A 72089-nucleotide genomic window follows, 5' to 3' on the forward strand; every position below is an offset into this window, starting at 1 on the left:
GCCTCTACTTGACTAGCTCGTTAATCAAAGATGGTTATGTTTCCTAACCATGAACAATGAGTTGTTATTTGATTAACGAGGTCACATCATTAGTTGAATGATCTAATTAACATGACCCATTCCATTAGCTTAGCACCCGATCGTTTAGTATGTTGCTATTGCTTTCTTCATGACTTACACATGTTCCTATGACTATGAGATTATGCAACTCCCGTTTGCCGGAGGAACACTTTGGGTGCTACCAAACGTCACAACGTAACTGGGTGATTATAAAGGAGCATTACAGGTGTCTCCAAAGGTAGATGTTGGGTTGGCATATTTCGAGATTAGGATTTGTCACTCCGATTGTCGGAGAGGTATCTTTGGGCCCTCTCGGTAATGCACATCACTTAAGCCTTGTAAGCATTGCAACTAGATGAGTTAGTTGCGGGATGATGTATTACAGAACGAGTAAAGAGACTTGCTGGTAACGAGATTGAACTAGGTATTGGAATACCGACGATCGAATCTCGGGTAAGTAACATACCGATGACAAAGGGAGCAACGTATGTTGTTATGCGGTCTGACCGATAAAGATCTTCGTAGAATATGTAGGAGCCAATATGGGCATCCAGGTCCCGCTATTGGTTATTGACCGGAGACGTGTCTCGGTCATGTCTACATTGTTCTCGAACCCGTAGGGTCCGCACGCTTAAGGTTACGATGACAGTTATATTATGAGTTTATGCATTTTGATGTACCGAAGGTTGTTCGAAGTCCCGGATGTGATCACGGACATGACGAGGAGTCTCGAAATGGTCGAGACATAAAGATTGATATATTGGAAGCCTATATTTGGATAAAATATATCGGAAGTGTTCCGGGTGAAATCAGGATTTTACCGGAGTACCGGGAGGTTACCGGAACCCCCCGGGAACCATATGGGCCTTGATGGGCCTTAGTGGAAAGGAGAAAGGGGCAGCCCAAGGTGGCCGCGCGCCTCCCCCCTTCCCCTAGTCCTATTAGGACTAGGATAGGTGGCCGGCCCCCCTCTCTCTCTTTCCCCCCTCAAGGAGTCCTATTCCAACTAGGATTGGGGGGGGGGGGGAATCCTACTCCCAGAGGGAGTAGGACTCTCCTGGCGCGCCTCCTATGGCCAGCCAGCCTCCCCCCTCTAGTCCTTTATATACTGAGGCAGAGGCACCCTAGAACACAGAAGTTGATCCACGTGATCTATTCCTTAGCCGTGTGCGGTGCCCCCTGCCACCATAGTCCTCGATAATACTGTAGCGGAGTTTAGGCGAAGCCCTGCTGCTGTAGTGCATCAAGATCGTCACCACGCCGTCGTGCTGACGGAACTCTTCCCCGACACTTTGCTGGATCGGAGTCCGGGGATCGTCATCGAGCTGAACGTGTGCACGAACTCGGAGGTGCTGTAGTTTCGGTGCTTGATCGGTTGGATCGTGAAGACGTACGACTACTTCCTCTACGTTGTGTCATCGCTTCCGCAGTCGGTCTGCGTTGGGTACGTAGACAAACACTCTCCCCTCTCGTTGCTATGCATCACATGATCTTGCGTGTGCGTAGGAAATTTTTTGAAATTACTACGAAACCCATCAGTGGCATCCGAGCCAGGTTATTTATGTTGATGTTATATGCACGAGTAGAACACAAGTGAGTTGTGGGCGATATAAGTCATACTGCCTACCAGCATGTCATATTTTGGTTCGGCGGCATTGTTGGACGAGACGACCCGGACCAACATTACGCGTACGCTTACGCGAGACCGGTTCCCCCGACGTGCTTTGCACATAGGTGGCTTGCGGGCGACTGTCTCTCCAACTTTAGTTGAACCGAGTATGGCTACGCCCGGTCCTTGCGAAGGTTAAAACGGAGTCTATTTGACAAACTATCGTTGTGGTTTTGATGCGTAGGTGAGATTGGTTCTTACTTAAGCCCGTAACAGCCACGTAAAACTTGCAACAACAAAGTAGAGGACGTCTAACTTGTTTTTGCAGGGCATGTTGTGATGTGATATGGTCAAGACATGATGCTGAATTTTATTGTATGAGATGATCATGTTTTGTAACCGAGTTATCGGCAACTGGCAGGAGCCATATGGTTGTCGCTTTATTGTATGCAATGAAATCGCGCTGTAATGCTTTACTTTATTACTAAGCGGTAGTGATAGTCGTGGAAGCATAAGCTTGGCGAGACGACAACGATGCTACGATGGAGATCAAGGTGTCACGCCGGTGACGATGGTGATCACGACGGTGCTTCGGAGATGGAGATCACAAGCACAAGATGATGATGTCCATATCATATCACTTATATTGATTGCATGTGATGTTTATCCTTTTTATGCATCTTATCTTGCTTTGATTGACGGTAGCATTATACGATGATCTCTCACTAAATTATCAAGAAGTGTTCTCCCTGAGTATGCACCGTTGCGAAAGTTCTTCGTGCTGAGACACCACGTGATGATCGGGTGTGATAGGTTCTATGTTCAAATACAACGGGTGCAAAACAGTTGCACACGCGGAATACTCAGGTTATACTTGACGAGCCAAGCATATACAGATATGGCCTCGGAACACGGAGACCGAAAGGTCGAGCGTGAATCATATAGTAGATATGATCAACATAACGATGTTCACCATTGAAAACTACTCCATCTCACGTGATGATCGGTTATGGTTTAGTTGATTTGGATCACGTAATCACTTAGAGGATTAGAGGGATGTCTATCTAAGTGGGAGTTCTTTAATTAACTTGATTAACTGAACTTAAATTTATCATGAAACTTAGTACCTGATTAGTATCTTGCTTGTTTATGTTTGATTGTAGATAGATGGCTCGTGCTGTTGTTCCGTTGAATTTTAATGCGTTCCTTGAGAAAGCAAAGTTGAAAGATGATGGTAGCAATTACACGGACTGGGTCCGTAACTTGAGGATTATCCTCATTGCTGCACAGAAGAATTACGTCCTGGAAGCACCGCTGGGTGCCAGGCCTGCTGCAGGAGCAACGCCGGATGTTATGAACGTCTGGCAAAGCAAAGCTGATGACTACTCGATAGTTCAGTGTGCCATGCTTTACGGCTTATAATCGGGACTTCAACAACGTTTTGAACGTCATGGAGCATATGAGATGTTTCAGGAGTTGAAGTTAATATTTCAAGCAAATGCCCGGATTGAGAGATATGAAGTCTCCAATAAGTTCTATAGCTGCAAGATGGAGGAGAATAGTTCTGTCAGTGAGCATATACTCAAAATGTCTGGGTATAATAATCACTTGATTCAATTGGGAGTTAATCTTCCAGATGATAGCGTCATTGACAGAATTCTTCAATCACTGCCACCAAGCTACAAGAGCTTCGTGATGAACTATAATATGCAAGTGATGAACAAGACTATTCCCGAGCTCTTCGCGATGCTGAAAGCTGCGGAGGTAGAAATCAAGAAGGAGCATCAAGTGTTGATGGTCAACAAGACCACTAGTTTCAAGAAAAAGGGCAAAGGGAAGAAGAAGGGGAACTTCAAAAAGAGCGGCAAGCAAGTTGCTACTCAAGAGAAGAAACCCAAACCTGGACCTAAGCCTGAAACTGAGTGCTTCTATTGCAAGCAGACTGGTCACTGGAAGCGGAACTGCCGCAAGTATTTGGCAGATAAGAAGGATGGCAAGGTGAACAAAGGTATATGTGATATACATGTTATTGATGTGTACCTTACTAATGCTCGCGGTAGCACCTGGGTATTTGAAACTGGTTCTGTTGCTAATATTTGCAACTCGAAACAGGGACTACGGATCAAGCGAAGATTGGTTAAGGACGAGGTGACGATGCGCGTGGGAAACGGTTCCAAAGTCGATGTGATTGCAGTCGGCACGCTACCTCTACATCTACCTTCGGGATTAGTATTAGACCTAAATAATTGTTATTTGGTGCCAGCGTTAAGCATGAACATTATATCTGGATCTTGTTTGATGCGAGACGGTTATTCATTTAAATCAGAGAATAATGGTTGTTCTATTTATATGAGTAATATCTTTTATGGTCATGCACCCTTGAAGAGTGGTCTATTCTTGTTGGATCTCGATAGTAGTAACACACATATTCATAATGTTGAAGCCAAACGATGCAGAGTTGATAATGATAGTGCTAATTATTTATGGCACTGCTGTTTAGGTCATATCGGTGTAAAGCGCATGAAGAAACTCCATTCTGATGGACTTTTGGAACCACTTGATTATGAATCACTTGGTACTTGCGAACCGTGCCTCATAGGCAAGATGACCAAAACGCCGTTCTCCGGTACTATGGAGAGAGCAACAGATTTGTTGGAAATCATACATACAGATGTATGTGGTCCGATGAATATTGAGGCTTGTGGCGGATATCGTTATTTTCTCACCTTCACAGATGATTTAAGCAGATATGGGTATATCTACTTAATGAAACATAAGTCTGAAACATTTGAAAAGTTCAAAGAATTTCAGAGTGAAGTTGAAAATCATCGTAACAAGAAAATAAAGTTTCTACGGTCTGATCGTGGAGGAGAATATTTGAGTTACGAGTTTGGTGTACATTTGAAAAATTGTGGAATAGTTTCGCAACTCACGCCACCCGGAACACCTCAGCGTAATGGTGTGTCCGAACGTCGTAATCATACTTTACTGGATATGGTGCGATCTATGATGTCTCTTACTGATTTACCGCCATCATTTTGGGGATACTCTCTAGAGACGGCCGCATTCACGTTAAATAGGGCACCATCAAAATCCGTTGAGACGACGCCTTATAAACTGTGGTTTGGCAAGAAACCAAAGTTGTCGTTTCTAAAAGTTTGGGGCTGCGATGCTTATGTGAAAAAGCTTCAACCTGATAAGCTCGAACCCAAATCGGAGAAATGTGTCTTCATAGGATATCCAAAGGAAACTATTGGATACACCTTCTATCATAGATCCGAAGGCAAGACTTTTGTTGCTAAATTCGGAAACTTTCTGGAGAAGGAGTTTCTCTCGAAAGAAGTGTGTGGGAGGAAAGTAGAACTTGACGAGGTAACTGTACCTGCTCCCTTATTGGAAAGTAGTACATCACAGAAAACTGTTTCTGTGACACCTACACCAGTCAGTGAGGAAGCTAATGATGATGATCATGAAACTTCAGAACAAGATACTACTGAACCTCGTAGATCAACCAGAGTAAGATCCGCACCAGAGTGGTACGGTAATCTTGTTCTGGAAGTCATGTTATTAGATCATGATGAACCTACGAACTATGAAGAAGCGATGGTGAGCCCAGATTCCGCAAAGTGGCTTGAAGCCATGAAATCTGAGATAGGATCCATGTATGAGAACAAAGTGTGGACTTTGGTTGACTTGCCCGATGATCGGCAAGCAATTGAGAATAAATGGATCTTCAAGAAGAAGACTGACGCTGACGGTAATATTACTGTCTACAAAGCTCGACTTGTCGCAAAAGGTTTTCGGCAAGTTCAAGGGATTGACTACGATGAGACCTTCTCACCCGTAGCGATGCTTAAGTCTGTCCGAATCATGTTAGCAATTGCCGCATTTTATGATTATGAAATTTGGCAGATGGATGTCAAAACTACATTCCTGAATGGATTTCTGGAAGAAGAGTTGTATATGATGCAACCAGAAGGTTTTGTCGATCCAAAGGGAGCTAACAAAGTGTGCAAGCTCCAGCGATCCATTTATGGACTGGTGCAAGCCTCTCGGAGTTGGAATAAACGTTTTGATAGTGTGATCAAAGCATTTGGTTTTATACAGACTTTTGGAGAAGCCTGTATTTATAAGAAAGTGAGTGGGAGCTCTGTAGCATTTCTGATATTATATGTGGATGACATATTGTTGATTGGAAATGATATAGAATTTCTAGATAACATAAAAGGATACTTGAATAAGAGTTTTTCAATGAAAGACCTCAGTGAAGCTGCTTACATATTAGGCATTAAGATCTATAGAGATAGATCAAGACGCTTAATTGGACTTTCACAAACAACATACCTTGACAAAATTTTGAAGAAGTTCAAAATGGATCAAGCAAAGAAAGGATTCTTGCCTGTGTTACAAGGTGTGAAATTGAGTAAGACTTAATGCCCGACCACTGCAGAAGATAGAGAGAATATGAAAGATGTTCCCTATGCATCAGCAATAGGATCTATCATGTATGCAATGCTGTGTACCAGACCTGATGTGTGCCTTGCTATAAGTCTAGCAGGGAGGTACCAAAGTAATCCAGGAGTGGATCACTGGACAGCGGTCAAGAACATCCTGAAATACCTGAAAAGGACTAAGGATATGCTTCTCGTATATGGAGGTGACAAAGAGCTCGTCGTAAAAGGTTACGTTGATGCAAGCTTTGACACTAATACGGACGATTCTAAATCGCAAACCGGATACGTGTTTACATTAAACGGTGGAGCTGTCAGTTGGTGCAGTTCTAAACAAAGCGTCGTAGCGGGATCTACATGTGAAGCGGAGTACATAGCTGCTTCGGAAGCAGCAAACGAAGGAGTCTGGATGAAGGAGTTCATATCCGATCTAGGTGTCATACCTAGTGCATCGGGTCCAATGAAAATCTTTTGTGACAATACTGGTGCAATTGCCTTGGCAAAGGAATCCAGATTTCACAAGAGGACCAAGCACATCAAGAGACGCTTCAATTCCATGCGGGATCTAGTACAGGTGGGAGACATAGAGATTTGCAAGATACATACGGATCTGAATGTTGCAGACCCATTGACTAAGCCTCTTCCACGAGCAAAACATGATCAGCACCAAGGCTCCATGGGTGTTAGAATCATTACATTGTAATCTAGATTATTGACTCTAGTGCAAGTGGGAGACTGAAGGAAATATGCCCTAGAGGCAATATTTAAGTTATTATTTATTTCCTTATAATCATGATAAATGTTTATTATTCATGCTAGAATTGTATTAACCGGAAACATAATACATGTGTGAATACATAGACAAACAAAGTGTCACTAGTATGCCTCTACTTGACTAGCTCGTTAATCAAAGATGGTTATGTTTCCTAACCATGAACAATGAGTTGTTATTTGATTAACAAGGTCACATCATTAGTTGAATGATCTGATTGACATGACCCATTCCATTAGCTTAGCACCCGATCGTTTAGTATGTTGCTATTGCTTTCTTCATGACTTATACATGTTCCTATCACTATGAGATTATGCAACTCCCGTTTGCCGGAGGAACACTTTGGGTGCTACCAAACGTCACAACGTAACTGGGTGATTATAAAGGAGCATTACAGGTGTCTCCAAAGGTAGATGTTGGGTTGGCGTATTTCGAGATTAGGATTTGTCACTCCGATTGTCGGAGAGGTATCTCTGGGCCCTCTCGGTAATGCACATCACTTAAGCCTTGCAAGCATTGCAACTAGATGAGTTAGTTGCGGGATGATGTATTACAGAACGAGTAAAGAGACTTGCCGGTAACGAGATTGAACTAGGTATTGGAATACCGACGATCGAATCTCGGGCAAGTAACATACCGATGACAAAGGGAACAACGTATGTTGTTATGCGGTCTGACCGATAAAGATCTTCGTAGAATATGTAGGAGCCAATATGGGCATCCAGGTCCCGCTATTGGTTATTGACCGGAGACGTGTCTCGGTCATGTCTACATTGTTCTCGAACCCGTAGGGTCCGCACGCTTAAGGTTACGATGACAGTTATATTATGAGTTTATGCATTTTGATGTACCGAAGCTTGTTCGGAGTCCCGGGTGTGATCACGGACATGACGAGGAGTCTCGAAATGGTCGAGACATAAAGATTGATATATTGGAAGCCTATATTTGGATATCGGAAGTGTTCCAGGTGAAATCGGGATTTTACCGGAGTACCGGGAGGTTACCGGAACCCCCCGGGAACCATATGGGCCTTGATGGGCCTTAGTGGAAAGGAGAAAGGGGCAGCCCAAGGTGGCCGCGCGCCTCCCCCCTTCCCCTAGTCCTATTAGGACTAGGATAGGTGGCCGCCCCCCCTCTCTCTCTTTCCCCCCTCAAGGAGTCCTATTCCAACTAGGATTGGGGGGGATCCTACTCCCAGAGGGAGTAGGACTCTCCTGGCGCGCCTCCTATGGCCGGCCAGCCTCCCCCGTCTAGTCCTTTATATACTGAGGCAGAGGCACCCTAGAACACAGAAGTTGATCCACGTGATCTATTCCTTAGCCGTGTGCGGTGCGCCCTGCCACCATAGTCCTCGATAATACTGTAGCGGAGTTTAGGCGAAGCCCTGCTGCTGTAGTGCATCAAGATCGTCACCACGCCGTCGTGCTGACGGAACTCTTCCCCGACACTTTGCTGGATCGGAGTCCGGGGATCGTCATCGAGCTGAACGTGTGCACGAACTCGGAGGTGCCGTAGTTTCGGTGCTTGATCGGTTGGATCGTGAAGACGTACGACTACTTCCTCTACGTTGTGTCATCGCTTCCGCAGTCGGTCTGCGTTGGGTACGTAGACAAACACTCTCCCCTCTCGTTGCTATGCATCACATGATCTTGCGTGTGCGTAGGAATTTTTTTGAAATTACTACGAAACCCATCAGTTAGAATTTAAAATATTACCTTCTGTGCGGCTGTTTATCAATTCCGAGAGATGGCGAGTCGTCGGCTTCTGCCCCCGTGCCGCTAGTGCTGGGGTGTTCGGGGATAAACCTGAGGGCTCTTTTTCCCATGTTTGGGTCCTTCGGGGGAGGCGCTCAGCCCAACGAACAAGGCAATCGGACTATAATGCGTGAACACTCTCACTTAGCCATAGAATTCTATAATTTTAAATTTCGGCGAAGCCCCTAGTATTCGGAAGACCGAGTTCAGGGCGCTATCCACGCCTTGGCCGGACAGAGCCGGCTCCTCGCCCTAAGCGGCATAAGCCTTTAGGGACTCGAAAAAACCTCTCGAACAGCGACCAGCTCTCGCCTCATCATGACAGTCAGTTTTAGCTTTCTCCACTGAGGTGCTCGACCCAGCTCAACCGGGGCACAATCGCAGTGGTTCTCCTAGTGCTACCTTAGCCGATATAGCGGAACGTAAGGCACCAAAATATAGGAGTTGGGCAAACCCAACTATTGACCCACGACATGATTCGGAGCCGATGCATATAATGTTATAAGTTCAGGGTGCCGTACTTGTTAAAGTGTCCGGACTTCTCACACCATGTTGAGGGGTACGGAAGCCCCTGGCGTATTTTGGCCGTACCAAAGTGTACGGGTGCAACATGTCGTTAAGGAACATATATAAATATATAAAAAAATAAATGCAAAAATAGACAAAAGCTATGCATTGTTTATTAAAAAGAGCTGCGATCAAAGCAAAACGATACAAATAATGCGATAAGCAAAAGGTTGGACTATGTAACATGTCCGCTCCAGGGGCAAGCTGCGGAATCATGTGCGAAACAGGTATACTGCTCGTGATAGAGACCACCTGGGAGTTCCGTAATGCGGTGTGGCTTGGCTGCTTCCCTGGTTCTTGCATCGTTTGTGCGGCAACTGAACTGCCGAACAGGCCTTCCGAAGAGTGGAGTCCTGAAAGTAAGAGAAAATTTAAAAAATCGGCAGCCCCTGGTGCGGTTTAAGCCGTGTTTCGGGCGTGCCATGGTGGTGCCCCTCCCCTGTGCCCATGGTATCTCTAGAGCGTAGTTATGTACGCGAAGTACTGGCGTCACCTTTTTGCGGGGGTTGGGGTTGGGGCCGCATTGCTACGCCTGCTCGGATCGTGCCAGGCGGTCTTGTTGTAGGTTACTCCGGGCGCGTTTGACGGTGTCCGGTCATTTAGTGGCCGGACTGGAGAACTGCCTAAAGAGGCTCCTTTGAACTTCCGCCGCAAGGGCCGCCGTGTGCTCCTCCGTTCGGAGGGAGCGTTCGGTGTTTCCATTGACCGTAATTACTCCTCGAGGGCCTGGCATCTTGAGCTTAAGGTATGCGTAATGTGGTACCGCATTGAACTTAGCGAATGCGGTTCGCCCGAGCAGTGTGTGATAACCACTGCGAAACGGGACTATGTCGAAGATTAACTCCTCGCTTCGGAAATTATCCGGAGATCCGAAGACCACTTCAAGTGTGACTGAGCCTGTACAGTTGGCCTCTACACCTGGTATTACGCCTTTAAAGGTCGTTTTGGTGGGCTTAATCCTCGAGGGATCTATGCCCATTTTCCGCACTATATCCTGGTAAAGCAGGTTCAGGCTGCTGCCGCCGTCCATAAGGACTCTGGTGAGATGAAATCCGTCAATAATTGGGTCTAGAACCAATGCGGCGAAGCCGCCGTGACGGGTGCTAGTGGGGTGGTCCCTTCGATCAAAGGTGATCGGGCAAGAGGACCATGGGTTGAACTTTGGGGCGACTAGCTCTATCGCGTATACGTCCCTTAACGCGCGCTTCCGCTCCCGCTTGGGGATATGAGTTGCGTATATCATGTTCACCGTCCGCACTTGTGGGGGAAAACCCTTCTGTCCCCTGTTGTTCGGCGGCCGGGGCTCCTCATCGTCATCGCTATGCAGCCCCTTGTCTTTGTTTTCGGTGTTTAGCTTGCCTGCCTGCTTGAACACCCAACAATCCCTGTTGGTGTGATTGGCCGGCTTTTCGGGGGTGCCATGTATCTGGCATAAGCGGTCGAGTATTCGGTCCAAACTGGACGGGCCCCTAGGATTCCTTTTGAATGGCTTCTTCCACTGACCGGATTTAGAGCCTCTGAATCCGGCATTAACTGCCGTATCCTCAGCATTGTCGCCGTTAATGCGGCGCTTCTGTTTGGTTCGACGCGACCTGCCACCACTGTCCCTGGTGTCCGAATTACCAGGGTTTTTGGTTATATTATTGCTACGAGCAAGCCAGCTGTCTTCTCCCGTGCAAAAGCGGGTCATGAGTGTCGTGAGTGCTGCCATAGATTTCGGCTTTTCCTGTCCAAGGTGCCGGGCTAGCCACTCGTCGCGGATATTGTGCTTGAAGGCTGCTAGGGCCTCGGCGTCCGGACAGTCGACTATTTGATTTTTCTTTGTTAAGAACCGTGTCCAGAATTGCCTGGCCGATTCATCTGGCTGCTGAATTACGTGGCTTAGGTCATCAGCGTCTGGGGGTCGCACATAAGTGCCCTGGAAATTGTCGAGGAATGCGGCTTCCAGGTCCTCCCAACAACTAATTGATCCTGTTGGCAAGCTGTTAAGCCAATGCTGAGGTGGTCCTTTAAGCTTGAGTGGGAGGTATTTGATGGCGTGGAAATTATCGCCGTGGGCCATATGAATATGAAGGAGATAATCCTCAATCCATACCGCAGGATCTGTTGTGCCATCATATGATTCGATGTTCACGGGTTTGAAACGCTCGGGCATTTGATGATCCATTATTTCGTCTGTGAAGCAGAGTGGGTGTGCGGCGCCTCTGTACTGGGCTATATCATGACGTAGCTCCAGTGAGCCTTGTCTACTGTGTTCGGCCCTGCCGAATTTGTGGCCGGCGTGACGGATGCCGTCTCGAGCCGTGGGGCGCCCACGCGATCCGTAGATCGATCTTGTTTATTTAGCCTTGTCCTCCAACATATCTCGTAAGTCCGACGCATAGTCCCGTGCCTTGGTACGGGGTGCGGCTTGAGTGGAGGGCCGAGAGACCTCTCTGTCGCGGCCACGAGGTGGCCGGTCGGCCGCATCGAGTGCTTCCTCCTCTAATTGGGGTAGCAACCTGCGCTTTGGGTAGCTCTTGGAGGGGCGTTCGAGTTTATGCTCTTCGGCCGCAAGGACTTCAGTCCATCTGTCAACTAGCAAATCTTGATCAGCTCTGAGCTGTTGCTGTTTTTTCTTGAGGCTTCTTGCCGTGGCCATAAGCCTGCGTTGAAAACGCTCTTACTCGACGGGATCCTCTGGCACGACGAATTTGTTGTCGTCGAGGCTTGCCTCGTCTTCGGAGGGAGGCATATAATTATCGTCCTCGACCTCTCTGTCTGCCGCTCTCTCATGAGGGCTGGTTTCTCCATCCTCCTATGCTAAATCTTGCTGGAGGGGGTTTTCTTCAGCGCTTTCCGGAGTGTTATTATCTCCCGTGCTGGAATCACCGTGTTTGTTTTGGCGGGATTTTAAGCGGCGCCGCTGACGTCGACGCTTAGGCTGTTTCTTGGAGGGGTCATCCTCCGCTGTTCCATCGCCATCTCCCTCTTTTGGGGTGTCCACCATGTATATGTCATACGACGAGGTGGCTTTCCAGGGCCTAGTAGGCGCTGGTTCTTCATTATCTCCTTCATCGGCGTCCATACCGTCGATGTCTTCGTAGTCGAAGTCGAGCATGTCGGTTAAGTCGTCGACAGTGGCTACAAAGTGGGTGGTGGGTGGGCTTTGAATTTCTTCATCGTCTGAATCCCAACCTCGCTGGCCGCAGTTCGGCCAGGGCTCTCCTGATAAAGAGAGAGACTTCAGTGACTTCAGAATATCGCCAAAAGGCGAGTGCTGAAAGATGTCCGCGTCAGTGAACTCCATGATCGGCGCCCAATCGGATTCGATAGGCCGGGGCAGGGAGGGTTCGGAGTCCGGAAAGGAGCCCGGCTCCTTGGAGTCATGAGTCTCGAGGAGTGCGGGGCTGGTGTTCGGCTCAATCGCCGTTGGGATCGCAGCCCCCGAGGTAGCGTCCAACCGCCCATCCTCGATCGGCGCAGTTGGCTCCGGATTAGGGACCGGAGCCGATGCAGGTGCGGCCTCCAGGGCACTGTTCGGTGGCAGAGCTAGATCATGCTCGTCGGGACAGTGCGGCGCGCTCGGTAGTGGCTCGAATCCGTCGAAGATCAAGTCCCCGCGGATGTCAGCCGTGTAGTTAAAACTTCCAAATCTGACCTGACGGCCAGGGGCGTAGCTTTCGATCTGCTCTAAATGGCCAAGTGAATCGGCCCGCAGTGCGAAGCCGCCGAAGACGAAGATCTGTCTGGGGAGGAAGGTCTCACCCTGGACTGCATCACCATTGATGATCGTTGGAGCCATCGAGCCTGACGGCGACGACACAGAGGAACTCTCAATGAAAGCACCAATGTCGGTGTCAAAACCGGCGGATCTCGGGTAGGGGGTCCCGAACTGTGCGTCTAGGCCGGATGGTAACAGGAGGCAAGGGACATGAAGTTTTACCCAGGTTCGGGCCCTCTCGATGGAGGTAAAACCCTACGTCCTGCTTGATTAATATTGATGATATGGATAATACAAGAGTAGATCTACCACGAGATCAGAGAGGCTAAACCCTAGAAGCTAGCCTATGGTATGATTGTTGATGTATATGTTGTCCTACGGACTAAAACCCTCCGGTTTATATAGACACTGGATAGGGTTAGGGTTACATAGAGTCGGTTACAATGGTAGGAGATCTGAATATCCGTATCGCCAAGCTTGCCTTCCACGCCAAGAAAAGTCCCTTCCGGACACGGGACGAAGTCTTCAATCTTGTATCTTCATAGTCCTAGAGTCCGGCTGAAGGTATAGTCCGGCCATCCGGACACCCCCTAATCCAGGACTCCTTCAATGGGCCTCGGAGGCCAGCCAGGGGCCTCACAAGCCACATGGGCCCGGCCGCGCACATATGCGCCTGGTGGGTCCCCTCTGGTATAAAAATCATCATGATCCGAGGTTGTATAAGAGGCATCTGGAAGTTCTAAAGTATTGAAAGACTGTTTCTCTCAAAAACAGAACGTGATGGCAGCTCTCAAAAACTATGCATCTTCCATCCTTCTTTAGCCGTAGGTAGTGATGCCATCTGAATCAGCCAATCCCCGGCTACCATCGAGGGCGAGCCCGCACTCCAAACCCCAAAACCCACAGGAACCATCTCTCGATGGGAGCACGCTGTGCTCGGAGGAAAACAGGGGATTGGCTAATTCAGACAATGATGACGGGGATGGGCGGGAGCACATCGTGCTCAGAGGAAAGCATGGGATTAGCTGATTCTGACGATGATGATGTGGACAAGGAGAAGGAAATGAAAATGAGAAATCACGATCTTCCCCATTTGTTCTATTCCCAGTCAACAAATCTGCCATGACTTCGCAGCTCATTGCCTTGTCAATCCCATTGGGGAGCCAAACAATTTTGCTTATGTATACTAAAAATATTTTCCATTTAATCTCTTAGGTTTTATTAGAGCAAACAAATCTATTATGTTGTTTCGTATTTTCACATGTGAATGGGATTCGATATGAGTTATTTGATCCAACTTTCTAAGATTTCTTTAAGAAACACCGATGCAAATTATCCTCAGCCATATATAGTGGAAAAAATCAGTTTACACTAGAGTTAGCTACTATCAATGTATCGGTGATATATTTGCCCACCTCTCAGCCTCAGATGTTCAAGTTACAGACAAATTGACACAATCACGACAAAGTTCGACGTACAAGTAAACTTGCAATAGAAACAATTCAGTACTCAAAAAATTTGTTATTGGTAAGCAAAACCTCATACAAAATTGATCACTTGATCCTATACAAATTCCATACATGCATTGACGAATTGTAACTGGCGGCATCTAATTGAAGTGCGGCAATCACATTGAATTTTCAAACATCCTACAAACGCAAATCGATCTTTGATTTACCGACATTCTACAAACAAAAAATAAATAAATTGTAGATATCCTATAGTTAATATCCCTAGGGTTCTCAACTAGTATCGTACAAACTAGAGAATGTTCTAAGTTCTTGTGGGTTCTGGTTGGGGTATCATGGTGCACTTCATTGTTGTAGTTATCCTACCACACCGACACCCATGAATAATAGTTTACAACACCTGATGTAATCAAAGGAGATCAATGCCACATGGCGCCTGACGTGTGGGCCATGTCTGTTAGGTATGCCATCAAATATGAGATTTTGGGCGTGTGTTGATCATTATACTGGAATGTGTGGTTTTACACGATCCTAAAAGCGGTGGTTCATGCAGTTCACTCAACTCAAAGTTTTAGTCAAACACACGATTGATTAATATAGACACGCGCCACATCACAAACTCATAATTACTCCTCTATTGCCAGCTGTTATTATCCTCTACAAGAACTACAACTCTAGATATAAGGTGAAGGATACATGTTTCTCTTGAAGAGTCCCCTGCACCTTATTCCTAAGCTAGCGTAAGTAGGTGCTCCCTCCGTCCCGAATTACTTGTCACATAAATAAATGTATTTAAATGTATATTTAATTCTAGATACATCCATTTGCATGACAAGTGATTCGGGGCGGAGGGAGTACCATTCACCATCAGTAGCTCTATTTATTCATCTTACCTTTCATAGAGTCATCAGTCGCCTATCTACCATACAACCAAGTTACAAAAGACAATACAAACCTTAACCCCGCATGTACTACATATACTTCCTCCCATGCCACTAGCGATGGTTTGGCTTAGTTTTCACCCAAATACCATGCCTTATCATCTTCGTTCGCTTGGATCCCCAAGTATTCATGGGCATGAGAACCATCTGGAAGCTCTCAAAAACCAAGAAATCAGACGGATCTTCCATCATTTTTAGGCCTACATTGTGATGCTGAAGGTAGACGGCGATGAGGACAAGGAGAGGAAACCAGGACGTCCGCCACCATCTTCCCAATATGTTCATCATTGTAAAACCAGGGAATCCGGCCTGGCTATGCTAAGTAGATTTTCATTTGACCTTTGCTTTTACTAGAGCAAACAAAAATATTAAAGTTCTGAATGTTCACATGTGAAAGGGATTCAAGACATTTATTTGCTCCAACTTCAAAGATAACTTATGGGCATAGCAGAAAAACATCATAATACTATAAATTGAATACCGCCAATGTGACGCTGAAATATTGGCCCACCTCTTAGCCTAAGATGTTGTTCAAATTAAGTGCAACATACAAGTGAACCTGTAACTGGAAAAAATCAGTGCTCAAAATATTTGTCAGTAAAGAAGACCTCGTACAAAATTCAGCACTTGATCCTTTACAGATTCCATACACGCATCCACAAACTGTAACTGGCAGCATCAAAAGTGTGGCAATCAGATTGAATTTTCAAACATCCTACAAAAGCAAATGGATCTTTGATTTACCGACATTCTACAAACAAGAAAAAAAATAAAGAAATACTATAGTTAATATCCCCAGGGTCCTCAACTTGTATCGCACAAACAGAACGTTCTCAAGTTCTTGTGTGTTTTGGTTGTGGTATCGTGCTGTGCTGCACTGCACTGCTGTAGTTATCGCCGCCTACCACACCGACACAAAGGAATAATACTAGTTTACAACACCAATATGTACCAACCGTGAATCACTTCATGATGGCATGTACAACCTATAAATAGGTAAATGAAACATTAGAAAAAGTATTCATTATGCACAAGAAGAAAGAACATGCACTAGACTGAAGAATGCAAGCATTCGACACAAAAATATGACCTGCTGAATTTGTGTGTGCATCATGCACCAACAAAATAAAAATGTTCCTACAATAAAAGTAATAGAGCAGATTCAACAAAATAAAATTGTTCCTACTTGGTTAATTTGTGTACAATGGAAGTAGATAGAGTTAGACAGTAGAGGAAATGGGGGGGGGGGGGAAGCAAAGAGGAATAAAGAGGGTGGATGGTTGAAGAAGAGGCAGCCCATACTTGCATTGTTCTCATTTTCAATCTGTTCTGGCTAAAAAACTCTAAACGCCCATGTCAGCTAAACAAGACAGTAGAAACCGGTAAAGTACAGTACTTAAACTTGGTGCAAGTTACCAAAAATAGGCTTCGAACAAATGACTGCTTATAATATATAACAATTAAAATGCCAGGTTGTCATATACTCACACCTTGTATATATCATACTGCCGAGAGACTGCCGATCTTTCCCATCTCATAGGTATCAGCGTAGTAGTACAGCTTGATCTTATTTGACAAAGACAATCCAGAAGCCAGAGGAAGATTCCGCAAGCTTAACCCATCAATCTCAGCAATATCATCAACAAAGGCAGTGACATCTCCAAGTAATCTAAAGATAACACAACGGGCATCTTGCTGCAAATCCGAAAAATCAAAATACAGTGGTGTATTTGCTTTAACTTCCGGCAGACGGTATTCCTCTACAACCAGCTTGCCAGACTCCTGCAGAAAAAAACGTATGTATTGAATGCACACAACATACAAAATTGGCAAAGAGAAAACTATATATCTATCTAGAGAGTTCAGCCACAGGCTTCTCAAACCCTCAAGGAACAATTTCATGCCGCAAAAACTGGTTACTTTTAGGAACAAACTTGAAAAGAGCAGCAGCACATAGACGAGCTGACAGCTACGATATTATGTTTCCCAGTCAAACCAAAATATATCTATATCTACACCTCTATATAGCATACGAAAAACTTTGTATATCGGCAGTTGGATTAAGCCGATCCGATGGTGCAGAGGTGGCAAACCCGACTTGTGCAGGCCATTGGATTTTCTCTTCACTACATCCGATTCTACCATGTGTAATGTCCATAAGGTTCTATGATTGGGCTTAGATGTTATGCACAAACCTCAGAGAACACACTTCTACATTGTTCTTCACTCCCAGCTTTTTTCGAACAGAATCTTTACTTTGTGTTCAAGGTTATGGATGTACCTTCATAAATCTCATTTACTTTGCAGATGCAGCACTAGATGTCCTCATTATTTTCTAATAAAAATTGCAGTACAAGAGACACCTCATGGGTAACGTGCTTGATGTATTTTACCTGAGCTGTTTTGATTGAATGGACTGGGAGAATTAAACCTGCATCTTATACTTCATGCATGTGCCTCAAAATTTTCAATCTTTGGTCATACTTTGATTAACTGAGCTCTCACATGCAATGCCCATATAACTTACTACTATGATATTATGTTCAATCAGGGGATAGCTATATCAGGGTTCCAAGGAACATGAGGTTATTGGCTGAGAAACTGGAACTGGCCAAGCTCCAGTTGCTAGTGTTACCTTTCTTTGGATTGCAGGAATGAAAAACACAGGAATTCGGGGCAGGAATCCAAGTGCAAAGGATTGCAAAACACGGGAAAATTAGATGATAGTCGCATGGCAGAACACAGGTAAATGACCTCGATCCTAGGCAACCTAGTGTGTATAAAAGAGGTTGGAGTGGTGTTAAAGTTCCTGTGGAATTAAGGCATAGGAAACAAATCCATAGGAATTTGGTAGCACCATTACATTGATCCAAAAGACATTTGTATGAAAGACTCATATGAATTGCAGTGCTATGAGAATTCTACAATCCTAAAAGACCCTAATTAAATCTCGAATTCAATTTTTAACAACATCAAAATTTGACTTCCTTAACCTTTTCACCCCCAAAAAAGTTTCCAAGAACGATGAGAATGCTGTAAAGACAGAATAGGAAGTGATAAATTACACAAGCATGAAAGTTCCCATGGTTCAAAGACAAAAATACAAAGAGAGGAAAAGAACCAGATAAGTGTCAATTTTAGTCGCTAAATCAAGTGAGCTTGACCACATAGCCAGTGCCTTATTACCTTAACAACTGTGACTTGTATATGAAGAATTGCAGGATTTAGGTGTCTATCTTCCATACGTATCAATGAACACTCCTTCATATCTAACTCTGATGGCAGAGGTGAATGGGTTACTCGAGGTCTTATAACACCAAAGGAATCAAGGCGAAATCCAGCTATTCCAGGCGAATTAGGCAAGAGATATTGCTCAAGAACAAGATCGTGGTCTCTCAACCTCTCAGCCTCAACCGGAATCTGAAAAATAGGAGGGGAAAATCTTAGCCATAGTTCGAAATAGAGCTGAAAAGTGCTCAGTAAAAAGACAGGGTTTACCCTAAATCTGCCAAACGATGGTGATCCATCTACGTAACTTCTCATCCTCATTATTGCCATAGATGTGTCAGGACCCATCTCCTTGGGCAAAGAGCTACCGAAAACAACAATCCTTTTTGCATGGATAAATGAGTTATGTGAATTGTTTGCCTTGGAATCAATAAATGAGCTTTCATCCAATGATAAAAGATCACTAAAGTCTTCATTAAACTTGCTTGAGCTAGAACCAATTTGGGGAAGTGTCATTTTTATTGAAATTATGCGACAGCGGATAGGATTTGGGAAGTGTAGTTTAAAGTGTCTTGGTGCCTCATCCAAGCTACCCGAATTTTCTGGTCCATAAAGCTGTGGAGATGACACTATCATACTTTGCACGTCCCACTTTCCTATGAATGTGCGGTCGTCTCGCTGTATTTTATTACTAGCCCATATCTCCACCTGCACAGGCAGCACAATTATCAGCATATGAGGTCAATATTGCGCTATATGAAACAGGGGAAATGAAATTAGCCAGTTGGCTAGTTCAAATACTCTTGTTTACATAGGTAGCTAACTCTGCCACATGAAAAAGATGTCTACAGCACTAGGACACTTTGTTAATTTCAGACCAGGATATCGTCAACAAACTAGATAATTTGCATCAGTGTTAGTTCTACAAAAAAACATGTCATTGTCATAAAATTATGGTGGTGTCCACACAGCCATGAAAACAAATTTGCAGAGATTGCGACTGTTGTTACAAAGAACTGATAGTAAGAGCATAAGAGCAAATTATGGTGTTGTCAAACGTTGAAGTGCTTAAAGAGCAATTATGAAGTAAGCACGGAACATACTCAACAACCAAAATACCAAGTTACAAAGAACTGACAGTAAAATTAGCAATTTACTGCAAATGAAGAGTTTTTATACTTTGTTTAGAAGTATAGAAGCAAGAAACAAGAAGCAATAATCAGTTCAATAACAGCTCCCTACTATCAAGGTACACAGATATGTCAAAGGGTCAAGTGATGCAGACATCTCCAAGCTTAAATGATGTAAAGTACTTCAAGTACATCCCATAAAAAATCAACTATTAGTTGCAATGCCCAAACTGAGCACTTTAGCTACGAAAATAGAATTTGTGCATCCACTCTGCAACATTGGGATTTTTTTTCCAATTTGTGTGTTTCTCCTTTGCCTATTTCTTGGATTCATAGTGCATGAAATAACCAAGCTAAGCGTGAAGTATCTTAAGGCAACTGCTATATATGTTTTGGTATAATGAAATTCAGGAGAGGAAGAGAATACTATTGCATTATTTCTCTTGCATCAACATGGAGCTCGCTCATGAATAAAGCTGGAAAATGTTTTCCTTCTCTTGCTCTGAAAGGTAATGCATTTGATTAAGCTATATAGGACTTCTTCACTGAAGACAACAATGATTTCAGTGACTTCGTTTTAAATGCCCTTTTTGTTAAATTTACCAAGAAAATTGTATATCTAGGAGTTCCCATTTATAACAATCTCGCTAACATAATTTTTATACTAATGTAGACAAACCATGGATCCCAGAAAAAAGAACCAAGATCGGAAGTACATCTTACAATTGGGCAATCAGATGTTGAGTAACCACAGGAACTGACAATTATTGCAACTCCTGAAACATCTGATATACCGCCAAGAACAATCGGGAACTCCACAGATGTGTTGCCTTGTGGAGCTTTCCAGTAGGACTTGTGCACTCCACTACCAAGTGGTGCCAGCAATGAAAACAGTGGAGCAGAGTCATCAGCAGTTTCTACCTGGAAAAATAAAACAACACGGCAGAATCAAAGCAATACCCTGTGGCAAAGCAATACAGAGCAGGGACAATACGATACAGCTTCTGGCAAAGCAATACAGAGCAGGGACAATACGATATAGCTTCTGACAAAAAGAAAAGATTTATTTTGAAAAGATAATGTTAGGCTCAAGGGTAGTGCATTTGAGTGTCTAGTGTCTTTCCACGGTCCATGTGCAACAGTATTGCAGATGCAGCAGAGTTATATAGGTACAAAGTGGCAGCACCCGAGCAGACAGTAAAGGGTAGAAGTTAATAGAACAATGTCGAGGAGAATACCGTATGTAAAAAGCTTGCATGTGGAAATTCTGCAAGAGACTCTTCATCATCAAGGAGCTGCTTCAATTGTCTCAGACCAGATTGAACACTATGTACTGAATCCGATATTCTATTGGGCTCAAGTTGGCAGACCTGATTCACTGCTTTCAGTGCTGCTTTCTCCGCACGACCTTTTCTTCTCATACTATGAAGAACCCTGACATAATCGACATACAGTGCTTGTTTGATCATCTCATTGCAGCATGATTTGCACACAGAACTATCTGCGAGGGCTGAATAGCCACCGCCTTGATTCCCACCATATATCTTCAGATCTCTGTAAGTGTTGCCAAGCAAAAGGAAGGCCCCTTTCCCAGCACAGCAAGCCTTGCAAGCTGTCCTTTCGCACTGGGAACACTCCACGAATAGTGATGTATTTCCACTAGTAGCTGAAGCTTGTAACGAAGATACAGCACGGACTTCACATGCCCCACCAGAGCATGATTCACCATTTTCACTGATATTCCAAAAGTCTACAGCATGGCTATTGACCTTTTCAAGCCCTATTGAAGCATTAGCACGATCCTCGAAGACAGAATGCCCCAGCAATGCTAGCTTATCAGTAAGGCTGGATAACTTCAACAGGTAAGAGTAATCAACTGAACGATTTGGATCTACCGTGGCAGGAATTACACCAATCGATAACAATGCCCGGTCCCTTTCGGCAGCAGAAAGATCAAGATAAAGACGTTTTATTTCAAGCTTCATCATTTGTTCAAAGTTAAGGCTCTTTCCCTGAAAAGATGAATAAGAGTTTACATCTCTAAGATCCTCATTTAAACTTATAAACAAATCTGTTCATAAAATAGTTTTTTTTCTTGGTTAGAAATAGGTAATCATTAATGAGAACAGGATGAGTATATAAAGCATGGCAACTAAGCAGTGCCAGGTCCAATATATAATGTACATATAATGACCTCATAATCATAAGTTGGCAGGGCCTTTTCTCAGTTTCAGTCAAGTCATTTCTAGATGCTATAACCTTCTAAATAAACCACCATTGGATGAGTACCAATTTCAGATATTACTTGTAAATAAAATTAGCTCAACACCAGTTTAAGGAAAATCTATCAATGAACTAGAGGATAGGAAAAGAACAACAATGAATTTTGTAAGGAATACCTTATTATTTTGAGAAAGTGACTCCAAAAACTCAAGATAAAACTGTGTACTGCCACAATCTTCAACATGGTTATTGACTTCAGGAACAGGCTCTTCTGATGCAGTGGCAAAAGGGTTGACGTCAAATTCATCATCAAAGAAGTTTGTCTGATCCTCATTACCAAAAGATGTATTTCCAGTGATTTTTGATTGGTTTGGTACGTCAATATCACCCGTGAGAAAATCCACAAAATTTCCTGAACCACCAGGTTGAACTGATGGTGAACTTCTAGTATAACTCCTCTCACTACCGTGAACATCATTACCAGGAGAGGAAGAATCTGCAATATTCTTCAAAGCTAGATCGCAGGGAGTATATGCTTTTTCATGGAGGAGCTCCAAAGCTTGAGCAACACCTTTGCTATTGGTTAACATATCCACCCATGGAAGAGAAACACCAAGTACTTCAATCTGTTCCAGAAGATTACTCATCTAATAAAATAAATATACAGAGGCGAAATAGTTCAATTGTTAAGAGCTGCTTCTTAATACATCAACATCCAGATGGTTGTCAACTTTTACCTCACCAAGTGTGATGGCTGTTCTCGCCATGGGGGAAGGATGAAAAGATAATGCGACAACCCGATTTAGAAAGTTCACTTCTCCTTCCAGCTCTTCGAAGTCGTATAACAACGGAAGATAAGTGCTCTCTTGAACGTCCGGTCGAGCACTATTGCCTGTAACAGCCAAGTCCTCTGGATGAATTCTTCCAGTGAGAGGGATCAACAAATTTGTCCCATTCGAGCACTGGGGTATGCAAGCGCCCTAAACAAGTGAACTTGCAGTTAGTTACACATTAGCTGGCTACACATGATTTGCAAAAAGATAAGCAGCAGCAGGGAACAAATGTAATCGTTTGATCAAAAGATGTAAACTGCAAAGAGCTAGCATGCAGCAAATAAGCACCGTATAGTATCAGATCGCCTTACCCTGATTCAGATAGTATAAAACAAAAAACTGCCTTAAAACAAAGAGTTCCTCAAACATTAAGAATAGTTCAACGCATCCACGTGCTTTAATTGGAATTCATACAGAAATAAATATCACATACTGAAAGGTCAGAGTAGCAAGTAAACTGATGAAGATAAAAAAGTATCACGAGCGTTGAGCATGGGCTCATGCGCACAGATTAACCTATAATAGGTACAGAAATAGAGTAGTTTTTGGAAATTACAGGATCTACGCAATAGATGCTAGCCAAAATCAAAGCCATGCTCAGATTAGCTGGGCTTGACTTTGTGTTTGTCCGTCCCAATTGTGCTTCTGATTGGACCTTGCTACTATCGGAGAGTCCAAAGTATGTAATTATCAGGTCGTACCAGTTCGTATGATACCTATATTTACATTTCTAAATTAAATACAATTAATTTATGCAACAGAAAAAGGAAAGTAAATCACAAGATTATCTCTTTTACACAGCAGATTAGGCCTTGGATTGCAACATAGCATGTTGGCATAAACCAAAAACTTGAGTGGCGCATCTGATGAGGCTCAATGTTAGCAAGGACTGCATTTTTTTATGTGTTCCCAGTTCACCCAGTCTTGACACTGTACACATGTCAGTTCATCAAGCCTAAACCTAAAAGTGAGCCATCTTGCTATGAAAAGCGAAATTAATGAGCCTACCTGGCATAAAATAAAATATTAAGAATATAACAGCAAGATGAAGACAAACCTCAACAACAAGCTTAAGGGAATCTATGCTGGAGCCAACTCTGACATCTACAGTAGCTGGATATGAAGAATCTTCAACCCCATGGGAAACAGTAAGAAGAAGCTGAGAAACATGACAAGGTTCTCCAAGGTATATAAAAAGCTCAACATAGTCTGCACCTTGCTGGCATACCTGCATGATCAAGAGACCTTAGAATGTTATAGGAAACACTGAGATGTGACTAAGTACTCCACATGTTTTTATATCACACAATTCAGAGTTTCAGACTCTTCGAGACATCAACTAGTCATATTCCATGTGAGTGGTGGGATTTGTTAGGGACGAAGTATTTAATACACCATAGCTATCCCCCAATTCAAATAAATCAGGTCACTATCAGGATATATTACTCAAAAGGAACTATATAAATAAGCAACATACCCAAACAATATCCTTCTTTTTGAAGCTGAGAAGACTGGAACCACCATCAGCCATTGGAGTGATACAAGGAACTGGTTTCAACATGCATCCAGATGGTCTTGATAGTACCTGAATTATCAACATCAAGCATGTTCAACACAAAGATGAAAGTCAAAATTAAGAAAAGTAACAGATGGCCTCGATAGTACTTGAACTCAAGACCTTAGGCTCCGATACCAAGTTAAGCTTCATGCACTAGCCAACAAAACCAGAAGTCCGAACTGATGGAAAGGACTAGGCAATTCACATATACACTTCAACAGTATTAAGCCAATGAATAAAAATTCTTCTTAGACAGCTGTCTTGGCTCTTGAGTTATAGACTAGTAAAAAACTTAACAATTACTAGCATTTAAATTCTAGATATAGTTTAAGATCAACGATTTCTTCCCTATGAATGAGTTTCTAGTTTTCTCTAACTCTGGTGAACCTTGCTATTTTGGAACGGAGGAAGTACATCTTATTTTCACCCTAACCAGCAGTGGATTTCCCTTCAGTTGCAAAATAAGAGTAGGGTGCGTTGAAGGGAAATGCACTGCTGGTTAGTGGTGTAAATGAGAAGTACTTCCGCCGTTACAAAATACTTGAAGTTCTAGGTTTGTCCAAAGTCAAACATCTTTAAGTTTGGCCAAATCTATAGAAAATATATCAACATGAACATCTACAACATCAACTATATATAGTATGGAAATATATTTATGTTGAATCTAATGAAACTACTTGGATGTCGTAGATGTTGGTATGTTTTTCTATGGACTTAGTCAAACTTAAAGAGATTTAACTTAGGACAAAGAACTTAAAGTATTTTAAAACGGAGGGAGTAGAAATAAATTATCAATTGGCATGTCGCTAAATCTGATCATTACAGTGCATGGAATTCTTTTCTCAAACAACAGTGCAGGGAAATTCTAAGTCAACTACTCAGGGAAATCTGCATTTTAACTAGCAAATTGTTTCGATCTAATTGCGGAAACTGATAATGTATTCTAGAAGTTCTAGTTAAGTTAGAATAGCATGTTTGGATAGTTCATGCAGAGAATTGACTAACCGGCTATCCTACACATAACTGAAATAAAGATTGGTAAAGTGAACTTTGTAAATAAGATGCTGATAATGAATAAGTTTACCTACTTTGAGAGGGAAAATTGGGATGGATGGGAGATGCTTATATAGCCTCAATCCAAGAAACATCTCAAACTGTTTTTGACGAGAGCTATCATTCATATAATTGTGGAACCTTCTTTGCAGTGTAATCTTGACATTCTGAGCAGCAGAGAATTTACTGAACTTTCCAGTCTCCTCCTTGAATATGTTTAGAATCTCGCTGTGCATAGCTTTTGAGCCAGTGTACAACGTGGCATGTATATCACCAGCCAAAAGAAAAATTTCAGCAAGGTGGTTCACTGGGGCAAGCATTGTTGAGCTCTTGAACTGCTCAAATGTCATATCGAATCTCTTCCAGCGCTTATGTGGAGCTTCCTGGCATGGATGCTCCCATGAGGTAGTACGTGTATTATGATCAATATAAAATGATTTACCTGTTACAGAGTCAAAGCGTTCCTCCCATCCAGGGGGCAAAGAACGAGCACTCCGACCGTTATACTCAGAATTTCTGCTTGCCGATAAGCCAAACATAGCATCTATATCAAGGGAAATACCAAGTTGACTACACTGTTCAACAAAAACTTGAAGCGCCCCAAAATAGCTAGCAGCATTGGTGCGATCAAGAGAGTCTGCACAATTAAAACGTACCACACCATTCTGAATATTATCCATACAGAACCCACCATCATCATTGCAGATAATTGATCCCTTGCATTCGTTAAGCTGCTGTTTTACACTGTAGTATTTCCCTTCACTGAAGCCAATGGCCATTGTTGGTGCTTTAAGGTGCCTCCAGAGGCCCTCAACTGTCTGTTGTTGCCCTTTTAACTTCACAGTGGCATGCCAGTCATAGTTTATCAACTGAATCCAGGTGTTTCCAAGCTTGCCGGTAGACTTCAGGTACTTCAGAGATTCTTTGAAATGTTCAACTAGAATTGTCTCAGGTTTTCCTTCAGCATATCTTAGCAAGTTAACACACACAATGGGAACCATTCCAGGTTTCTTCTTACTCGTAGCATTGACTTCAGATGATTTACTACCGTATCTTCGACCCAGCCGTTGGTAGTATTGCAAGGTCCCATTGTAAGGATCATCAGCAACATAAATCTCAGCCTCAACTGACACAGCATTCTTTATTTCTGCACCCCACCATATTGGTATAGTCCCACGCCGCCAGATATACGAGTTAAAAGGTATTACTTGCCCACCTTTTTGAGGGGCCCAAACAATTTGCTCGCACTCCACCTCATTGCCGGTGCCAGAACATGCATTCAGCCCACGAGCCAAATAGCGGGTTCCAGGATGTAACCGACTACGGCGTGCAATGAGAGCAACTAGCCCACCTTGCTGCCCTGTAGCTCCAAAATTGCGACACTCTGCAAAGCCCTGCAAAAGAATGACACAGTGCCCCGGCAAACCAATGTCCTTGAAAGGCCTTGACAACCACGCATTCCACACGAATTCCTCATCTGGTTCCTGAATAGCCATCCGACTTGGAAACGGCCTAGTGATATCCCTCGTTTCACAAAAGTAGTACTTGCCATCAATGTCAAGATCAGCCAGATCCTTGATATTCTTCAGCTCTCCACTTCCCTGGGGCTGAGGATTCTGCAGCTGAATCTTTACCCACTGACTCTCCACCACGGTATATACACACCCGCCTCCAGGTAGCCGTGGGACCGTCACACTGAGCTGCGTTGCAATGAGAAGCAGAGCACAACTCCCTAACACGGCATAGCCCAGCACGGCTTTAGCATATGTGGTACTCTTGGATAAGAATCTCGACCCGTTGGTGATGTGTTTCAGAGCAGCCGCCTCGGAATCAAAGAGGTCCTCCCCCTGCTTCCCCTGGTGGCGCAGCGCACCCGTGGTGGGGTCGACGCAGATCACCTGTGTGTCGCCTGCTGTCGACAGGCTCACCACAATGTACACCTCATTTGTCTCTAAGACGACGACCACCACCGACGTGTCCCCCCGGTCGGACTTGCCGCGCACCATGGAGGGCTCGGGTCAACCCCCCAAGATCTGTTTCTGCACAAAATAAACTGCTGTTAGTGGTGGTGACGCGGTGGTGGATCTCGAAATCGCATGGCGCCAACATTCGATCAATCTGGCATTGAGACAGTGAATACACAGTGGATCTGCACATATGCTCCTGAAGTTCACAGACCGCATGGTATAGGATTGAGACAGGCAAAAAAAAAAATACCCTATGCGATGGCGTTGTCGAGCAGGAGAGTCGGCAGGCCACGCGGGCGACGCCTAGGGCGAGAAGAGAAGCTCCTCTCCCCGCAGCCCAGCCCGCACACGGAGCGAGCCCGGCGGCCAAATCCGACGGGGACGAAGGAGACGCCCGGCGAGCCGCGACGACCGAGGCCGAGGAACCGGGCAGATCCGAGTCGGGAGGCGCGCCCGCGATCTGGCCGGCCCAGGCGCGGCGCCGGGGCGGATCGGGACGGGAGGCTGGGGTTGCTTACCGGCGGCCGGACGGGGCGAGGGGCCGGCGCCTCCCTCCGGCGGTGCGAGAGGAGGGGAGAGGACGAGAAGCTTCAAGGAGGAAGTGGTGGAAGGAAGGAAGGAAGGAAGGAAGAAGAGGACAAGGAGAGTATGAATAGGCGACTACTCTCTCTCGCTGCCTGCGAGTTACAGTACGTATTAATTCTTTCTCACTTTGGTCAAGCCGAGTTAATTAGTAAGTTTTTTCTTTTAGAAAAACACCAGCAATTTTATTCATGCTCATAACAATTACAGGTACACTGATTTGAATTTAAAATCCAAAAAAATACAAAGTAACTCTTATGACTAAGAATTACAATGAAATCTCTTGAAAACATCTTCGCTGCATCAATCTCTGTTAGAAGAAAATACTCCAAAGACTTCGATAAAAAGGTTACAAATGTTGTCACTCTTTCACCCACACAAACATTACCAATAATGGTTTTTGAAAGCACCTTGAGTTGCCCATCCAAAAAGATGGAAGCCTTGATCGGTGAACGTGCTTGGGCAGGGAATGATCCTCTAGAAGTGCAGGACGTCGGATCATAAAATCTTCACCATGATGTCGATGAAACACTTCAACTTCACAAAGAATCAAACCAACATAAAAAGTTCGACACACCAATCTAAACTCATCAGATCCGAGTAAATCGGATCTGCGAGGACAGAAAACTCTCTAACCTCATGGCATCACCAAAAGAACGACAGAATACGATGATTACTAGACGATGACGAAGACCGTAGTATTCTAAAGATGCGAGGTTCCCCATCTCTAGACGTCAAGATGGCAGCCGGAGGCGAGGGGACCAAAAAATTCCTGGCGACAACGATGCTGCAAACCCTCGCTCGTTCCTATAGTTAATTACTAGTAAGTAGTTAGTACTAAACAAACGACCCAGTCGACAGAGGACAGCTGGGCTTTGTATTCCAAAGAATCAAGATGACAGATTTCATAGGAATTCTCGAGGATAAGATTCTTATAGGATTTTTTTTCTTTTAGAATCCTTTGGTTCATAGGAATAGATTCCTATTCCTACATAGGATTGGTTCCTATCCTCCACATTTCATAGGAAAATAAAAATGAGCCTAGACTCAATGAAAAATTCCTTTGGTGTCAACCAAGTGACATCTCGTTTCCTATTCCTACTCATAAGATTTGAGATACATGTCATCTCATTTCCTACAAAATTCCTATTCCTACGATAATCCTATCATATAAACCAAAAGAGGAAATGTTTGGGTCATTAACGGCCGAAACTGTGCTCAAAGTAATAAGATTTTAGCACTTAGAGTATTGTTCAACGAATAACGCCTCCAAGGCAGCCTCATATGAAAGAAAAAATCTATGTTTTCGTCTCATCGAAACGGTCATTTTTGATATAAAAATCATCTTAATTCAAGGTCACATGCAAAAGTTAGAGTCGAAAATGCGCGGCTGCAATAGATGGTCGAACACTCCGGGGATAATCATTCGGATTTCTGATTTGTCTGCTGCAGAGTTCAGAAAACAGACCAAATACACCTCAAGATGGCATTAAATCAAAAAAAAAGTTCAACATAAAAGTTGTTCGTCTCGTCGAAATGATCGAAATTGCTTTTGGGCTCGTTTCCATCCGAGATCAATTACCATCTCAAAAACAACCTGCAAGGTGCAACTAGTTTTAGACCGAACAATTTTGAAAAGTTCGGACAAAACAATCCGAATTTGACTAGGATTTTGAACATGAATCCAAGCTTTTTCCTTGCACGGGAAGTCTAGCAGCCTCTTATATATCTAAGGGATGGCGACCGATTGAACAACACACAATGGAACAAATCAATCTACTACTTTTTCGTGTTCATCTACTTTTTATCTCTCTTCCTTGTATCTTTCTTCTCGTTTTTCGTTCATTATTTTTCTTGGAGGGCAGCGAGCCACGAGGCCCTAGGGGCAATCAAGTCGAACTAGGGCAGCCCATAGCCGCCGCGCGTCCAGACAGGGTCCCTCCTAGGCGTGTGGGGGTTTGGGTTTACAAAAGTGCCCACCAGATTGCCTGCATACCGCGCTTTCGGTCGGGTCTCCTTCGGCGTGAGTTGCGGTGTATTACCCCGACGCCGAGGTTACACGGTCACGTGTGCGTGCGCGAACAAATATCAAAATAAGGCAGTCGCAACAAGCAACAACCAGTGACAATAGGCCTGAAATTTGAGTCAGCTGGATTCGACTCGTTAGAGCTCTTTATGATAAGAAGCAAGACTAGCCCCGCTTGGCTCGGCTCGTCAAAATAGCGAACCGAGTCATGTGCTACTCGTTTAGTTCATGAGTTTGGAGTTTTAGTTTCAGCTATAAATGACGATCATCAAATCATAAATAAATAAATAAACGCACATCCCGATGACAAGCATGGATGTGTGCTCGACACGCGCGAAATGTGTTTCGTGTGGAAACAAAGATGCACTGAAGAACACTGGTCATGTGATCTGCTCTGCTCCTCCTGACCCAACCTCCCACACTTGGTTACTTAATGGTCACTCCTTGTCACTAAGAAATCTGCCAACTCAACAGTCCTCGCTTTCTCACCGGAAATCTGCCAGCGAAACTATCTCTGTTCCCCTAACCACTTCCCATTGTCAATCCCAACGCAGCGTAACTGAATGAAAAGGATTGATGTGGAAGAAAAATAATGTTGGCGTCGTCGTGCCGTGCTTGGTCCAAATCTCATTTATCAACCGTGCGACACTTGCCCCTAAAAGTTTGATGTAATTTTTATTATGTTTAGGGTGGTTTGTGTTTCTGGTGAACTTTATAATTTTTATTATGTTTGGGGTGGTTTGTGTTTCTTGTGAACATTAATACTCGGTGATGTGTTAAAAATGGTCTTAGGCCTCCTTTGGTTTGAAGAAATCTTGTAAGATTTCTAGAGGATACGATTTTTGTAAGAAAAATTCCTATGTAGCCCTTTGGTTTGTAGGAATGGATTTCTATTCCTATATAGGATAGGAATCAATTCTTCACATTTCAAAAGGGAAAAAAAGTTAGCCTAGACTCAATGGAAAAAATCCTATCCTATTAATCAAGTGACATCTCTTTCCTTCCCTATAGGAAGAAGTGAGATGCATGTCACCTCACTTCCTATGATTTTCCTATTCATATGATATTCCTATCCTATGAACCAAAAGAGGCCTTACATTGTGGGACGGAGTAAGTAGTAGATAGATCCGAGTCATTTTCCAAAAAAAAGAGGATAAAATAAAAGGCTGACACGCACTGAGCAGAACACTAGGCAGATGCAAGCATTATGAGCTCAGCAGACAGTTTAAAGAAAAAAGATGGATGCATTCATCTTTATCATATGCTTCCGCTGCGCCTCATGATAACTGACATTCCACATATGCTTAGAGAACCCCATATCTGATTTAATCTAATGACACGCTGCTGCCTATGCTTTAATCACCAGGAACCTAGTACTCCAGCTGTCTCGATATATCGGCAAAGTACAAATTAAAATATTAAACCGGCGTCTCAATATATATGATTAATCCATGATTAATTGTTTAATCAAGGAAAACAGCTTATTTAATCCCAAAGAAAGACAGAGGAAAGGAATACAAGCCTGGATGCAACAGGATTTACTTAATCTCCACCGAGAAAAAAGGGCTTGCACTGAACTTGGATACATCTAACTTTATCCCAGGAAAATGTTTCTTCTACTCTTATCAATGCAAAATACTTAATCAAGCCGATGCCTTCCCCCATTTCTTTCATGGGAATAAAACTAATCTTCATTCGACGTCGAACCCCTTCTCCTGGAGCTCCTGCACCACCTCGTTGCGCATACGGAACCACAGCTTCCGCGCCTCCTGGTCGAACTTCTTGGACTGCAGCTGCTTCTGCATGTTGTCCGAGTCCATGTTGGCGTCCGCGAACCCCTTGGGCCCGATCGTCGTGCCCAGGGCACCCCCGCTCTTTATGAACTCCTCCACCGCCTCCTCGTCGCCCGGGTACGGGAACTCCCTGCGCTCATACAGATGCGCCATCTCCTTCTCTTCCTGGCAAATGATTTCGACAGAGCTTTGAGCAACAGTATATAAATTGAACACTCAGGTTAAAGGAAGATTAGCATTGGCGAAAAAGAGTGCTCCGTGCGGTTTTGAACAATCTTGCGGAATAGAGATTCACCTCCTCTGAGTGATCACTATGGATAATCATATGGCGCCAAGCGTGCCACATTTGGTGTCGCGTAATATAACCCGATAGACTTAAGCACCTTTTCATATTGTCTCAAGTTTTCAGTGTTCAACGTGACACTTAAGGAGTGCTTATTAGTTGATGATATTGGACGACCGAAAATGTGAACTATTTCAGTAAATCCTAACGAGACATATGAAATATTTGCAGACAAAATATAATCCCCATATAAAGGTTGTCTGAGTTGCATCTCATAAGCATAATACAAGCGTCTAATATGCTGCTGCCTATGCTTTAATTAGCAACCGGTTATGGCAGTTCATGGATGCAAATCAGTTTTAGTCTATGTATACTGCTGCAATTATGCAAGCGTCGCATACAACGAAATTATAGAATGGACACTGCTGGATCAATTAATGTCTCAAGTCACAGTATGCACTATATGGACAGTATCTATTGGCAGCTCTGAACCATAGTTCCAGAAACAGAACATACAGCAGGATGAACTTATTTGTACTGAACACATATCTTACAGCAAAACAAAAGGCCTCAGCAATTCATGTCTGCCCCATCCAAGAAATAAATTAAAGGTCACCACCAGCCATACCTTGGGCCGTGGCTTGAGCGTCCACCAGCCAAGCGGCGATGTCTCATTCCAGAACCACGCAGCGCCAAAAAGCGCGTATGTGCATAGCATGCCCTTGCCCATCTGCTTAAAGAAGTAGGCGTCCCCCTTCTCAAAACCCAGCCTCCTGAACCCCACAAATCAACAAGAACAGAGACATCACCAAGAATCAATCGGTTGACAAGCCAAAGAGAACTGTAGAGAGGATGAGCCAGCTATGGGAAGCTCGTCGTGCTCGCTTACTTGAGAAGCCGACGGGCCTGGGGGAAGCTGCGCAGCATCGCGTTCACCTGCAGGAAAGGAGAAAAGTGAGGAGGGTTTCGATGCAGCGTTTTTTGTGAACGGGTAGGTGCCTACGAGTGAAATTATTCGAAACATAAGAGGGAATAATATGCGGTAGGAACGTGTATGATACCAGAAGACTCCAAAGATTGATGCCTGAACTGAGCATAGTAAAAAGAAGGAAAAGATCAACAGAAATTACGAAGTATTAATTAGCCTATGAATTGCAGAACTGGTTACGGTGTTATACATATATATGAGTAGGCCTGAACATTCGGTCAATTCTGTCAGTTCATTTAGGTAAATAAGTCAAGTTTCGGTATACATAAACTGTTTCAGTATGTACAAAACTAACCAGAGTTGGCAGGAATTCAAAACCTGAGGCAACAACACTTTGAACTCTGTTTGCCTACTTGATGGCTAAGATTCTTCATACCGATTATACTCTCTAAATGTGGATTTTCGGTCCTTGAGAAATAATTCCCATGTGATGAGTAGGTCTCTGCCAAGAGTCAATAACTCTTATAACACGATAGAGTACCATGGTGCTATCAAGCAGAGCTCCCGGTTTAAACACCACAGAAACAAAACCAAGCGAATTGCGACGGCATAAGTAGAGAGCTGTGCCTAAGAGCAAAGCATGCCGCCTGGCCCCACATCACAGGGCACGACTTCGCAGGAGAAGGCACCGGAGAGCACTCGCCTCAGCATGACCGCCACGCCTTTTATGCATATAACAGCACAATTGGTTTTCAGTTTCGCTTCTCTGTGACCTATGCGGCATAACTGCAAGCAGGAAGCGTGCGTGCGTGCATGACAAAGACTTGTTTCTTGGTGGCTGTTGAAGACTAGCCGTAATCCACCTAGAACTGCACATTCATGTAATGCACAACAGCAACAAAATTTCGTGGTTCCTGAAAGATTAGCCGCAGGTCGAGAAATGCCCCTAAAAACTCCACACCATCCGCAGAAGACAGGCCAAATTAGCAAGCGCCATCGATACCAACCGGGATATGCTTGAGCGCATCGACAGCAGTCAGCGATTCACCGGTCAGGGGTGGTGGCGGTCGATTTATTACCTGTAGCTTTGCTGGGCGGGGCAGGGAGTGGGGAGCGCCGGCGGTCGTTGGGCGTCGGGGAGCCGGGGGCGGGCGAGGGGGCGGGCTTCAGAGGAGGGGGAGCAGGCCAGGCGCCTGATGGCGGGGCGAAGCTGGAGGCGAGGTAGTGATGGAGTGACGGCAGGCCAGCGAGCGCGCCGCCGCCGGCGAGGCCGTAACGGGGTCGCTGGCTCGTGAGGGGAGAGCCGGTCGGGGCTCGGGAGCTGGGCTGCTGGGCCGCGCGCAGAACAGAAAACAAAAGTAGGAAGGCTGGGCTGTGTTGGTTTTTTTTCTGAACCGAAACCGGGTCATGTATGTGAGTGCATCCCCTCAAAAAAAAATAAAAAATGTATGTGAGTGCAGTATCTGTTCATCTAGTAAATCGACGTACTTGCCTAAAAAAAGTAAATCCGACGTATACTACACTAAAAAAAGAGTAAATCCGACGTATGGCATGTTTTATTTTGGATTTCCAGGGCATGAAAAAAAATATGTATGGACCGATTAGCTATGTTCGGTTTCTCGATTCCGTATCACTAAGACACACACACTCTTATAGAGGACATGGCTAGACCTTGCTTGAAGTGGTGTAAATTTTGCGTGCTCAAACCGGGCGCTCTAAGCGGGGAAGGTTTCACCATTCCCCATTGACAGATCGACGATTACCCACGCGGCGTGTTTCATGAGGTATGACGGACAAGATTTTAATAGTAAGAAAGGATCATTTTCAGAAATTGTTTATGTCCCATTACCAAAATCCAACTCGGATCCCAAGCTCATACGCCCCCCCCCCCTATGAACAGTAAATTCAAATAAAATGCCAGGAAAATTCATTAAAATCTGAATTTTATAAATCGAAGATGAAATACTCTAGGCACTTGCAAAATTTGGATTTTTCATAACATGGCATGAAAAAAACCGTATGAACCGGTTAGCTATGTTCGGTTTCTCAGTTCCGTATCATTAAGATGCATACTCTTATAGATGATAGGGCCGGCCAAGGCCTACTTGAATTGGTGTAAATTTTGCAGTACCAAACTTGACAATCCAAGCGGGGTAGAGGGAAAGGAAGGTTTCACCAATCCCCATCGACAAAATCGATGATTACCTATGATGCATGTTCCATGCAGCACCATGGACAAGATTTTAGTACAAAAAGGGTCCATTTTCAAAAATTGTTTAGGTCCCATTACCGAAAATCCAACTCTAACCCCGAGCTCATATGCTGCCACTATGAACAATAAATTCAAATAAAATGTCAAGGTAATTAAAAAATACTGATGTTTTTAAACATTAAAGATGAAAAACTCTTATAGGTAAGGATGGCAATGGGTCGTAGGTTATGGTGCGGGTACAATCCCCATGTTTCTCATGAGTATAAAATCTTACCCATACCATACCCATCTGGCACAAATCCAATGTTCGTGCCCATATCCAATGAGAGTATCCATACCCGATGGGTACACCCATCTAGTATATCAACACATCATTGAAGATTCATTGTGTAGTTGTTAGGTACATTGGCGCCACCGACATGACACTAGGGATGGAGAAATGGTGATTATTATGGGCGCAGGGTATTCCTGGGCGGGTGTGACTAGAGGATGGAGGTGGACAATGGTATCGATGTCTAGCGCTTCACAACTTATTTGAGCAAGGTTCATATTGGAAAATGTTACCGAGCACTTGTGGTTGAAGTTTGTCACGTTGAAGCAATCAAGTGGCTTGTGTTAATCTTTATACGGTTGGCGCAATACCGTACTCGTCACCACATAAGGCCCAAGCCCCTACAAAAATAACACACAACAAAAACATCGATTCGTATACCCAACTGGCAAAAACTAATAAATGAAAACATAATTGATACAGAGAATTGTTGGTTGTGGAGTTTTAGAGGTACATAGTTAAAACTAGATGAAACCCCGCGCCTTGCTGCGGGATGTTTGGTTAGTAATTTTTAAGAGATTGCATGAAGTGCAAAAATGAGATTATTTTGACAATATTGAGTACATTGCTATCTTGTGCAATCAAAACTAAAGTATAGCTCCTGGACGAACAACAAAATTAGTTGTTTACAAAGCTCAAAAAAATAGTTGCGTCTATAATGATCAAACGGAGTTTCTTGTTGTGCAATTCCCCCCTGAAATATATGTAAACCAAATCCATACATAAAATCACTGGCCAATTTCTTGCTTATCTGGTTTTGGCTCAATAGTACAACAACTTAATCGAGAAAGAACTTGGCAAATCAATTTCCTTTTGCTTGGACTCAAATAAGCCAAATATCTTGATAACATGAATACCAAAAGAGAAACTATAGCCCTGTACTGGATTTAGCATGGAAACATAACTTGAAAGGACAAACATAATCTGCAGGTTGCGAAACAAATACTCAATGATACCTCACTTCCTACGAGACTGAGTACAACATGAAGTGACTATACTACCTACAAATCTTTGCAAGTGGTGATTTAAGACACCATCAGACTGAAAACCTATATCATTTTAGTAGCTCAATGATACCTAGTTACAAATCCTACTAACAACAATGGAGATTGCAAATTATTTGCAAGCATCATTATCAGAAGATAATGAACTGAGATACTAATACTCTATGGCCATGCAGGTACAGCTAACATTGTGAAGACATAACATCTAAAACTCCCTCCCTCTGTAGGATCGAAAGTATGTCTAGAGGGGGGGTGATTAGACTACTTGACCAAATAAAAACTTAACCTTTTCTCAATTTTAGTCCTTGGCAGATTTTAGCTATTGTAGGACAAGTCAAGCAATCATCACACAATTCAAGCAAGCATGCAAAGAGTATATTGGCAGCGGAAAGTAAAGCATGCAACTTGCAAGAATGTAAAGGGAAGGGTTTGGAGAAATCAAACACAATTGGAGACACGGATGTTTTTCCCGTGGTTCGGATAGGTGGTGCTATCCTACATCCACGTTGATGGAGACTTCAACCCACAAAGGGTAACGGTTGCGCGAGTCCACGGAGGGCTCCACCCACGAAGGGTAACGGTTGCGCGAGTCCATAGAGGGCTCCACCCACAAAGGGTCCACGAAGAAGCAACCACCCACAAAGGGTCCACGAAGAAGCAACCTTGTCTATCCCACCATGGCCATCGCCCACAAAGGACTTGCCTCACTAGCGGTAGATCTTCACGAAGTAGGCGATCTCCTTGCCCTTACAAACTCCTTGGTTCAACTCCACAATCTTGTCGGAGGCTCCCAAGTGACACCTAGCCAATCTAGGAGACACCACTCTCCAAGAAGTAACAAATGGTGTGTAGGTAATGAACTCCTTGCTCTTGTGCTTCAAATGATAGTCTCCCCAACACTCAACTCTCTCTCATAGGATTTGGATTTTGTGGAAAGAAGATTTGAGTGGAAAGCAACTTGGGGAAGGCTAGAGATCAAGATTCATATGGTAGGAATGGAATATCTTGGTCTCAACACATGAGTAGGTGGTTCTCTCTCAGAACATATGAGTTGGAATTGTGTATGTGTTCTGATGGCTCTCTCCACGAGTGAAGAGGAGGTGGAGGGGTATATATAGCCTCCACACAAAATCCAACCGTTACACACAGTTTTCCAATCTCGATGGGACCGAATCAACAAACTCGGTCGGACCGAAAAGGTAAACCCAGTGGCCGTTAGAGATTTTCGGTGGGACTGACATGCAACTCGGTAGGACCGATACGGTTAGGGTTTGGGCATAACGTAATCTCGGTGAGACCGATTACACAAACTCGGTGAGACCGATTTTGCTAATTAGCTAACCAGAGAGTTGGTCAGGCAAACTCGGTGGGACCGATTTGCTCTTTCGGTGAGACCGAAAAGTTACAAAAAGGAAACACTGAATTTACATTGCAATCTCGGTGGGACCGATCCGCTCTTTCGGTGAGACCGAAAAGTTACGAAAGGGAAACAGAGAGTTTGCAATCCCATCTCGGTGAAACCGAGATCCCTATCGGTAGAACCGATTTGCTAGGGTTTGGCAGTGGCTTATGACAAGTGAAACTCGGTGGCGCCGGATAGAAAGAATCGGTAGGACCGAGTTTGGCTTTGGGTTTAGGTCATATGTGGATATGGGAAAGTAGTTGAGGGTTTTGGAGCATATCACTAAGCACATGAAGCAAGAGGCTCATTAAGCAACACCTCATCCCTCCTTGATAGTATTGGCTTTTCCTAAAGACTCAATGTGATCTTGGATCACTAAAATATAAAATGAAGAGTCTTGAGCTTTTGAGCTTGAGCCAATCCTTTGTCCTTAGCATTTTGAAAGTTTCAAGAGCTTCATTTGGAATTTCTTTGTACATATTGGACATTGAGTTATGATCCATCTTCTTCTTGGCATGGATATCCAAGTCATCCTCATGCTCTTCAGGGGCATTGATCAGCTGAGCCCATTCAGCAACTGTAGATTGGTACCTCGTACCCTCAGACATCCAAGTTATCCTACCATCTGGATAAAAATGTGCTGTGGAGTAGAATTGCATGATAAGCTCCTCATTCCACTTTGTGAGCTTCTGCCCAACAAAGTCTGCAACTCCACAAGCATTAAAGCTGTCTTGCACTCCAGGGTAGTGCTCTTCGTTGTCCTTGATGTATTGCCAGTCAACCCATCTCATATCACAGACTATTGGCTTCTTATCAAGCAGCACTGTCTCATAGAAGTCCTGCTGTTCCTTAGTGTGAAATCTGTAATCCACAGCAGTTCTTCTCCTTGAAGCATACGGGTCTGCTTCTCTCCACTTCCTGAGCCCTGAGTCTCTCCTGAGCTTCATATCCTCAGCCACAGGATGAGCATCGTTGTGGTCTGGGATCTTGGGCTTGAGTTTTCTGAGTACTTGCTCTTCATCATCTTCTTCTGCAGCTTCAGGCACTGGGGCCTTGTTCTTCTCAGTTGCAGGTATGCTCCTTGTATTTCTCTTTGGTGCAGACTTGGGCTTGGAGGCAGCTTTGGGTGCTTCTTTGGGCTTAAATGTGGCAGCCCCTGTCCTGATAGCTGTTGGGTTTCGTAGTAATTTCAAAAAATTTCCTATGCACACGCAAGATCATGTGATGCATAGCAACGAGAGGGGAGAGTGCTGTCTACGTACCCACGCAGACCGACTGCGGAAGCGTTGACACAACGTAGAGGAAGTAGTCGTACGTCTTCACGATCCAACCGATCAAGCACCGAAACTACGGCACCTCCGAGTTCGAGCACACGTACAGCTCGATGATGATCCCCGGTCTCCGATCCAGCAAAGTGTCGGGGAAGAGTTCCGTCAGCACGACGGCGAGGTGACGATCTTGATGCACTACAGCAGCAGGGCTTCGCCTAAACTTCGCTACAGTATTATCGAGGAATATGGTGACTGGGGGCACCGCACACGGCTAAGGAATAGATCACGTGGATCAACTTGTGTGTTTCTGGGGTGCCCCTGCCTCTGTATATAAAGGACTAGAGGGGGGAGGCTGGCCGGCCACAGGTGGTGCGCCAGGAGAGTCCTACTCCCTCTGGGAGTAGGATTCCCCCCCCCCCCCCAATCCTAGTTGGAATAGGATTCGCGGAGGGGGAAAAGAGAGAGGGGGGGCCGGCCACCTCTCCTAGTCCTAATAGGACTAGGGGAGGGAGGGAGGTGCGCAGCCCATCTTGGGCAGCCCCTTCTCTTTTCCACTAAGGCCCATATAGCTCCCGGGGGGGGGGGGGGTTCCGGTAACCTCCCGGTACTCCGGTAAAATCCCGATTTCACCCGGAGCACTTCCGATATCCAAACATAGGCTTCCAATATATCAATCTTTACGTCTCGACCATTTCGAGACTCCTCGTCATGTCCGTGATCACATCCGGGACTCCGAACAACCTTCGGTACATCAAAATGCATAAACTCATAATATAACTATCATCGTAACCTTAAGCGTGTGGACCCTACGGGTTCGAGAATAATGTAGACATGACCGAGACATGTCTCCGGTCAATAACCAATAGCGGGACCTGGATGCCCATATTGGCTCCTACATATTCAACGAAGATCTTTATCGGTCAGACCGCATAACAACATACGTTGTTCCCTTTGTCATCGGTATGTTACTTGCCCGAGATTCGATCGTCGGTATCCAATACCTAGTTCAATCTCATTACCGGCAAGTCTCTTTACTCGTTCTGTAATACATCATCCTGCAACTAACTTATTAGTTGCAATGCTTGCAAGGCTTAAGTGATGTGTATTACCGAGAGGGCCCAGAGATACCTCTCCGACAATCGGAGTGACAAATCCTAATCTCGAAATACGCCAACCCAACATGTACCTTTGGAGACACCTGTAGTACTCCTTTATAATCACCCAGTTACGTTGTCACGTTTGGTAGCACCCAAAGTGTTCCTCCGGCAAACGGGAGTTGCATAATCTCATAGTCATAGGAACATGTATAAGTCATGAAGAAAGCAATAGCAACATACTAAATGATCGGGTGCTAAGCTAATGGAATGGGTCATGTCAATCAGATCATTCAACTAATGATGTGACCTTGTTAATCAAATAACAACACTTTGTTCATGGTTAGGAAACATAACCATCTTTGATTAACGAGCTAGTCAAGTAGAGGCATACTAGTGACACTAAGTTTGTCTATGTATTCACACATGTATTATGTTTCCGGTTAATGCAATTCTAGCATGAATAATAAACATTTATCATGAAATAAGGAAATAAATAATAACTTTATTATTGCCTCTAGGGCATATTTCCTTCAGTCTCCCACTTGCACTAGAGTCAATAATCTAGTTCACATCGCTATGTGATTAATACCAATAGTTCACATCTTTATGTGATTGGTTCACATCTCCATGTGACTAACACCCAAAGGGTTTACTAGATTCAACAATCTAGTTCACATCGCTATGTGATTAACACCCAAAGAGTGATCATGTTTTGCTTGTGAGAGAAATTTAGTCAACGGGCCTGCCAAATTCAGACCCGTATGCATTTTGCAAAATTCTATGTCTACAATGCTCTGCACGGAGCTACTCTAGCTAATTGCTCCCACTTTCAATATGTATCCAGATTGAGACTTAGAATCATTTGGATCAGTGTCAAAAACTTGCATCGACGTAACCCTTTACGACGAACCTTTTTGTCACGTCCATAATCGAGAAACATATCCTTATTTCACTAAGGATAATTCTGACCGCTGTCCACTAATCTACTCCTAGATCACTATTGTAATCCCTTGCCAAATCAGTGCAGGGTATACAATAGATCTGATACACAGCATGACATACTTTATAGAACCTATGGCCAAGGCATAGGGAATGACTTTCATTCTCTTTCTATCTTCTGCCGTGGTCGGGCTTTGAGTCTTACTCAACTTCACACCTTGTAATACAGGCAAGAACTCTTTCTTTGACTGCTCCATTTTGAACTAATTCAAAATCTTGTCAGGGTATGTACTCATTGGAAAAACTTATCAAGCGTCTTGATCTATCTCTATAGATTTTGAAGCTCAATATGCAAGCAGCTTCACCGAAGTCTTTCTTTGAAAAACTCCTTTCAAACACTCCTTTATGCTTTAAAGAATAATTCTACATTATTTCTGATCAACAATATGTCATTCACATATACTTATCAGAAATGCTGTAGTGCTCCCACTCACTTTCTTGTAAATACAGGCTTCACCGCAAGTCTGTATAAAACTATATGCCTTGATCAACTTATCAAAGCGTATATTCCAACTCCGAGATTCTTGCACCAGTCCATAGATGGATCGCTGGAGCTTGCATATTTAGTTAACACCTTTAGGATCGACAAAACCTTCTAGTTGCATAGCATACAACTCTTCTTTAGTAAATCCATTAAGGAATGCAGTTTTGTTTATCCATTTGCCAGATTTCATAAAATGCGGCAATTGCTAACATGATTCGGACACACTTAAGCATAGATACGAGTGAGAAAATCTCATCGTAGTCAACACCTTGAACTTGTCGAAAACCTTTTGCGACAATTCTAGCTTTGTAGATAGTAACAATACTATCAGCGTCCGTCTTCCTCTTGAAGATCCATTTATTTTCTATGGCTTGCCGATCATCGGGCAAGTCAACCAAAGTCCATACTTTGTTCTCATACATGGATCATATCTCAGATTTCATGGCCTCAAACCATTTTGCGGAATCTGGGCTCATCATCGCTTCCTCATAGTTTGCAAGTTCGTCATGGTCTAGTAACATGACTTCCAAAACAGGATTACCGTACCACTCTGGTGCGGATCTTACTCTGGTTTACCTACGAGATTTGGTAGTAACTTGATCTGAAGTTACATGATCATCATCATTAGCTTCCTCACTAATTGGTGTAGTAGTCACAAGAACAGATTTCTGTAATGAACTACTTTCCAATAAGGGAGCAGGTACAGTTACCTCATCAAGTTCTACTTTCCTCCCACTCACTTCTTTCGAGAGAAACTCCTCTAGAAAAACTCCGAATTTAGCAACAAAAGTCTTGCCTTCGGATTTGTGATAGAAGGTGTACCCAACAATCTCCTTTGGGTATCCTATGAAGACATATTTCTCCGATTTGGGTTTGAGCTTATTAGGATGAAACTTTTTCATATAAGCATCACAACCCCAAACTTTAAGAAACGACAACTTTGGTTTCTTGCCAAACCACAGTTCAGATTGTGTCGTCTCAACGGACTTAGATGGTGCCCTATTTAACGTGAATGCAGCTGTCTCTAATGCATAACCCCAAAACGATAGTGGTAGATCGGTAAGAGACATCATAGATTGCACTATATCCAATAAAGTACGGTTATGACGTTCGGATACACCATTATGCTGTGGTGTTCCATGTGGCATGAGTTTGTGAAACTATTCCACATTGTTTTAATTGAAGACTAAACTCGTAACTCAAATATTTGTCTCCGCGATCAGATCGTAGAAACTTTATTTTCTTGTCACGATGATTTTCCACTTCACTCTGAAATTCTTTGAACTTTTCAAATGTTTCACACTTATGTTTCATCAAGTAGATATACCCATATTTTCTCAAATCATCTGTGAAGTTCAGAAAATAACGATACTTGCCGTGAGCCTTAACACTCATCGGACCGCATACATCAGTATGTATTATTTCCAATAAGTCAGTTGCTTGCTCCGGAGAACGGAGTCTTAGTCATCTTGCCCATGAGGCATGGTTCGCAAGCATCAAGTGATTCATAATCAAGTGATTCCAAAATCCCATCAGCATGGAGTTTCTTCATGCGCTTTACACCAATATGACCTAAACGGCAGTGCTACAAATAAGTTGCACTATCATTATTAACTTTGCATCTTTTGGTTTCAATATTATGATTATGTGTATTACTATGATCGAGATCCAACGAACTATTTTCATTGGGTGTGTAACCATATAAGGTTTTTATTCATGTAAACAGAACAACAATTTATTCTCTTACTTAAATGAATAACCGTATTACAATAAACATGATCAAATCATATTCATGCTTAACGCAAACACCAGATAACACTTATTCAGGTTCAACACTAATCCCGAAAGTATAGGGAGTGTGCGATGATGATCATATCAATCTTGGAACCACTTCCAACACACATCGTCACTTTACCCTTAACTAGTCTCTGTTTATACTGCAACTCCCATTTCGAGTTACTAATCTTAGCAACTGAACTAGTATCAAATACTGAGGGGTTGCTATAAACACTAGTAAAGTACACATCAATAACATGTATATCAAATATACTTATGTTCACTTTGCCATCCTTCTTGTCTGCCAATCACTTGGGGTAGTTCCGCTTCCAGTGACCAGTCCCTTTGCAGTAGAAACACTTAGTCTCAGGCTTAGGACCAGACTTGGGCTTCTTCACTTGAGCAGCAACTTGCTTGCCGTTCTTCTTGAAGTTCCCTTTCTTCCCTTTGCCCTTTTCTTGAAACTAGTGGTCTTGTCAACCATCAACGCTTGATGTTTTTCTTGATTTCTACCTTCGTTGATTTCAGCATCACGAAGAGCCTGGGAGTTGTTTCTGTTATCCCTTGCATACTATAGTTCATCACGAAGTTCTACTAACTTGGTGATGGTGACTAGAGAATTCTGTCAATCACTATTTTATCTGGAAGATTAACTCCCACTTGATTCAAGCGATTGTAGTACCCAGACAATCTGAGCACATGCTCACTAGTTGAGCGATTCTCCTCCATCTTTTAGCTATAGAACTTGTTCGAGACTTCATATCTCTCAACTCGGGTATTTTCTTGAAATATTAACTTCAATTCCTGGAACATCTCATATGGTCCATGACGTTTAAAACGTCTTTGAAGTCCCGATTCTAAGCCGTTAAGCATGGTGCACTAAACTATCAAGTAGTCATCATATTGAGCTAGCCAAACGTTCATAACGTCTGCATCTGCTCCTGCAATAGGTCTGTCACCTAGCGGTGCATCAAGGACATAATTCTTCTGTGCAGCAATGAGGATAAACCTCAGATCACAGATCCAATCCGCATCATTGCTACTAACATCTTTCAACACAATTTTCTCTAGGAACATATCAAAATAAACATATGAAAGCAACAACGCAAGCTATTGATCTACAACATAATTTGCAAAATACTACCAGGACTAAGTTCATGATAAATTTAAGTTCAATTAATCATATTACTTAAGAACTCCCACTTAGATAGACATCCCTCTAATCTTCTAAGTGATTACGTGATCCATATCAACTAAACCATAACTGATCATCACGTGAGATGGAGTAGTTTTCAATGGTGAACATCACTATGTTGATCATATCTACTATATGATTCACGCTCGACCTTTCGGTCTCCGTGTTCCGAGGCCATATCTGCATATGCTAGGCTCGTCAAGTTTAACCCGAGTATTCTGCGTGTGCAAAACTGGCTTGCACCCGTTGTAGATGGACGTAGAGCTTATCACACCCGATCATCATGTGGTGTCTGGGCACGACGAACTTTGGCAACGGTGCATACTCAGGGAGAACACTTCTTGATAATTTAGTGAGAGATCATCTTATAATGCTACCATCAATCAAAGCAAGATAAGATGCATAAAAGGATAAACATCTCATGCAGTCGATATAAGTGATATGATATGGCCATCATCATCTTGTGCTTGTGATCTCCATCTCCGAAGCACCATTATGATCACCATCGTCACCGGCGCGACACCTTGATCTTCATCGTAGCATCGTTGTCGTCTCGCCAATCTTATGCTTCCACGACTATCACTACCATTTAGTAATAAAGTAAAGCATTACATCGCGATTGCATTGCATACAATAAAGCGACAACCATATGGCTCCTGCCAGTTGCCGATAACTCGGTTACAAAACATGATCATCTCATACAATAAAATTCAGCATCATGCCTTGACCATATCACATCACAACATGCCCTGCAAAAACAAGTTAGACGTCCTCTACTTTGTTGTTGCAAGTTTTACGTGGCTGCTACGGGCTTAAGCAAGAACTAATCTCACCTACGCATCAAAACCACAACAATAGTTTGTCAAATAGACTCCGTTTTAACCTTCGCAAGGACCGGGCGTAGCCACACTTGGTTCAACTAAAGTTGGAGAGACAGTCGCCCACAAGCCACCTGTGTGCAAAGCACGTCGGGGGAACCGGTCTCGCGTAAGCGTACGCGTAATGTTGGTCCGGGTCGTCTCGTCCAACAATACCGCCGAACCAAAGTATGACATGCTGGTAGGCAGTATGACTTATATCGCTCACAACTCATTTGTGTTCTACTCGTGCATATAACATCAACATAAATAACCTAGGCTCTGATGCCATTGTTGGGTTTCGTAGTAATTTCAAAAAAATTCCTACGCACACGCAAGATCATGTGATGCATAGCAATGAGAGGGGAGAGTGTTGTCTACGTACCCACGCAGACCGACTGCGGAAGCGTTGACACAACGTAGAGGAAGTAGTCGTACGTCTTCACGATCCAACCGATCAAGCACCGAAACTACGGCACCTCCGAGTTCGAGCACACGTACAGCTCGATGACGATCCCCGGTCTCCGATCCAGCAAAGTGCCGGGGAAGAGTTCCGTCAGCACGACGGCGAGGTGACGATCTTGATGCACTACAGCAGCAGGGCTTCGCCTAAACTCCGCTACAGTATTATCGAGGAATATGGTGGCTGGGGGCACCGCACACGGCTAAGGAATAGATCACGTGGATCAACTTGTGTGTTTCTGGGGTGCCCCTGCCTCTGTATATAAAGGACTAGAGGGGGGAGGCTGGCCGGCCATAGGTGGTGCGCCAGGAGAGTCCTACTCCCTCTGGGAGTAGGATTCCCCCCCCCAATCCTAGTTGGAATAGGATTCGCGGAGGGGGAAAAGAGAGAGGGGGGGGGGGCGGCCACCTCTCCTAGGGAGGGAGGCACGCAGCCCATCTTGGGCAGCCCCTTCTCTTTTCCACTAAGGCCCACTAAGGCCCATATAGCTCCCGGGGGGGTTCCGGTAACCTCCCGGTACTCCGGTAAAATCCCGATTTCATCCGGAGCACTTCCGATATCCAAACATAGGCTTCCAATATATCAATCTTTACGTCTCGACCATTTCGAGACTCCTCGTCATGTTCGTGATCACATCCGGGACTCCCAACAACCTTCGGTACATCAAAATGCATAAACTCATAATATAACTGTCATCGTAACCTTAAGCGTGCGGACCCTACGGGTTCGAGAATAATTTAGACATGACCGAGACATGTCTCCGGTCAATAACCAATAGCTGGACCTGGATGCCCATATTGGCTCCTACATATTCAATGAAGATCTTTATCGGTCAGACCGCATAACAACATACGTTGTTCCCTTTGTCATCGGTATGTTACTTGCCCGAGATTCGATCGTCGGTATCCAATACCTAGTTCAATCTCATTACCGGCAAGTCTCTTTACTCGTTCTGTAATACATCATCCTGCAACTAACTTATTAGTTGCAATGCTTGCAAGGCTTAAGTGATGTGTATTACCGAGAGGGCCCAGAGATACCTCTCCGACAATCGGAGTGACAAATCCTAATCTCGAAATACGCCAACCCAACATGTACCTTTGGAGACACCTGTAGTACTCCTTTATAATCACCCAGTTACGTTGTCACGTTTGGTAGCACCCAAAGTGTTCCTCCGGCAAACGGGAGTTGCATAATCTCATAGTCATAGGAACATGTATAAGTCATGAAGAAAGCAATAGCAACATACTAAACGATCGGGTGCTAAGCTAATGGAATGGGTCATGTCAATCAGATCATTCAACTAATGATGTGACCTCGTTAATCAAATAACAACACTTTGTTCATGGTTAGGAAACATAACCATCTTTGATTAACGAGCTAGTCAAGTAGAGGCATACTAGTGACACTAAGTTTGTCTATGTATTCACACATGTATTATGTTTCCGGTTAATACAATTATAGCATGAATAATAAACATTTATCATGAAATAAGGAAATAAATAATAACTTTATTATTGCCTTCAGGGCATATTTCCTTCAATAGCATCACCCATAAGCTTAGGTGCCTTAGGTGCTGGTGTAGCAACCTCTTCTTCCTCTTCCTCTTCCATGATGGAAGCCTTTCCAAGCACTCTGGCTACGGTCTTCTTGACCCTTTCCTTCCTTTTCTTTCCTTCAGAAGCAACTGGCTCTTTGGGTGCAGGCTTTTTAGTTGAAGCTCTGGCCTTTGACATAGGCTGTCTGCCTGCTGGCCTTTTGATTTTCATCCCTGGCTTTGTGCCTTGAGCTGGTTCAACTCTCTTGGAAGTTGCTTCCTCTTCTGCCACATAATCTTCATCCTCAGAATCTGAAGTTCTCTTCTTCCTTTGTCTGGTGGCAGCTTTTGGCAAATTGCTAGGAGTGCTCCTGCTGCCATCATCTGAAGAACTTGAGGGACTAGTGCCCTCACTCATCTGCACTTGCTCTTCTGACATGTTCTGGCTATCACTTTGGTCTGACATGATGAACAAGCTGACTGCTGACCCTGTGAACAGTTTATGGATGAGGTAGGGTAGATGAGCATCACAAAATGCAGAGATTTTTGCAAAAGAATGACTCAAAAACTTAGTTTTAGTTTCCCACTGAAATCATCTCGGATCTACCGATTTTCAAACTCGGTGATACCGAAGCAGTTTTGGAACCTAAACTAGTGAACTCGGTTGGACCGAGTCACAATTCGGTGGCACCAAGACTGCTAGGGTTTCACAGAGTTCCAAAATCGGTCACACCGATAAGTAATTCTCGGTCAGACCGAGTCTCACTTGTGCAATGGCATAAGCCAAATCGGTGGGACCGAGTTTTTCAACTCGGTGGGTCCGAGATGGTTTCGGCGGAAACGTAACCCTAAAATTTTTGAATCAAACCTAATCTACGAGCGCATTGACTGGATAGGAGTGTTTCAATCGTGGCAAGAATCATGATGATCACAATGTGCTAAGAATCGGATTGGGGAATAGCACAAAGATCGAGTCCATACCCTAGTTCGGCGGAGACTCGCTACGGCGGCAACGGCGGGGTAGAATTCCGTTGACGGCGACGGAGACCAGCGACTGGAGGCGGCTGGCGGCGAGGAGACGATCCGGAGACCACGTTGGCAGAGCAGGCTATCGCGCGGGCGAAGGGGTTCGGAGAAATTTCCAAATTTTTGCCCGTGGCTATATATAGCCCGACCCTGTCGGTGTGACCGAGTGGAACAACTCGGTGGCACCGAGATGCAAAACTGTATACAGTTGTTGCAACTCGGTGTGACCGAAAGGTTCAAATCGGTTGCACCGAGATCGAAAACCTAGATCAACTTAATGATCTCGGTAGGACCGAAAGTGGGGTATCGGTCGGACCGAGAATCATAAAGAGGTTTTGGAAGTTTAAGTCTATGACGAATCGGGGACTCCGAGCGCTCCTCACACAGAGTGGTTCGAATCTGACTTGATCAAATTTTGTGATGTAGCATGAATAGAGTTTGAGACGAGAAAAGCATAGATAGCTAGAGGAGGTTCTTAGGCATTCTTGTCCATCCACTTGGCAAAAGGAAATAAAACCAAACAATCAAAACAACAAGTGGATGTCCTCGAATGAGTAAAATATGCGACCAGCATGCTCACACAATAAGATGGCAAATGAAATATGTGACAAGACATGCACAACCAATTCTAGCATCTACCAAGCAATTTGCGATGACAAGGTCATCTATATATGAGTATATTGACTTAGGAGTCAAGTGAGAACACTTGATCATAGGTCATACTCATCGTTTAAGCTCAAGTGGGGTTACCACTTTTACATAAAGCATTGTTGTGTTCACATCTTTAGAGTTGCTTTAGCTCAAGTCTTAGAGTAAAGCTCCCCCTAGATGTGATATCCCCCCTTAGAGGGATGAACTAACCTCGGGTTTTGTCGATGATGACTTCATGTAGATGTTGAAGATGTGGATGCTCAATGTTGATGTAGATCACTTGGAGCTATCCATTTGAGTGAATTGCACTTTCAATACCTACATGGGTTAGTCCCACAAGGAACAAACAAGGATATTCATAGACATAGAGTGATGCACACACAAGATGATGTCCATGAAAACTTTTAGGTTACCTTGTCCCTTGTCTTACCAACAAGAGGGTTTGTGACTCCTTGAACTAGTGCAAGATGTGGAAATTGATTGCACTTGTTCTTGCCAAAATGATAAGAGTGAAGTATGTTGGCGGAGTCACCCTCAAGAACTCTCTAGTTCTTCTTCTTTTGGATCCACACCATCTTGATGGGAATCCTTGGAGTTGTAGTCGTACTTGATGAAGTGGAACTTGAAGTAGTCTTGGGAATCCACTTGACTAAGGTCTTAGGAGCTTCTTCAAATGCATCAATTTCCTCTTGAAGCTTGTCCTTGCCTTTTTGCTTGTAGTCTTGTGGTGGAAGATCATCTTGAGCTTGTGTCCCCTTGAAAGAAGTATCATACTTCTCTTGTTGAGGAACAAACTTTGTCTTGGGGTATTGATCTTCTTCCCACTCAACTCCATTGGCATTGAACTTTCGTTCAAAACCAACACCTTGATTCTTCCGGTGCATTCCTTGCTTGCGCACAATTTCCTCGAATTGCTTACTCCCGGCAAGGCTTTTGTACACTCCTTTCTCTATAATTCCCTTCAATAAGCTATTTTCTTGCTCAAGCATAACTTGGCTAAGACAATCATTAGTGGAATCAAGAGAACTACTAGAAGCAACAATATTGGATTTAGCATGATCATTGTTACTGCTAGAGGAAGAATCTTTCTTGTTCTTGTTACTAGACTTGACTTGAGGCATGTAAGTGGATAAGAGTAAACGCTTGGCAATGTAAGAAGAACTTTTCTTGCGGAGATCATCATTGATTGCTTTTAAGAACTCATGCTCTTGCTCAAGATTGAGCTTTTCAAAGCGTAATTTCTCATGAGCTCTTAAAAGTTCTCGATGATCTTCGAAGATAGTTTCATGAGCTAACTTAAGAGTGTTTAGTTCTTTAGTTAGAGCCTCAATCTTCTCCTTACCATTGTCATTCGTTTTATCTTTATTAGCATGATTAATTAACGTTTCATCATAGTATTCATCACTAGAGTTGTCAACAAGCAAATCATCACCTAACAAGTCATCTTCATCACTATTGAAATCAACATACTCGGGGTGTGTTACCTTAGGACCTTTGGCCATGAAGCATCTTCCAATTCCTTCATTTGGTGAGTCAAATATGTCGTAGGAGTTGGTTGACACAAGTGCTAGACCGGCAACACCTTCATCTTGAGTATCTTCGGAGTCGGAGTAATAACTTCTCTCGGAGTGACTGTCGGAGTCGGAGCCGGATACCCATTCACCAACATGAGCTTGATGTCTTCGTTTTGTGTAGCTCCTTGATGATTTTTCCTTCCTTTCCGAATCCTTACTTCTCCGTGAGTATCTTCGTTCATAACGATCATCTCTACTCCTTCTCTCTCTTGGTGGTGATTCTTTGCTTCTTCTTTTTGGAGAATCTTCTCTTCTCTTGTAGGGAGCCGTACACTCATTGGAATAGTGTCCGGGTCTTCCACAACTGTAGCAGTTTCGCTCTCGACTAGAAGATCTTTTGTCATTGTAGGACCTTGACTTGAAGCTTCTATCTTTGCTTCTACTCTTGTAGAACTTGTTGAAGTTCTTCACCATTAAGCTCAATTCTTCATTGAAGTTTTGTTTCTCACTTGATGATGTAGGGGCTTCACATGAGGCTTTGTAGGCACCACTTGATTTGTTGTGAAGTTCCTCTTTATCCTTAAGTGACATCTCATGAGCAACAATTCTTCCAATCACCTCCGTTGGCTTGAGATCTTTGTAATTGGGCATCATTTGGATCAATGTGCACACGGTATCATATTTTCCATCCAAGGCTCTTAGAATCTTCTTGATGATGAATCTATCGGTCATCTCTTCACTTCCTAAGCCTGCAATCTCATTTGTGATGAGAGCAAGCCTAGAGTACATTTCAGCGACACCTTCACCATCCTTCATTTTGAACTTGTCAAGTTGACTTTGAAGCACATCCAACTTGGATTCCTTGACGGAGTCGGTACCTTCGTGCATATCAATCAAAGTATCCCAAATTTCCTTTGCATTCTCAAGACGGCTGATTTTGTTGAATTCTTCAGGGCACAATCCGTTGAAGAGAATATCACAAGCTTGAGCATTATATTGCAACATCTTCAACTCATCCGCGGTAGCTTCACGGTTTGGTTCTTTCCCATCAAAGAAGTCACCTTGCAAACCAACATACACAATAGCCCAAACGGCGGGGTTATGTCCAAGAATATGCATTTTCATTTTATGCTTCCAACTAGCAAAGTTAGTACCATCAAAGTAAGGACCTCTACGGTGATAATTTCCCTCGCTAGACGCCATACTCTCCTAGGTTGTGAAACCAAGGCTATGACCACCAAAAGCTATGGAGATCAAAGCAAATGGAGACCAAAGCTCTGATACCACTTGTAGGATCGAAAGTATGTCTAGAGGGGGGTGATTAGACTACTTGACCAAATAAAAACTTAACCTTTTCCCAATTTTAGTTCTTGGCAGATTTTAGCTATTGTAGGACAAGTCAAGCAATCATCACACAATTCAAGCAAGCATGCAAAGAGTATATTGGCAGCGGAAAGTAAAGCATGCAACTTGCAAGAATGTAAAGGGAAGGGTTTGGAGAAATCAAACGCAATTGGAGACACGGATGTTTTTCCCGTGGTTCGGATAGGTGGTGCTATCCTACATCCACGTTGATGGAGACTTCAACCCACAAAGGGTAACGGTTGCGCGAGTTCACGGAGGGCTCCACCCACGAAGGGTAACGGTTGCGCGAGTCCATAGAGGGCTCCACCCACAAAGGGTCCACGAAGAAGCAACCACCCACAAAGGGTCCACGAAGAAGCAACCTTGTCTATCCCACCATGGCCATCGCCCACAAAGGACTTGCCTCACTAGCGGTAGATCTTCACGAAGTAGGCGATCTCCTTGGCCTTACAAACTCCTTGGTTCAACTCCACAATCTTGTCGGAGGCTCCCAAGTGACACCTAGCCAATCTAGGAGACACCACTCTCCAAGAAGTAACAAATGGTGTGTAGGTAATGAACTCCTTGCTCTTGTGCTTCAAATGATAGTCTCCCCAACACTCAACTCTCTCTCATAGGATTTGGATTTTGTGGAAAGAAGATTTGAGTGGAAAGCAACTTGGGGAAGGCTAGAGATCAAGATTCATATGGTAGGAATGGAATATCTTGGTCTCAACACATGAGTAGGTGGTTCTCTCTCAGAACATATGAGTTGGAATTGTGTATGTGTTCTGATGGCTCTCTCCACGAGTGAAGAGGAGGTGGAGGGGTATATATAGCCTCCACACAAAATCCAACCGTTACACACAGTTTTCCAATCTCGGTGGGACCGAATCAACAAACTCGGTCGGACCGAAAAGGTAAACCTAGTGACCGTTAGAGATTTTCGGTGGGACTGACATGCAACTCGGTAGGACCGATACGGTTAGGGTTTGGGCATAACGTAATCTCGGTGAGACCGATTACACAAACTCGGTGAGACCGATTTTGGTAATTAGCTAACCAGAGAGTTGGTCAGGCAAACTCGGTGGGACCGATTTGCTCTTTCGGTGAGACCAAAAAGTTACAAAAAGGAAACACTGAATTTACATTGCAATCTCGGTGGGACCGATCCGCTCTTTCGGTGAGACCGAAAAGTTACGAAAGGGAAACAGAGAGTTTGCAATCCCATCTCGGTGAAACCGAGATCCCTATCGGTAGAACCGATTTGCTATGGTTTGGCAGTGGCTTATGACAAGTGAAACTCGGTGGCGCCGGATAGAAAGAATCGGTAGGACCAAGTTTGGCTTTGGGTTTAGGTCATATGTGGATATGGGAAAGTAGTTGAGGGTTTTGGAGCATATCACTAAGCACATGAAGCAAGAGGCTCATTAAGCAACACCTCATCCCTCCTTGATAGTATTGGCTTTTCCTAAGACTCAATGTGATCTTGGATCACTAAAATATAAAATGAAGAGTCTTGAGCTTTTGAGCTTGAGCCAATCCTTTGTCCTTAGCATTTTGAGGGTTCCACTTTCACATCCATGCCATGCCAATCATTGAGTTTTCCTGAAATAATCATCTTGAAATAGCATTAGCTCAATGAGCTATATGTTGTTATGAATTACCAAAACCACCTAGGGATAGTTGCACTTTCACCCTCCTGAAAGAACATATATATCAAGTCAAATTAAGAAGTATTTCATGAAACGGAATAGAATGGGAAACATGCTTAACAAAAGTAAATAGCATAATTCTTCCAATAAAAATAATCCATTAAGAGGGCTTCAGAGTTCAGAATAACATACCTCTCAAAGCTATTTAAACATGCTTAGTATTTCGAAAACCAACCATATATAGAAAAATCCTTAACCTATTATATCTCACAATATAAACTTCACAATGTTTATGAATATAGATGAATCTTCAGGATATACATGATAATCTGATTTTTTTAAGTACAGGGATGTTCATATGTGACATGAATCGCCCTTCCTGTATTTCTACAAAAAAGGGTGGAAGAAATAATGGTAAAATAGCTAAAGCCATAGGTGCATATGCTGATTTTGTCTAATGAGAAGAAGAAAACCGAACCCATGCCCTCGAACGTGACCTTGGTCGTCTTCTTCTACCTAGGCTTGGTCTGCGATCAACCTGTCAGTCAGGAACCAAATCATGTAGGTGATGGTCGCTGATCAGTACCGTAATGTGAGCTTGATAATGCGATCAGGTGGTACGAATAGTGTAACTGTCTCCTGTATCAGCTCAGCCACACATGCAGGCAACATACATGAATTACGCACCACCTAATGCCCTGAACCTGAAGGACCACACCACACATTTTGACTGGTAATAGTCTCCAAAATAAATGTATTCAACCAAATGCATGAATCACTACATTGAATAGTATCTACGACGTACCTCTTATTACCTGCCCAATGCAAGAATCTTCTTCTGATTAAATGTTGACATCGTCCAAAATACCATGGCGAAATTTTTGAACAAAATGCCTTCAGCAAAATAAATTCTAGGATCTCTCTCACCTTATCAAACTCTAGATTATTAAGATTCAACACCTGACAAGTTTTGGATCAAATCTTCCAACGATGCAGCAGAAACAAATACCATTTCCCCCTCACCTTTTCGGCAGAGTTTGGTTGCAAAAAAGGGGTCATCCATCCTTGCAGCGGTGGCAGGGGTCACATGTCGTCGCACTGGGTCGTGCGCCGCCGCTGCCGTCGGCAGCCATGCCGCGGGACTGGCCTCGTCGGGAGCAATGAAGGGCCGAGTGCCGCCAGGCCATGCGCCACGCGCCGTGAGCGGCCATGGACATGGACGTGGGCCATCTGAGCCGCGGACACGGGCAGAAGCGTAGGGGCCAATTGCCGTAGACCATACCGCGTAGATGTTGCCGCCGCTGCCGTCGGCAGCCGTGTGGCTGGTGGATACGCCGGAGGGCACCGCGTTGACGCACGCCGGGGAGCGCAGCGATGTTGCTGTCGGGCTGCGCTTTGTGTGGAGGTGGGCGTCGTCGACAGTGGGATGTCTCCGGCCGTGTCCCTCGTGTCAAACTGCAACGCAGGCGTTGTTACTGGTCCTGTGTGATGGAGAACCGCTTGGGGAGGGGAGGGGAGGAGAGGAGATTCGCTAATGCATTGATGCTTTGGGTGGGGAGATGGGGAATAGAGGATGAGATAATGGATGCGTAGGAGGACGTGGAAACTGAAGAGATGCGAAGAGACAGAGTGATGGGCTTCTGTTTACCTGTTGACGTCTTCACTTCTCAGACAATCGAATCACAGGAAAAAATATGATTTTTTTGCTGACGTGGTGAGCTGCATGATCAAAATAATGAAAAATAACTGATGATATGGCAAGGCCGCTGAGATGGATAGGCTGTATGTTAAAAAAAAATATGTTAGTGGGGATGAACTATTTAGATATTATAGATTAGAAAGCGAATAATTGGTTAGAAAATACCCAGGCGATCTCAAACGTTGAAAATAAACAATGTGGAGGTATTTTTACCCTTGTACGTGCGCACGTACGACCGGGTGCGGTCATACGGTGCGCCGTCACGTGCTGTGGTAGTCAATGCCGATTGTCACCCCTCGATAGTTGACATCGCATACGAGCGTGATCGCTCGTACGGTATGCCGTCTTGTGCTATGTGAAGATGCTTCTGCGTGGCCGCCTGTGGTACGACCGCACGTACGAGCACGAGCCCTCGTATTGCAGGCCATCTTACGCTCTGGAGAATCTGTTGCTTGCGGCCACAAGCTCATACAAGCGCGCGTACGACCCTCCTCATGTTAGACATGTAGCATATTTGCAATAAAAATAAGAGGGGGTATGCAGCAAAATAAACGCTACCGTTACACTAAATTCTTTTACCAATGAAAATTATTCTGAAACCAACTTTAATAGCAACTACTCAAAATAAAATAAAAGTGTCAGTGCAACATGGATACTCAAAAGACACAAAACAAAGAAAGACACATACTAACTTTCGGGTTACCTCCCAGGCAGTGCTTTCTTTGTAGCCATATACCTAGGCCTAGGACTGACGGTGGTGTCCCATGTGGAAACAGCCGAAAACCCGGTGGTCCAAGGTTTCTCTCCTCCGTCGGACCGCTCGTGCCGTGTGGCGCCACTCCGGCGGGCCGCATACTGCCTAGCCCGGCTATTTATGTCGACTGGCAGCACTGAAACCCTACCATCCATCCACATTTGCCTTCGGTTGTCCGCTACTTCCCACACAACCCGTCCGCCTAGTAGCCATGCCCCCACGTAGCCGGGTGAGGAGTGAGCCATTTCTAACGCCGGAGCACCGGCTCAATCTCCTTGAGCAGATCTGGGCTAGGCCCGAAGCCCAGATCACCGTGGGGCTACCTCCGGATGCAGTCAATCCGAAGAAGGAGTTGGAGTTGGAGGAGGAGGAGGAGGAGGTTGAGGATGAGGAGGATGTGGGGGACGCAGGCGACGCGGATCTATAGGCGGAGCAACAGGCTGTCATCAATTCCCTCCGTCCGGAGTCGGTAGCGGAGGCCAGACGCCGTCCGACAAGAGATGGAGGCGAAAGAGGCCGCAGAAGAGGCGGAGATGTTCGCCTACATGGATAAGATCGAGCAGGAGGAGGATGAGCCGGAGCCCTCCTACCCGCCGGTCCAGCCGGCGCCCAGCACCGCCGTCGTGGACATCTCTGACGATGAAGACTAGTTAGGGTAGTACATAGTATGTAGTACGTAGAATTTCTTTTGCATACTTTATATGAATTTAGGGGATGAAATATGAGAGAGACGGATACAAAATGGCTAATCTGAGACGTGACCGGTCATTATCGACGAACGCGCCCAATCACGTTCGCGAGCGTTTGAGAGGCCGGATTTGCAATGTCCGACTATAGATGATCTAAGCTCCCTATTTCTAGGAAGCTCCCAACGGATTGTGGGCTTATGTGGCTGTGTACAATTTTACCCCTTTGATCTGCACCTCTCCGTTACTCGAGTTGGACTTTGGAGGTGTTCTGGATTGCATGTCATTTTGTCATTGTGTTGCATATCGGAGAGGAAGGACAATCTTACCACATTGTGGGCAGCATGAGTGGGGTGTCGTTTACACTTCCCTGTGTGGTTGTGCTCACGTTTGAGAGTACCTTCACAAGGTAATGTATCCGGTGCACGGGATGTTATAGAATTTTAAAAAAATCTAGCACTTTAACGCAACATCAATGTATGATGTCATAAAATTTTATATAAAATTTTGAAATATTTTTTGAGATAAAAAAATGACAAATTTACATGAGTGTGATAATAGGCCAAATCTGAAGCCCAAGTTATGTTGTGTATTATTCATTGTTGAATTTGTCACTTTTGTTTTTCAAGTTATGATTTGAATTTTGACTTGAAATTTTGTGACAACTTACATTGACGTTGTGTGAGTGTGCTAAATTTTTTTCCAGAATTTTTGAACATTTTAAAAACACAATGTGAGTTCGGTGCACCGGTAGCACCACAAGTTCCGGTGCACCAGATATTTTCTCACCTTCACAATGGTATCCAACATATTTCTGTTGCCTTCTTGCCGCTGGTGGGTGTGGAGAGCACTGCATTGTCACAGGTCCAAGAACCAGGTGCGACCAGGAGAAGAGGATACTACATGAGGACAAAGTGAAACATGCAAAGTAGAGCACTGACATTTCTATGTAGGGTGTTTTCGGCCAAATCAGTGACGTTTACTGAGCCGAAGCTGGTGGTAGTTGTCCGACATGAAAGCATGAACTCACTTTTCGACCATGTATATGTTTTCTATGGATCTCGCACTGTAGCCACCCCGCCAAAACCACGAAAACAATGACATAAATGGGCCCGTAAGCAAATAGGCAACTAAATAGACAAACCCTACAGAGGAAATAGAGGCAACGCGCACGCCCGCTTCTAGTCTAGTATTAAAATGGGTCAAACCATGTTGCTCAATGGGACATGAGGCCACTTGATATTGACCGTTGGGCCGGCTCCATGTCCCTAAAGAGCATAGAGGGGCCAAAAGGGACAAGGTCAAGGCCAACAGCAGCCCTGCCCATTCCCATCCCGAGGAGTGGGCAGAATCACCAAAATCAAGAGTTTCACCCGATTTTGAGTTACTCTAGGATTGTTGCCAGATTTTCAAGGATTTTTACGTGAAAATCTAACTTCTTTTGTGCTTCAGATTCTCCAGAATCATGGCCAGATTCTCGAGGATTCTTACATAAAAATCGAGTTCTTTTGCCCGATTCTCGAGAATTTTCTTACGTCAAAATCTCCTGTCGAACCGGCTCCTATTTCAATCCGTGTCAGACTGATTGAGATACCAACAATAAAGGCTCCAGTCAACTGGTGGAATACATCGCATCAACCTGGGAGCATTAGCCAATCTAGTACATCAATACATATTTCTATGCCCATTCCAATCTTGTTTAACATTGCTAACTTTCCCTTCTCTACCTGTATCTTGTTTGTTCTGGAAACACGTCTTCCTGTTTCCATGTTTTCCGAATATCCCTTTTCTTAGCAACTGGATTTCATGGTTTTCATGTGATTATATGTACTCGTTTCTTGATCGTATGTGGTATTCGCCAATATCTTGGTCTTCTGACCAAGAAGCATCACGTTGTTTTTGGAGCAGCTGCATGGCACAGGCATTCTGTAGACGTGGTTCGGTTATTCTCATTTGTCTCTATCTATTGGTAGGAAGGTATACGAAAGAAGGGAATGAGATTTTTCATGTATATTTGGACATCATAAATATCGTATATAGAGATTTTTCACGTATCAACACTTTTGATTCAATTATGAAATTACATTGTACTCGACTTGCACCCCTACTTATGCAGAAGTGCAAGCACATGCAGTACACAAAGAAAGCATACTAGTCATGTCGTGCAAACTAGTAGTGCGAAGAGGCAACATATTAGAGAAAATCATGGCCATCATGTCATGTGAGCAAATAATAGGCATAGACAATGCGCATGACATATCACAAGCACGAACACAAAGCAAGATCAAAGTATCATCATAGGCATGGGTCACAAATGGAACATGGCAATAACAAGCAATATCTTCACCAAGCTTGCAAATACACATGCAAGTACTAGAATCAATTATTATGTGTAATACAAAGTATGGGTCACAAATGCATGGCAAAGACATATGAATGATCATATCAAGCATAGTGAACATGGCAATATGGGAAAATGATATATAATGGATAATAACCCATAACCATGTGAGGGCCATGTAAAAGAAATGCGCGAAGTCATTGCGCAATGAAAATAGTGTGAAAACCAATCCATGGGATCCCAAGTCATTGCTCGATCTCGTACTATCCAACTATGTTTTTGCTGCATACCAGGGAAATGTAAGAATTAAGTGTGAGCGTCTTGTCAATAATACTGATGCATGATCAGAAGCAATGCAAGGTACTTCAAAATGCATCAAGTCTACATGTTACCCTAGTATTAAATAATTAATGAAGCAGTCATATAGTTTTCATGCATACCTAAGTAGCATGCTACTACATATGAGAAAATTAGTTAACCAAGATGAAACGATAGAGAAAAAATGGTCTGGTCAGCAAGGCAAAATAGAAGAAACCTTCCAACGATTTCGTGATACATGCTGGCGATTATGAAACCGGCATTGTTCATAGAGATTATATCAGAAGTAAACTGACAAGAGAAATGATACTTCTCATCATACTAAAATAATACTCTTAACACTATAACTATTGGTAGTTACCTTGCTACTACTGCCTATGTTCTAAGCTAATATCTGGACATTTGGGATCCCATAACTAAACAAGGCGAAAATTTTGTTTGAATTATTGGAAGAAAAATGGTAAAAGAAATCATGTGAAAAGGTTAAGGCTGCAAACTCATATGATTAAGCCATTCCTAAAATGTGATGATTATTTTCTCGATAATACAGAGAATTGATTTCACAAACCACGCCGGATGGCAACAAACCAGATAAATAGGTAAATGAATGAATCAACTTCTAGAACACATCGTCTTAATCCGAATCTATCATGTAACCGCCCATCCATCAATTGAATTTGTAATCCTGGGTGCGCATGTTGTTACGACCACCAGAGGCAATCGAGAAGACCATACCTACGGCTCGCGCGGCGTGATAGTGACGCACTCCATGCAACCGAGGCAGAGCTCCGACATGACAGTGACGCAGTCTGTGTAGCCGAGGAAGAGCTCCGGCTTGACGCTGTCGCTCTGCGGCTATGATGCCATATCTGAGCTCCCCATCAGATCCCTAAATAAGAATTCCCAGAACCGATCAAGAAAAGATCCAATACCCAAAGTACACTCCAAGAAAACAATAAATCTTGACATTCCAAGCCAGAAATCTATTTGGGCAAAGTTTGCAATATGAGACGAGGGTTTTGAATTCGTCTCACGTCAACTCCAGTGGCGTCCTTCCCGTCAATATGGTGGCAGCGGCAGCGTCCCGAGGCGGTAGTTGGATCGATAGGAGACCAGCGGTGTATGTTTTTTTCGCAGTGCCGAAGGGATCCGCGATGGTGGCTGGGGCGTGGTTCCCGGTGTCGTAGCGAGTAGATCGAGGGCATCCTAGTTCGTAAAAAAAAAATCTTTTCCCAAAGCTATTCACTACATCTTTTCCCAAAGCTATTCATGATTGGTTGGAACCGTTCCTCCATTCTTCCTTCCGGAGTAGGCAGGCCAAAATACTTGCTCTCAAAAGTTTCCGATTTCACACCAAGGATGGCCTTTATTTTCTCTCTTGTTTGGTCAGGGCACACTTCACTGAAAAGAAGAGCGCATTTGCTCACACTTAGTAGCTGTCCAGTACATTTTTGGAAGGATGGCCTTTATTTCCTCTCTTCTTTGGTCAGGGCACACTTCACTGAAAAGAAGAGAGCATTTGCTCACACTTACTGACTAATTAAGACCTAAGCAATAATAAAACCAGGACTGAAGGAAAAAAAACCAAGGCACTGTGCTTTGGCGCTATGATGCTGGCAAATTAGTACAAATTCATAATGCACAAATTGGCATTCATTTGTCTGGACTCCCACAAATCTCCCCCACTTTTGTCTCCGATTTATGGGAGAAATCACGTTGGATGACTTCTGCAATCCGGACAGCGTGGCCCTGACGGTTGCGGGAGGTTTGAGGGTCAACGTTGGAGATGCCCTTAGATAGCTATACAGATACCTCGTGTCAGTGTGTGTCCCATCATCGATAACAGAATTCTACATATGCTTAGATGGTTCCCTTATCCGTTTTTACAATGACACGACTGCTGTCCATGCTTTAGTCAGCAAACCTAATATTCCAATCCCTCTTCCATGGATCATAGCCTGTCCTTTTCAGGTGCACCTGACCTAGATATAGATAGTTCCTCATCCGTCCAAAGCATGCTTCGCTAAGCGGGGGCAAAAGCTACAACAACATTTTTTCCCATGCTCATGGTCATGCATGTTTTTACAATAGAATAAAATGAGAGCACATGTTTTGACAGGTTATGTCTGCAACCGTTTTCTTTAACTTCACTTACATGGATAAAGTAAAATGTGTGCATAACACACACATCACACACGCACGCACACCACTATACACAATTGTTACACGACTACCAAGATCTACGGATTATGCACATGCGACATCTGCAACCGTTTTGTTCAATGTGAATGACATTTGTTCTTAGTCTAGCCTAACTAACGGATAGAGTCAGCTAACTGTTCAATCGAAAAGGGGCTGCGGCCTCACAGGTCAAGAGGCAACCACGCGTTCGATGCGTCGAACGGTGGCTGATGATGCAGCTGACGCGATGCTATTGAACGAATAGCAATGACTACTGGACGTACAATATGTAGTAATTAACACCACCTGCTTGCGAATAAAAAACGGTTGGCTGAATTTGTATCAAATTCAAATAGTGGCAAATTCTTTCTGGGTGCTTAGAAGTCTTCGGTCATTGACAAATTCCTTTATGTTGCAGCCAAATAGTTGATTCGTTCTATTGAAAAGACAAATTGGTAATCAAGTTTCACAAACCATGTACTAGTAAACTATCATACGAAAACTCAAAACAGAAGCAGGCAACAAGCGACAGAGAACCACCCCGCAAACAAAAAAAGCAAGCGCGCGCGCGAGAGAGAGAACAGATAATGCGTCGTCAACTTTCTAGAGTGCAACCAAATCATGGAAGAATTGAATTAAAGGACTCCTCCCCTGCCCTCCCTTCTGTTTTGGAGACCACAAACAAAGATTGTCTATACACAATGCTCAAGGAGACCTGCGATGTTGTAGCGATGCATAGATGGAGCCCTATCTATGGCCACACAACAGTTTATTGATCAAATGTCCTCAAAAGAATGACAACAAATAAAAAATCTAGGATGATGGTGTTGTGGACAACTCCGCCTATGTCTTCTAGGCATAGCCGGTCCCAAGCCCGGGTAAAGAAGGAGGGTTGTGATAGGCTTGGCGAGCCAATGTAAAAACTAGCCAGTCCCATGGATATGAAACCCATTTGAGCGAGAGTAGTACTAGGATGAGTGACCTACTGGGAAGTCCTCGTGAAAGGGTTTCATATCTAAGGGTTGTGATAGACTTGGCGAGGCAACGTAAAAACTAGCCAGTCCTTTGGGTATGAAACCCATTTGGGCGAGAGACCCCAACTTGTTTGGGACAACAGCCTTAGTAAATGATGGTGTTGTGGACGAGACCATTCATGATTTACCCTTAGAGGCATATTTTTAACCTTTAAGCACTAGTCGTCAGCCAAGGCTCGAACACAGGCTACACTCCTTACGGGCCTAGCCAATTGGGTGACACCCCATTCTCACCGGTCACTCCAACCAAGCATGGATGCATGCTTGCAAATCGTGCTTCATTCGTGACCGTCCAAGCGAAAACAATGGCCACCCTAACTATGTAGAAGTAAGTTTTCAAACCCTTTTTCTTGTTTTTTACATGCCATATTTTTGCGAGTGCCCTTTTCTAGATTACTAAAAGAGACATAATGTCTCATCTTCTCGATGTCACCATAATATGAAAAAAGAATGGCACAATTAGGATTTCTATAACGAACCAACACAACATAGGCAGCTCAGGAACACATGCTTTTGTAAACAAAACCAAAAAAACTCATGCATACATATACCACCACAATTTTATCTATATTTCAAATCTTTCGAAATATATGCAATTCTCATGTCCTACAAATATCTTATAAAAACTTTTAATTCGGACGGGGATATAAATTTCTCTTTCCCGGAATGGTCAAGACTCACGACTACATAACAGTTCATTCTTGTGTTGTTGCCAACAAAGAGAACCAAAGAAAAGGCTTAATAGTATTTCATTCCTTACTTTTCTGCCACGGTACCACAAATACAAAGATTGCAAGCCATTAATACTAAGATAATGAATCTTCCACACAAGTGGATGGATCATCACCTGCAAGCATGATGAATAATATAACTAGATTGCAAATGAACTAAGAGATCGGCATCCATCGATGCATATGATGCGTCAATGGATAGTTTAACTCAGACGGACTCATACCCTCACTCCCGGACTCACACTCGTACTCAGAACTCGATGTGGATCTTGTCTTCTTCTCCTCAGTATGGGAACCCCATGTTCGTCCCGGTCGCCTGCTGCACCATCTCTGTCCCAGCGGCAATCCCCATGGGTGGCGGCATCTCCACATTAGCAGGGAACTCCGGCAGCGGCATCGCCATAGTCACCTGTTGCTTCTCCGTCCCGGCGACGAATTCTGGTTGCGGCGACATCACCATAACCATCTGTTGCATCTCCATCCCAGCGCCAAACCCGGATGGTGGAGGAATCGACATAAGAATCTGCTGCATATTCATGCCATAAGCCAAGCCCGGCGGAGGCATCGCCATTGGCATATGGTGCATATCCATCCCTATGGCGAATCCTCGAGTTGGAGGCATCGCCATATGCATCTGCTGCATCTCCATTCTAGTGTTGGTGCTGGTGCTACCAAACTCAAAGGTACTTCCACCGATCAGCTGTTGCGACAGTGGCACCCCAGGCGCCTGGAGCGCGCGAAGGATGTTCTCCATCCCCAGGTCCAGGAGTACCTGGTTTGCGCATTCAGAGATGGCGGCCCGCACCGGCATCAGCTTGGCGGCGAAGGCCATCATCTCCTCCTCCCCCATGTCACCTAGTTTGGGGTTAAGCCAGACCGCAATCTGGTCCCCCACGACACACTTCTTTGCCATGGCCTCCTCTATGCACTCTTTCCGCATCTTCACCTCCTTCAGCTGCGTGCGTAGCTCGCCGTGCTGCAGGTGCAAATTCTTCAGCTTGTTATTGTCGGTGGCGCTCAGGACTCCCGTCGCGCCGCCCGCCAGGAAGCGGTCTATGACGGCCTCAGCAGAGGGGTGACCAAAGGAGAAGGCATTGCCTCCGGGTGAGTAGGAAATGGCGGCTACCTCGGCGCCGCACATCACCGCCAGCTCATTGGCTTTGTTAAACAGACCTTGCCGGCGCTTGGCGAAGCACACCTGCCGGGCGCCCTCCTTCTCGACCCGCCGCATGATGGTCTTCTGCCGCCCATTGCCACCCTTCCGCTTCGGTGCCATTGCTCGCTTAGAGAAAGGAAGAGGAGAACAGGTATAGATTTGTGTTTTTCTACGTCTCAAGGTCGTATGTGCTTATATAGAAGCCGAGAGAAGATGATGAGGATTGAGGAATCGCTGGGCTAGGCTAGCCCTGGCGTTAAAACAATTGGCAACTCATTATTGGAAAAGAGGTATTGTTCAGTATTCTGTGTATGTGACCTGTCACGCGTATAAGCATAACTCGGCCAGTACGATCCAGTATTTCAAATAAGGTATTTTATTGCTTCCTTCCATTTCATTGCGTGTTTTTATTAGGTAAGGATTAAGAATGAGCGCCATGAGATCCTTCCTATCATGTGTCTATTTTTAGTAGGAAACGAATCGATCTTGGCCCAGAAAAAGAATGACATCTGTCACACGCTGGCACGTTCATTACGCCTATGATCTCTACCATGAGACCGCACATTTGGTTCTCTTCAGCGACCCTGGATATACAATGGACACTTGATTCCATCGTGAGGACTAGTCTATGGAGGAGGGTGATGAGTACATATTATGTGATGATTTTGATGGTTATTTTGTGCTTGAAGGAAATATGCTCTAGAGGCAATAATAAAGTTGTTATTTATATTTCCTCATATCATGATAAATATTTATTATTCATGCTAGAATTGTGTTAACCGGAAACTTGATACATGTGCGAATACATAGACAAAACAAAATGTCCCTAGTATGCCTCTACTTGACTAACTCGTTAATCAAAGATGGTTAAGTTTCCTGACCATAGACATGCGTTTTAATTTGATGAACGGTGAGGGAGTCCTGGATTAGGGGGTCTCCGGACAGCCGGACTATCTCCATTGGCCGGACTGTTAGACTATGAAGATACAAGATTGAAGACTTCGTCTCGTGTCCGGATGGGACTCTATTTGGCGTGGAAGGCAAGCTAGGCAATACGTATATGGATATCTCCTCCTTTGTAACCGACCTTGTGTAACCCTAACCCTCTTCGGTGTCTATATAAACCGAAGGGTTTTAGTCCGTAGGACAACAATCACAACATACAATCATACCATAGGCTAGCTTCTAGGGTTTAGCCTCTCTGATCTCGTGGTAGATCTACTCTTGTAACACCCATATCTTCAATATTAATCAAGCAGGACGTAGGGTTTTACCTCCATCAAGAGGGCCCGAACCTGGGTAAAACTTCGTGTCCCTTGCCTCCTGTTACCATCCGGCCTAGACGCACAGTTCGGGACCCCCTACCCGAGATCCGCCGGTTTTGACACCGACATTGGTGCTTTCATTGAGAGTTCCTCTGTGTTGTCGCCGTTAGGCTTGATGGCTCCTACTATCATCGATAGCGATGCGGTCCAGGGTGAGACTTTTCTCCCCGGACCGATCTTCGTATTCGGCGGCTTTGCACTACGGGCTAATTCGCTTGGCCATCTGGAGCAGATTGAAAGCTACGCCCCTGGCCAGCAGGTCAGATTTGGAAGTTTGAATTACACGGCCAACATCCGTGGGGACTTGATCTTCGACGGATTCGAGCCACAGCCGGGCGCGCCGCACTATCGCGATGGGTATGACCTAGCTCTGCCATCGGACGGTACCCCAGAGGCCGCGGCCGCATCAGCTCCGACCCTTAGCTCGGAGCCAGCTGCGCCAATCGAGGACGGGTGGCTAGACACCGCCTCAGGAGCTGCAGTCTTGACGGCGATCGAGCCAAACACCAGCATAATCCTCTGCGCAGCCCGTGACTCTAAGGTGCCGGACTCTCCTCCGGACCCCGAACCACCCGCGCCCCTTCCAATCGAATCCGATTGGGCGCCGATCATGGAATCACCGCTGCGGATATCTTTCAGCACTCGCCCTTCGGCGACATTCTGAATTCACTAAGGTCTCTCTCTTTGTCAGGAGAGCCCTGGCCGGATTATGGCCAACAGGATTGGGATGCGGACGACGAAGAGATTCGACACCCACCCACCACCCACTTTGTAGCCACTGTCGATGATTTAACCGACATGCTCGACTTAGACTCCGAAAACATCGACGGTATGGACGACGATGTAGGAGACGAACATGAACCAGCACCTATAGGGCATTGGAAAGCCACCTCGTCATATGACATATACATGGTGGATACACCCAATGAAGGCAACGGCGACGAGATAGCGGAGGATGACCCCTCTAAGAAGCAACCCAAGCACCGACGTCAGCGGCGCCGCTCTAAGTCCCGCCAACGCAAAAGTGGCGATACCGGCACAGGAGATAATAACACTCCGGATAGCGCCGAAGACAACAAAAATCCCCTCCAGTAAGAGTTAGATCAGGAGGATGAAGGAGCCAGCTCTCCTGAGAGAGCGGCTGGCGGAGAAGAGGAGGATGAAAATTACATGCCCCCCTCCGAAGACGAGGCAAGCCTCGGCGACGATGAATTCGCCGTACCAGAGGATCCCGTCAAACAAGAGCGCTTCAAGCGCAGGCTTATGGCCACGGCAAATAGCCTGAAGAAAAAGCAACAGCAGGTTCAAGCTGATCAAGATCTGCTAGCTGACAAATGGACTGAAGTCCTCGCAGCCGAGGAATATAAACTCGAGCGTCCCTCCAAGAGTTACCCAAGGCACAGGTTACTACCCCGATTGGAGGAAGAAGCGTATGATACGGCTGATCGGCCACCTCGTGGCCGCGATAAAGAGGCATTCCAGCCAAAAGCTCAGCCTCCACCCCAACGCCATCCAAATAAAAAGGCATCGGGAGATACGCTAGACCTGCGAGATATATTGGAGGACAAAGCAAAGCATTCAAGATCAATCTACGGATCACGAGGGCGCACCACTCTACGAGACGGTAAATGTCACGCCGGATACAGTAAAAGCAAATCCGGCCAGGCCGAACACAGCGGGCAGGACCCATACGAGCTGCGTCACGATATAGCCCAATACAGAGGCGCCGCACACCCCTTATGCTTCACAGACGAAGTAATGGAACATCAATTCCTAGAAGGTTTCAAACCTGTAAACATTGAATCATACGACGGCACAACAGATCCCGCAGTATGGATTGAGGACTTCCTCCTCCACATCCACATGGCTCGAGGTGATGACTTACATGCCATCAAATACCTCCCACTAAAACTCAAAGGACCAGCACGGCATTGGCTTAATAGCTTGCCACCGGACTCCATTAGCTGTTGGGAAGATCTAGAAGCCGCATTCCTCGACAACTTTCAGGGCACTTATGTGCGACCACCAGACGCCGATGACTTGAGCCACATAATTCAGCAGTAAGAGGAGTCGGCCAGGCAATTCTGAACTCGGTTCCTTACAAAGAAAAATCAAATCGTCGACTGTCCGGATGCGGAGGCCTTAGCGGCTTTCAAGAACAGCATCCGAGACGAGTGGCTAGCCCGGCACCTTGGTCAGAAAAAGCCAAAATCTATGGCAGCCCTCATGACGCTCATGACCCGCTTTTGTGCGGGAGAAGACAGCCGGTTGGCTCGCAGTAACAACATATCAAAGAACCATGGTACCTCAGATACCAAGGATGGAAACAGCAGGTCACGTCGCAACAAGCATAAGCGCCGCATTAACGACAAAAGTACTGAGGATACGACAGTCAATGCCAGATTCAAAGGCTCTAAACCCGGTCAGTGGAAAAAGCCATTCAAACAAAGTACGCCGGGTCCGTCCAGCTCGGACCGTATACTCGATCGCTCGTGTCAAATACACGGCACCCCAGACAAGCCAACCAATCACACCAATAGGTATTGTTGGGTATTCAAGCGGGCCGGCAAGTTAATCGCCGAAAACAAGGACAAGGGGCCGCATAGCGATGACGAGGAAGAACCCCGGCAGCCGCACACTGGAGGACAGACGAGGTTTCCCCCGCAAGTGCGGATGGTGAACATGATATACGCAACCCACATCCCCAAGAGGGAGCGGAAGCGTGCGCTCAGGGACGTATATGCGTTGGAGCCAGTCGCCCCAAAGTTCAACCCTTGGTCCTCTTGTCCGATCACCTTCGATCGCAGGGACCACCCCACTAGTATCCGTCACGGCGGATTCGCCGCACTGGTCCTAGACCCAATCATCGACGGATTTCACCTTACTCGAGTCCTCATGGACGGCGGCAACAGCCTGAACCTGCTTTATCAGGACACAGTGCGCAAAATGGGTATAGATCCCTCAAGGATCAAACCCACAAAGACGACCTTTAAAGGCGTCATTCCAGGCGTAGAGGCCCACTGCACAGGCTCAATTACACTGGAAGTGGTCTTCGGATCCCCGGATAACTTCCGAAGCAAAGAGTTAATCTTCGATATAGTCCCGTTCCGCAGTGGTTATCACGCGCTACTCGGACGAACCACATTCGCTAGATTCAATGCGGTGCCACATTATGCATACCTCAAGGTCAAGATGCCAGGACCTCGCGGAGTTATTACAGTCAACGGAAACACAGAGCGCTCTCTCCGAACAGAGGAGCACACCGCAGCCCTTGCAGCAAAAGCGCAAAGCAGCCTCTCAAGGCAATCTACCAGTTCGGCGTTTCAAAGCCCGGACACCTTCAAGCGCGCTCGGGGCAATCGGCAAACAGACCGCCTGGCGCGATCTGAGCTCGCGTAGCAATACGGCGGCCACCCCAATCCCAGCCCAACGGCGTTGTTCGTGCCGCGCATACATAATTACACATTAAAAATACCATGAGCATAGGTGGGGAGGGGGGCACAACTACGGCACGCCCCAAAACGCGGCCTAAACTGCACCAGGGGCTTCCCGTTTGGTTATTTTTCTTTTTCTTTCAGGACTTCAATCTCTGGAAACACTGTCCGGCAGCTCTATTGCCGAACACATGATACAGCAACCAAGGAGGCCGACAACTACGGAATTCCCAGGTGGATTACAGATTTCATATAATTCCTTAGCTCGCCCTTGGAAGGGACATAGTCCTACTCTTTCGCCTATTACACTATCTGTATCACTCTACTTTAATGCAATTTTTTAATATACAATGCATGACATTACGACTATTATCGCATTTTTGTTATATGTATACATATCTATGTGTTCATTAATGACGCCTAGCAACCGTACACTCTGGTACGGCCAATGCACCAGGGGCTAACGTACCCACAATATGGTGTGAAAATTCTGAACACTTTCACAAGTGCGGCACCCCGAACTTATGGCATTATATGCATCAGCTCCGAATCATGTCTTTGGTCAAATGTTGGGTTTGCCCGGCTCCTATGTTTTGGTACCTTACGTTCCGCTCTATCGGCTAAGGTAGCGCTAGGAGAACTACTGCGATTGTGCCCCGGTTCTGCCGGGCCGAGCACCTTAGTAGAGAAAGCTAAAACTGACTGTCATGATAAGGCGAGAGACTGGTCGCTGTTCGGCGAGGTTTTTCAAGTCCCTAAAGACTTATGCCGCTTAGGGCGAGGGGCCGGCTCCGTCCGGCTTACAAGCGTGTATCGCACCCCGAATTCGGCCTTCCGAATACCAGGGGCTTTGCCGATATTTAAAATTATAGAATTCTATGGCTAAGTGAGAGTGATAAAGCATTATTAGTCCGGTTGCCTTGTTCGTTGTGCTGAGCACGTCCCTCGAAGGACCCAAACATGGGAACAAGAGTGCTCAGGTTTATCCTGAACACCCCAGCACTCGTGGTATGGGGGCAGAAGCTGAGGACTAGCCATCTCCCAGATTGGATAAACAGCCAAACAAAAGGTAATATTTTAAATTCACACAAGCGTTGCATAGCGCATATGAAACAAGTTTTCATCACACAGGATAAAAAACGAGCAAGTCTCATTCAAATATTACATTTTGTGAACACTCATCCGTGATAAGACGGGCGCCCGGCAGAACACCCTCGTAGTACATCTCGGGGTGGCGGTGCTCCTTGCCCTCCGGCGGCCCCTCCTTGATCAGCTTCACGGTGTCTAGCTTGACCCACTGCGTTTTTACACGGGCGAAGGCCCGGCATGCACCTTCAATGCAGACGGATCGCTTGACGACCTCCAGCCGTGGGCAGGCATCCACAAGCCGCCTCACCAGGCCAAAGAAGCTGTTCGGAAGGGCATCGCCAGGCCACAACCGGACTATGAATCCCTTCATGGCCTGATCGGCCGCCTTATGTAGCTCGGCCATCTGCTTCAGCTGGTCACTCATCGGCACCGGATGTTCGGCCTCAGCATATGCTGAGACCAGAACAGCTTCTCCATCGAGCTACCGTCCTCGGCCTGGTAAAATTGTGCGGCATCAGACACACTGCGGGGCAAATCTGCGAATGCTCTTGAAGAGCTCCGGATCCAGGTAAGTAATCGATAATTTACTTTTACATGCTTGCTTTGCATATAGAAAGCCTTACCCGCCGTTATCTTCTTTATCGCGTCGATCTCCTGAAGGGCCTTTTGGGCCTCGGCCTTGGCACTCTTCGCGCTCTCACGGGCCGCGGCAAGCTCAGACTCTCGCGTCTTCAAGTCAAGCTCCAACGCCTCGTGCTTCGTCACGAGAGCCTGGAGCTCTTGCTGCACCTCGCCCACCCGAGCCTCGTGCCTCTCTCGCTCGGTGCGCTCCTGGGCCGCCTTCTCTTCGGCCTGTGACAGCGCTTGCTTCAGGGTCGCCACCTCGGTCGTGGCCCCTGGCAAACATACAATGATCCTGTCATTTAGCAATCGCGTCCTTTTTCTCATCTATAGACGGGGTATTACTTAACCTTGTTCTCCTCGAGCTGCCTCTTAGCGAGGCAGAGCTCTTTCTGGGACCCCTCGAGGGCCTCCTTCAGTACGGCGACCTCCGTAGTTAGTGCGGCGGACGCCAGTAGCGAAGCCTGCATATGCATATTGACATACTTATATTAGACTCCTGTGATATTATTTGATCCTCTGTTCGGCTTTTCTTTGTGAACACCGAACAAAGCATCAGGGGCTACTGTCTATGCGGTAATATTTGTACTACATTTTAAAACACTTACCTCGAAGCCTGTTAGAAGGCTAGTACAGGCTTCAGTCAATCCGCTCTTGGCGGACCGAACCTTCTGGATCACCGCACTCATGATAGTGCGGTGCTCCTCCTCGATGGAAGCGCTGCGAAGCGCTTCCAACATAGTGTCCGGCGCCTCTGGATGGACAGAGGTCATCGGCACAGGCGTCTCACCCCCCTTAGAAGGGGACCGCCTGCCCGAGCTCGGAGCCATTGGAGGGTCCGGCGCGGTGTTCGGCTGAGGGCCAAACTCGGAGCTCTCGGGGACCCCGTCCCCTCGGCTCCCGGAGTCCGGAAGGTCGCCTTGAGGTACCTCCAGGACTGTCCCCCCCGATTCGGTGCCTCTTGAGACAACA

The 72089-nt window shown here is 44.8% G+C and overlaps 3 protein-coding genes across 5 annotated transcripts; all 3 read right to left on the minus strand.

Annotated features, from left to right (window-relative positions):
* Window positions 1-15892: 15892 nt before the first annotated feature.
* Window positions 15893-27961, minus strand: SAC9 (sacI homology domain-containing protein / WW domain-containing protein). 2 transcript variants are annotated; one of them, XM_048671589.2, is made up of 12 exons: window positions 27569-27961; window positions 25387-27384; window positions 24218-24325; window positions 23798-23968; window positions 22645-22887; window positions 22084-22533; window positions 20923-21696; window positions 20408-20605; window positions 18825-19262; window positions 18513-18746; window positions 16817-17108; window positions 15893-16312 (listed from the first exon to the last, which is right to left on the minus strand). In XM_048671589.2, the coding sequence occupies exons 2-11, from the start codon at window positions 27355-27357 to the stop codon at window positions 16827-16829; spliced, it is 4869 nt and encodes a 1622-aa protein (XP_048527546.2). In that variant the 5' UTR covers window positions 27358-27384; window positions 27569-27961; the 3' UTR covers window positions 15893-16312; window positions 16817-16826. The 2 variants fall into 2 exon arrangements, with proteins under 2 accessions (XP_048527546.2, XP_048527545.2); XM_048671588.2 differs by having other exon boundaries at window positions 25387-27390.
* A 3375-nt stretch (window positions 27962-31336) lies between these two features.
* LOC125506878 (uncharacterized) lies at window positions 31337-34281 on the minus strand. 2 transcript variants are annotated; one of them, XM_087525310.1, is made up of 4 exons: window positions 34010-34281; window positions 32892-33001; window positions 32631-32775; window positions 31337-31884 (listed from the first exon to the last, which is right to left on the minus strand). In XM_087525310.1, the coding sequence occupies exons 2-4, from the start codon at window positions 32927-32929 to the stop codon at window positions 31618-31620; spliced, it is 450 nt and encodes a 149-aa protein (XP_087381436.1). In that variant the 5' UTR covers window positions 32930-33001; window positions 34010-34281; the 3' UTR covers window positions 31337-31617. The 2 variants fall into 2 exon arrangements, with proteins under 2 accessions (XP_087381436.1, XP_048527547.2); XM_048671590.2 differs by having other exon boundaries at window positions 32892-32938; window positions 34010-34280.
* A 29242-nt stretch (window positions 34282-63523) lies between these two features.
* On the minus strand, window positions 63524-64791 carry LOC125506610 (agamous-like MADS-box protein AGL61). Its single transcript, XM_048671403.2, has one exon. It carries the CDS (start codon window positions 64766-64768, stop codon window positions 63776-63778), a length of 993 nt encoding a protein of 330 aa, XP_048527360.2. The 5' UTR covers window positions 64769-64791; the 3' UTR covers window positions 63524-63775.
* Window positions 64792-72089: the final 7298 nt, after the last annotated feature.

The sequence above is a fragment of the Triticum urartu genome, chromosome 5A (assembly GCF_056163025.1).
Source record: "Triticum urartu cultivar PI428250 chromosome 5A, HENAU_Tu73, whole genome shotgun sequence".
NCBI lineage: Eukaryota > Viridiplantae > Streptophyta > Magnoliopsida > Poales > Poaceae > Triticum > Triticum urartu.

Coding starts and splice junctions, on each gene's coding strand:
- LOC125506610 (XM_048671403.2), bottom strand. CDS start 64,768: ATGGCACCGAAGCGGAAGGGTGGCAATGGGCGGCAGAAGACCATCATG.
- SAC9 (XM_048671589.2), bottom strand. CDS start 27,357: ATGGTGCGCGGCAAGTCCGACCGGGGGGACACGTCGGTGGTGGTCGTC. Junction 23,969..24,217: donor AAAAGAAGGATATTGTTTGG/GTATGTTGCTTA, acceptor TTGATCATGCAG/GTATGCCAGCAAGGTGCAGA. Junction 19,263..20,407: donor CAACATCTGATTGCCCAATT/GTAAGATGTACT, acceptor CTGCCTGTGCAG/GTGGAGATATGGGCTAGTAA.
- LOC125506878 (XM_087525310.1), bottom strand. CDS start 32,929: ATGCTGCGCAGCTTCCCCCAGGCCCGTCGGCTTCTCAA. Junction 32,776..32,891: donor CAGGCCCGTCGGCTTCTCAA/GTAAGCGAGCAC, acceptor TGTGGGGTTCAG/GAGGCTGGGTTTTGAGAAGG. Junction 31,885..32,630: donor CGCTCAAGCCACGGCCCAAG/GTATGGCTGGTG, acceptor ATCATTTGCCAG/GAAGAGAAGGAGATGGCGCA.